General features: G+C 38.5%; 1 protein-coding gene across 3 annotated transcripts; it reads right to left on the minus strand.

Moving 5' to 3' along the window:
• Positions 1–3,793: 3,793 nt before the first annotated feature.
• LOC131240837 (putative callose synthase 8) lies at positions 3,794–55,832 on the minus strand. 3 transcript variants are annotated; one of them, XM_058239328.1, is made up of 42 exons: positions 55,406–55,830; positions 49,721–49,821; positions 44,772–44,890; positions 44,552–44,633; positions 44,327–44,437; positions 43,870–43,989; positions 43,571–43,663; positions 43,397–43,488; positions 43,099–43,225; positions 30,800–30,937; positions 30,644–30,720; positions 30,424–30,520; positions 29,172–29,285; positions 28,926–29,051; positions 28,720–28,837; positions 25,969–26,297; positions 24,153–24,205; positions 24,008–24,068; positions 23,709–23,790; positions 23,569–23,618; positions 23,343–23,429; positions 23,082–23,216; positions 22,878–22,972; positions 22,699–22,783; positions 22,455–22,615; positions 22,183–22,306; positions 21,983–22,077; positions 21,724–21,898; positions 21,491–21,642; positions 13,796–13,902; positions 13,576–13,686; positions 13,424–13,492; positions 13,010–13,196; positions 12,810–12,924; positions 9,557–9,676; positions 9,367–9,482; positions 9,124–9,207; positions 8,775–8,887; positions 8,462–8,691; positions 6,987–7,835; positions 4,377–4,562; positions 3,794–4,251 (listed from the first exon to the last, which is right to left on the minus strand). In XM_058239328.1, the coding sequence occupies exons 1-42, from the start codon at positions 55,602–55,604 to the stop codon at positions 4,021–4,023; spliced, it is 5,916 nt and encodes a 1,971-aa protein (XP_058095311.1). In that variant the 5' UTR covers positions 55,605–55,830; the 3' UTR covers positions 3,794–4,020. The 3 variants fall into 3 exon arrangements, with proteins under 3 accessions (XP_058095311.1, XP_058095312.1, XP_058095313.1); XM_058239330.1 differs by having other exon boundaries at positions 4,075–4,251; positions 4,484–4,562; positions 55,406–55,832; XM_058239329.1 differs by lacking the exon at positions 4,377–4,562 and having other exon boundaries at positions 55,406–55,831.
• Between the last annotated feature and the right edge of the window lie 11,333 nt (positions 55,833–67,165).

Here is a 67,165-nt window from a genome sequence, read left to right on the forward strand (position 1 = left end):
GGGAGGGGCACAATCTCATATGGAAATGTAAGAGGAATGCTCCTGTACACCGAGGTGTACTTAAGTTCTATGGGGCACCACAGTGCTTTTAGATTCATGGACACTCCAGACATCGATCTGGACCATCTATTTGGTCCGTCCCGTTTTTAATGCACCATTATGAAAAAATTTTCATTCAATGGATGATCCGGAATATGTACTGTTTGGATGGTTATGATTATTTGATCAAAGCTATTCTTTAGAGGTGTATGTTGTCTTTGGTGGTTAATGAAGAATGGGTGGTTCAGATCAATTATCAAACTCTTTTTTCTATGAATGATTGAGTACCTTTCCTTTTACAGGGCATTGATCGGATGGACAAAAAATCAATATTGATTAGTGGACCGTCCATGAATCTAACAGCACGGGCTCGCTTTCTCGTGACAAATATCGCTGAAAATGTCGCGATATTTCACGGAAAATTGATCTTTTGTGTCTCATATTTTCGAAATTCAGAAACGAAACGTGTCATTGAAGGATGGACATAGCATGCGCTGTATTATCAGCTGGACTTGGATTGCAACCAAAACATCCAGAAGCCGATTGTGGAGGGATGCAAGAGAAGCAGTCGAGCAGCTGAAAGGCAAGATGCAGCCAAGCGGTTGAAAAGCAAAACGCGGCCAAGAAGCTTGTAAGTGCGGTCGAGCGCTCGGAAGCGGATTGCGGCCCTAAGGCAAGATGCAGCTGATATGTTCAGAAGCAAAAAGTAGTCCATTGTGCCAGAAGAACAGGACACGTATCAAGAAACGTAGGGAAGATATAAAAGGCTGGCATGGCGACTCCTCTCCTATCATAACTATTACAATAAAGGAGAGAAATGTCTAAAAAAGAGCTACAACAAATATCTATAAATAAGTAGAAATAACCAATAAGAACACAATTAAATTAAATTAAAATTATCTTTTATTTTATTTTACCTATAAGTTGTAATAATCCAATAGTAATAATTCTTAGTGATAGTTTTAATTTATGTCTATGCTCATATATTGGATTGTGAGTTTTTTCTTTTGCCTAGTATACTAAAAGTCATTCTTTGTAAAAGGTAAAGCGTAACTCACTTTTAGAAGAAGAACCCTACTCTTAGTTATCTCTTTTTTATTACAAAATTATTCTGCAAGTAATTAAGCAGGCAACTATTCTTCTCAAATTCTGATAATATATGTTTATATTGGATGTATATGATTACTTCGAAGCTTGGGGTCAAAGTTAGTTGGCTTGAATGGAGCTACTATATTGATTGTGGCACGACCACACACCACACGTGACAAAAAAACAAATAAAGTACTAATAATTGCGTCAAGCAATTGTTGTAATTTAATGTATAAATTATTTGGAAGTTAAGATATTATTTTTCATAATACATATTTAAAATTTTGAAATTATTTGTTAATTTATATTAAATATTTTTATTTTTATTTTCAGCCATATTTAGAATAATATCCCGAGAAAGAGCCAATATCTGAAAATCTAATGGGAAATCGCCGAGAACGAGATTCATCGCTATGCTCTCACTTCACGCTAAAATACACCTCAATAGTTGTGTATGCGAATGATCCCCATGGTCTCTAGCTGATCAATGGTGTTTGCATGACATCCAATCCATCCAAAACGGATCCAGTTGCTGTAAAAATGGGATGCTCCAGAATTTAGATGGATCCAATCACGTGGGCCACACTGTAGAAAGCCACATGAAATGCCCAAAACAAATTAGGGTGGTGGGCCCCACCTGGTGGTTGGATTGGCATGATGTTTGTGGCATAATGGTATGTTCCATAATTTAGACCGTTCCAGCCATCACGTGGGCACACCTTAGAAAAAACATAAAACTCTTAAAAACACAAATTCAAGTGGTGGACCCCATCGGTGGTTGGGTTGGTATGATGTTTGTGACGCAATGGGTTGCTCTAAAATTTAGACTGATCCAACCATCATGTGTACCACCTCATAAAAAAAAAAAAAACACAAAACGCTAAAAAACATACAAATTCAAATAGTGTGTACCCTACAATATGTATTTTATATCCACGTGGTCCATCCATTTTTCCAGCTCATTTTAAGGCATGAACCCAAAAATGAAGTAGATCCGAAACTCCAGTGCACCACACCTCAGGAAATAATGGGACAATGACACCCACCGTTGAAACCTTCCTACGGCCCACCTTAATGTTTATTTGCCATCCAACCTGTTGATAATAGGATGAAGGGAAAATACAAATATCAGCTTGATCCAAAACTTTTGTGATCCCCATGACGCCTTTTAATAGTGGGCGTTCAATCACCGGTGTTTCCAGTAGGGCCCACATACTGATAAGTTCCAGTGGTCGTAACTGTTCATGTTCTCGGTGCTACCATAAATAAAAATTATTTTCTGATAGTCATGCTTCAGTTGCGATCCTGACCTTTGATTTTTGGAGTTGAATGTGAGCCATTGAAAATTTTCTTTTTAATGCGCTAAATTCATCTGGAGATGGCAAATGTGAAAATCATCTGCTCAGCGTAAGTTTCTTACTGTTGTCTTTAAAGAATGGAGTCCAGAATATGGACGGTTCCGATCATTGGTCCATCTCAGCATGTGAGCCCCAGTGGTCGACCATGCTGAGATCTTGATTGGCAACAATGGGAAACAAGCTCTTTTATTTCTGAAGGGTTTCTTTGTTGGAAACCTCTCGAAAGGTTCAGGATTTTTCCACGTGGAAGATTTTTGATGCCTGGACCTTACGCAGTGGAGCCCATAATATCAATGGCTTTGATCACGGAAAATGGGCGCCACTAGAAAAAAAAAAGGTGTTGAGACCACCATCTGGACCTCAAAGGAGTGCTTATGACGGTAGATATTCCAAGACCCAGACCCAACGCATAACAGAAATGAACAAGATCCAGACTGGTTGGCTATTCTACAACATATGGCTATGGCCATGAAAGGAAGAAGACCAAAATTGAGCGGTGGTAGTTCTTTTCCCCTCGAAGCAAGCGCCTGGGATGATCCAAATGGTCTAATGTTTGGGCCATGTTCTATGTATGGTGGGACCCAATGGATGAGTAGACGGAGCCGTTTACACTGCTAAAAATAGCAAGCATTAATCTCTTTCCGAGCTGGCTATGTGACCCATGAGTAGGCCAAGAACCAAATAGTAAACTCATCAAGTGAGCCACACTTGTACATCGAATTTGGAGCGTTGAACTTCTTAATGTAGCTGCTCAGTTTTCTTATACAACTGTGATCTTCCTAACCATACACACCCATGTTATTTTCTTGTCCAGGGACAGTACACAACACACACTACCTGATGAACGGTCTGGATCTCTGACATACCTGCCACTTAATGGTGGAATGAGGCCGCTACATTGTAGCTGTAATGCGGGCCACACATTCTATCAAAACCCTGCTAGCAAACCTCTTATAATTATTTCAGAAGTTGTTCGGTTGTTTTTCTAATTCTGCTATTTGTATTTGTGTGTTTTAACTACAATTTGGAGAAGGGATATGATCCTTGTTGGACACTAGTACTGAAAATTGGATAATGAGAAATATGACCATCTGATCTTTAATAAAAGATGGTGATGGGAGGCGAACCCCACTCGATCCCACCACCTTCAATGGCTTTAAAGCAAGGGGGCCACTTCTTGTCACCACCTGCTCTTGATTGGAAGGTCATAAGGTTCACCATAGCAAAGTTCAAACAGCAGCTTCAAACAAGAGATCATTTTCCTTCAGAAAAGCAAACGGAAATAAACATGTTACAAGTCGTTGCAGGAAAAAAAGATAATTCTTTCTTCTAATTTTCCAATTAAGGAACTCACATCTTGAATGCTATCTGGGTTGGATAAGAGTCAAAATCAAAGCTAAAATGCTCATGTTGCAGTCTGGAGACTACACAAGTAATATCTATATTTACATGCAAGGCATGCTCATTCCAACTAATAATCTAGATTATAATTAATGTATATATGTACAGACATTTGCCACTTCTGCAGATAGAATCACATTTGCTTATGTTTTCCGGGAAGAATCGTTTCAATTTGCAGGTGCCGGTTAAATGCTGGATTGAAAAGAAAGCGGGTTTGGAAGTCTGATATGACAGGGAGCCATGACAAAGCAGCCAATGGTGCAAAAAGCAAAAGACCCATTCCATAGTCATAAGCTTGAGAAAGGACCTGAACAGAGTCCCACAACCCAAACTTCTCAATCCGGGGCCTCACAGCTTGTGCAATCTGAAAAGGTAAAAGAACAAAAAGAAGAAGAAGAAGAATAAGAAGAAGAAGAAAAAAGATAGTAGTCAGTACGAAGTGTGCTTTGTAGTTCAGAAATTTTCTTATCCTCTTCTATCAGAACTTACCGACAGCAAACCCCATCCTGTGGGAAGAAATGCAAGAGAACATACGAACAAGTCGATCATAGATAATTTACAGATAACAAACAGAGTAATTATGATAGATAACACGCCTAAGAAAAGGACCGCTTTGAAAATCCTGAAAAGAAGATGAAAACGTGTACTGAGCCACTCCCGCCCCTCATCCAATACCTGTGCCAAACGTTGAAGTTGCATTATTGACTAAATTGAGAGTACTGCTGTTGTTAAATGAGTAGTCTTAAGCAATTGGATGATCCCTACAAGAGAAATGCCAATGTGATGCATGCTTTGTGTATGTTCTATGAAGTGCCACCCCTACCATCCACGTGGCAAATGTGTATGGTGATGAGGACCATAGATCTACTGGACCACCTCTGGCTGAAGGATGATTAGTGTAGTAACACGGCAACACTGACCACAGAATTGTTACAAGTTTAGTCCCTTGAATAAGGACTTCTGGGGACTCTTCCCCCAGATCCGCCTTCCTGGATCTGGCCTTCCTCTGTCCTGATGTGAATATTTCCATGGCTTCCTACTCAGGCAGTGGTGAGGATGGGATCTGGCTCCCTCCATTTAGGAGGAACCTTCGGGATGCTAAGATTATAAGCTTAGCCAGTCTTCTGTTTCGATTGCAGGATGTCACTCTTTCTCCTGGAGAGGAAGACTCGTTGACTTGGAGACACTGCTTGGGGATCCTTTTCAGTTCGATCCATCTACAGCATCCTTTATGAGTCTGAATCCTTAGGTATCTGCTGCCACATGGGTTCCGTCTGGTCCTATGGTCGTGGCTTTTGCTTGGCTGGTTGGGAGGAGTCAAGTGTTAATGGTTGATAACCTTCGCAAAAGGGTTATGATCCTACCAAATGTTTTCCTGTTATGCCTTCAAGAAGAAGAGTTGATCGAACACTTATTTCTCCACTGCTCCTCCTCAGATGTATGGTCAGGTGTCCTTGGCCTTGCTGAAGTTTTGTGGGTCATGCCTCCTAACATCATTGGCCTTTTTTATTCTTGGCATGCTGATGACCGGGGAAGTCTAGGAAGAAAGAAATGGTGGGGTTGCTCTTTTAGCAGTTCTTTGGGCCGTTTGGGGGAACAAAAGACTTTCTTCTGCTCGGATGTTTGATTGGGTCCTCCTTTTATTCAGAGATTGGGCTCCTTGATTGCTGTTAGGGCTGGGGTGTATTTCCAGACTTGGAGTGGCTGAGTGTTGTATTTCAGTTTCCAGCCTTTGCTCCTATGTTGCTAATCTGTTTTTTTTTGGATTCAGCCTAATAAAGAAGTTTTGTTCATCTTTCAAGTTAACTGACCAATTTGCGTTCCAACGATCAGCTGGCTTCCACAGTCCAATTCCTTACCATCTGTGCTATGCTCCATCTCATGACGGAACACAAAATCAGCACTCCTGATCACTGGTTACTAGTTCCAGATGTACAGTAGAGGTTTTGTGCTCACTTCATGGAACTCCACTAAGTGTATGAATCATAGTAGAATTCATCTTTCTACAATATAATTTGGCAGGATCAACTGAACTTCTCATGATTCCAGCAACGGTCAATCGAATATCATGCACTGATTCCATCAACTACACTCAGCTGCCCATCAATATTACATGCACAATATAGTAGAATAAGCTTATTCTACAAGTGATTCACTTTTCTTTTAAAATAAAAAATAAAAAATTGACACCTGCACACACCCCCACACACTCACGCCGTAGTGGGATTTCACCACCTATGGATACTGGAACCCTTGACCAGGTGTTGAAACTCCTGAGAGTCTACCACCCAAGCAAGAGTAAGGATCGTGTGTCAAAGTAATTCACCTACTCACCTACTTATACCTGTGTGGTGCCCACCATGTCATATATTCCATCCAACCTACACATTACAAGACCCACATGATGGTCGGATTGGCCAGATTTTTTGGGCATCTTTCACAGTGGGTCAACCCTTCTAAACATGTTGGATGCCATACATGCAGATGGTAAGCCCAATGCGTGACTCTTGTAGACAAGCTTATTCTTTGAGGACTTGTAGAGAGACCGGCCTCATGTGCGTGAGTGTGTGTGTGAGGACTTGCAGAGGAATCAGCCCCGTTGTATATGTGTGCGTACTACAAGGACGTGTAGAGGAACTCCCTCATATGTGTGTAAGAACTCATAGAGGAACCAGCCTTGTGTGTGTGCACATAATAGCAAGTAAAGCATGCCGGGCATATGTATGTGTGTGTAATTAGCTAGTTAAGCATGCAGGAAAGTGCGGGTGTGTGTTTGTGTAACTAGCAAGTTAAGCATGAAGGTGTGTCGGTGTGGGTGTGCGTGTATGTGCATGTGTAATGGCTAGTCAAGCATGCAAGTGTGTAATAGCTAGTAAAGCATGTTAGTTATCTACATGATAAAAAATGTGCATGTGTAATGACTAGTAAAGCATGCAGGTGCATGTAATTAGCTAATTAAGCATGCAGGTAAAGTATGTTTGTGTAATTGCTAGTTAGGCATGAAGGTGTATGTGTGTAATTGGCTAGTTAAGCATGCAGGTAAATTATCTACATGATCAAAATCATCCTCCATAAGAGGAGCAAGCACTACTATTTTACCTTGACAATTAAGAAGATGGTACCGATGACGACCCAGGACAGCACATAAACCAGAAAATTTTTATTCTCTTGAGATATGTCGAGGTGATAAACTAGTCCGTACTGGTAAATAAAGAACCGAATAGAGAGAAGTATTTCAACAATCCTAGCCCCTAGCCCTGAATGCTTGAGATGGGTCTGTTCTTCATTCCACCAGGACTCCCAGCTTTTGTTTTGTTGTACTCCTATACCGCCCTGATTCTTTATCCACTTATTCCAGTCCTTCCAGTCCTCCACAACCTTCTGCCACTCAAAACCAGAAGGATTGAACAGAAATGGTGCAAAGAGCCAGGTTCCCACCATGAACCAGATGGAATATGCAGCCAATACATTATTCATGCTGTTCTGGTGAGATTGGCGGAATGAATTGTAGATGATTAGGAGGAGCATCAATTCAAATCCTTTCACGAAGTGGCTACGTGAATATAATCGGTAGTTCTCGGTGAAGCTTGCGTGGAACACCACAAATTTGCGCCCAGTAGGTCTGTACTTGGCACCCCCATGAAGGATCGTTCGACCATAATAGTGGCATTTTGTTCCAAGGGAGAAAGTGAAGAAAACTGCGGCTAGCTGCATTTGCATGAGGATAAAATCACTCAAGGCTGTACGGAAACCTTTCTCAAGTCCAATCTCCATCAGCATCGGTAAGCCTGTTAGAAGTCCGAGCTGGATAAATGATTGCGATGCAAGTACTGTTTCCAAGGATTTTATGTCCTGCATTCTAGCCTCAGTAAGGAGTGCTTTTTCCAGTCCACTAAGAATCAGATATAGTTGCCCATACAGGAAAATATAAACTCCAAGCACAGATATCTGCAATGTTTTGGCAAAAGAAACAAGATTGGTGAAGAGATCTAGTACAAGCATCAATACCAAAAGGGAACAAGGGATCACTAATTACTGGCAAAACAAACGGATATTTTTGGAAGTTCGTAGTTCCCAAGGCCAACACAATAAGATAGCTTCAACTTGTAAGTGAGAAGTGTTAGGGAGGTTACCATACATATCTCAAACATGACTCAGGGTGGAAGAAGCAGGAAAATAGAAGCCCGCGGAGCATGGCTTCCATTTTCCATACCTCTCTAAATGCCATGCCAACCTTGTTGGCTCAAAATTCCCTCCAACCACAATTTGGCAGTACATCCAAACAGTGCTTAAAAGAGAGATCTAAAAAGAAAATGTTCTGAGATAATTTGGAGATCTCTTAGTTTCTCAAAGAAATTTTGAGACTTGCAAATTGCTAGGTTCCATGTCTACTAAGAACAACTTAAATGAGCACTACGAAAAAAGAACGGGTATGAATAGGTTTTGCATGAAATAGAGAAGTTGAGAGTGATCTTCTCAATACATGTTCGGAATCCTCTCATGGCATGTTTTCCATTTGTAAAGACAATTATTCTAAATATTTTCTGGGAGTTCTGCAAGAGTTAAATATATACCAGAGTATTGAAGTAAAATCCAACAGTTGTGAAGTAACAGGATAGCATCCGTAAAAAGTCAAAACGGCGTCCAAGGCGGTATATATCACGGCTTAGAGTTTGTTCACTGTTCCCATTGGCTACTTTTGCCTCAAACTTTGTGACCTGGTTTAGACCTACATCTCGACCTTTTCCAACTTGCATGTACTCACGGTAAGTTATGTATCCTCGTCGCAACGTGGAATTAAATCCTACACAAAATGAAATGACATCACAAGAATATCCATTAAGAGCATATAATTACAGACTGGAAACTGAGACTGATCATTTTTACCAGCAAATACATCCTCGCTCAAGTTAATAGTTTTTGATGCTTTGCTTATGCCACCTCTCGTTAAGTGAAATACCCTGTCAAATAAATCTGGATGACCATAGTGAAATCGCACCCTGGACAGAAGGAAATGGCATGAGGAAAAAAAATAAAAGAAAAAGGAGTACATTATACAAGACGAGAATAAAGGTATGGAGTAAAAAATGAAATTTCGATGTAATGAGTGATAATAATGAACAAGGAACAGGAAAGGTATTCAATCAGATGGTAATTCATGTGGATTTTGTATCTGAAATATTATTAATCAAGATTAAGATTTTAGCTCCCCCCAAGAGAAGAAAAGAGTGCTTGCCTGAGAGGATCTGCTAGAAGCCTTTGTCCAATGGTAACAAAACTAGTCTCTTGGTAAGACATGAACCCAGCAAGAGAAGAAACACTGCAATTACAGAAAATATAATGTAAGAGTCCAATTTGTAAGATGATGACATGTAAAAACAATTCACTGAAAATGATTATCCTCTCCTTCTATTCATCTACTTCTTTTTGTGTGTAGGTGTATGAACCATAGGGTAGCTCTTGGCCTAAATAATCTAACCTTCCAGTGAATATGTGTTCTCTAAGACCAATTATAGTTGGGGGACGTTCTGCATGATGCCTAAGAAATTCTTGCAGCACATTCCTCATTTTGAAGGCTTCTTCCATATAGTTATCCTGCAGCAACCAGTATGTGTAAATAGAAGACATGGGAGGTGATTGACATTTTAAGAACTGGATGCAGAACATACTTGATTCATATCTATCGTTTGGAGGGCATCACCACGGGTGAAAATAATAGCTTGATTCTGGTTCTCAGGCTTTCCTTCTCCAATAAATGGTGGACCAGGTAGCCTGACACGATATATCTCCTATACAGGTTGACAGATAATAGATAATAAGCATGTAGTGGGAATTCGAATTCAACACATCAACCAATCACATTTTCACAAAAGTATGAATTGAAGTATCAAGTTGCTTAGATGATATGGGCATTCAGATTTTTTAAGGCGGGATTAGTATGGCACCCTTCAGTAGGGTAAAATAGGGGCTCAAACTCTTATTTTATTTTATCTGAAAGACAATAATTTTATTAAGAAGAGGCCAAAGCCTAAAGAATTACAACTCAGACCATGAAACAGAAAACAAAAAACTTTCGCCCAATACATCTGACACTATAGCCCATTCTGTTGCATTTAATTTTGCCCTCTTGAACACCTTAGAAATCCTCACACACCTATTCCTCAAGCAACGACTATTCATTTCCTCCCATATAAACCATAGACTGGCCAACATTGCCATTCTTCAAATTGCCTTGTCAACTTTACCTCACCATCTCCACACCATGTTGGCAAAAAACTCTCCATTGAACTCAACATAACCCATGACAACCCGAATAAATTCAAAAAATTATCCCAAATTCCTTTTGCAAATGGGCAACGGGTAAAAAGACAACTCCTCGCTACGTAAGCACATTACACATAAATTTAGAAGCACCATTCCTCTCTTGTGTAGATTGTTGACCGTGAGCACCTTTTATTATTATTATTTATTTATTTAACACACTCACTCACATCCCCACACACACCCACGCACTCACACCATAGTGGGTTTTCACCACAATGGGTACTCGAACCCGTGACCTCATGTTGAAACTCTTGTGAGTCTACCATTGAGGCATGAGTAAGGACCATGAGCACCTATTCCTTCCCACAGGCCATCCAAACGCTGCCACCTTGGGAAGGGCACCATACCACCATTCCAAACCTATAGGCCTAGGATCACCCCCATCTGAAGACCCACTTATAGCTCTATACCATGACTTTATTGTGAAACGCCAAGTTTTTCCTTTGGTCCACACCATCTCATTCCTGACTCCGATCATTAGTTTCACAGTGCGAAGTAGCTCCAAAAGCCCGACCAGATCTTGTCTCTTCATCCGACAAATTCTTGTGACATGGCGGAGCCCATATCACTTCTTTCCCTAAGAAAGAGAAACAACGTGCCACTGATAAATTTGCCTCCGTAGATATACTCACTAATCTTGGAAAAACTTCTTTCAATGCCTTTTCACACAACCAGACGTCCTCCTAAAAGCAAATGCCCTTCCCATCTGCCAAAGAAAAGCCCACATTCTCCATACACTTATGCCCAACATCGCTACTGACTTCCACAATCAAGAATGACATTACTCATTAGATTCATTTTTATCTAGGAAAAATGGTTTAAAAGATCCTGTAGAGTTTTGTGGATTTATAATCCTGTCCATGGCTCAAATCTTTTTGGTAAATGGTTCTGAAAGATCCCATAGTGTTGTGTGGATTTAATAATCTTGCCCAAGGCCGAAACATAGAGACTATCAATTGTTTCAAGAGCATCACCATGTGTGAAAATTATAGAACTTTTGGTTATCAGGCTTTGCTTCCAGAATATTGGTGGGACTAGACAGGTGATGAGATATACCTCGTATACAGGCATACCCAAAATTCAAATTCTTCATCATCATCATAGCTTATCCCAGCTATTTGGGGTCTGCACGAAATTCAAATTCATCACAAAGAATTGGTTTCATACTTCCACATGATGCATGAATTTTGTCATATAGAATGAGATTTACCAAACAATGGCAGCTCATCTGCCATTCATGTGGCATACATGCTTGTCAATCCAGATTCTACACTGTCTAAATTGCCATCCCCATCTTGGATGGAGCATAATTTAAAAACAGCACTGATTGGATGATCAGAACCATCTGATTTTGCTCTTCAGTTTTGGACAGGTTGTCTATCTGTAGAATAATCTGATCAGTGTGAATTTTGGGCCCCATTATAAATTGCATGTGAAAGGAGAATGATGAGCAACTCATTGGGTAAAATAACATAGGGCTGAACAGTTTGAGTTTATAAGCTTATATTTTATAAGCAAAAAAGGTTCTGAAAGCTTCCCTACAGATAGATTGCATTGCTTTAGTAATCCAGCCCAAGGCTTAAACAGAATCAGTCCAATGGATTATATCACCTTATAAACTGCTCAGGCATCGAGTATAAGCATCAAAATTGTTATTACGTATGCAGTAATTACAATCTCAAGGAAAGAAGGTATAGGCATAGACTTCTAGAAATGAAATGTCTGCTTTATCATGCATCGGACATCTTCTATTATATATATTTTTCGTCAACAATAATCACAGAACAAATTCCTCCCTTCTATCCAATCTCAATATTTGCACTCTTTCCAGTCCCTGTGTCATTAAGATTCCGATAGTGCTTCAAGAATGTAAGAAACATATTCTACATGACAACCACTTTATTTTTGTGTGACTCCAACTATATTCTTATTTACACCATAAAGTCAATGAGCTGTTTGGTGATTTATTCATCACAGCTATACACACAACGACACTTTGTGGAAATCTACAAGTTTTGAATCCCTTCACCCACTCCAATCAGAGCTTGGGGGGTGGGTGTTAGAATTGACGATTTCTTGTTAAGCTTGTTTGGCATGTTTATTTTCAATTGCTCAGAAATACAATTCACTAGAAGTAAAAAAGATCATGAAATGAAAAACAATAAGCTTCGTGTTGTCTCATATACATTCAACTTCTTAGAAAACACATTTAAACAATAGAACTATATATGTACAATAGAACCCTAAACAATCAGAAATAGCTAGACAATGCTATACTGATGATGACAAAGACAATGATTACATAGATTATGTAAAAAGAACCCATTGGTTCATTTCATCATCCGTCCATTCTTTACATGCTCAAGACAGGTTCTGGCAATCTTGGGTTTTAGTTACATGTGGAATCTTTCTCCTAATTTCTGGTTCATGAGATTTATTTATTTGGATTTGACGGAGCCTGCTGTAAAAGAAATATGCAAGCAGATCCTGAATCAATCTACATGGCATTAATCATCATCATATTATATAGTGTGAATTAAAAAATAAAAAATAAAAAATTTGCTTTCATATCTTCATATTTGACTGAACAAGCATTACCTGCTCCAATTTATTCATTGCTTTAATCAGTATAGAAGAATAAACCTTCTTAACCTTTTTATCCCCACCTAGCTCTTCTTTCTCCTCAATGTAAGCAACGCGTACAGAAGGATACCTTCCAGTAATATCTTAGAGTAAAAAAATGCTATACAGAGCAGTTGCATAGAAATGAATAGTGAAACTAATTGATAGAAGGTTACTTTATCATCAACTCCAAAATATCCTTGGCACGTGAATCTCCAGAAGCTTTTTGTGCTCCAAGCATTTGACAAGAGATGACATATGTGAACTTCAAATCTGCTAGTGCATCTTGTTGTGCTGACAATGACAGCTGGCTATTTTTCCTGTCATGTTCCCCTTCGATACCCTTGTAGCTTTCAAGAATATCTGCTTGGACAAGGGTCACAGGATAATTAAAAATGTTTGAAGTGAGGTGGTTCTATTTCTGAGAAAAAATTGCTTGCTCTCAAGCAGGTCACATTCTTCTTAGCAAAATCCTCTTTGCAATGGTCCTTGATTGCAATACAAATAGCTAAATTAAAAAGATGACATTATATGTAGAAAAGTTTATGAGAACTTGCTCCATATTGATATGCTTCAAGCCACCAACTCACCTTCATCTTCAGCCATGTCTAGAAAGGCTTGCAGTTTTAATGCCTTCCGATAGTACATCATTCCTCTAACTGGTAGTCACAAAAAATAGAATTAAATTACCTTTAGTAAAAGCATAGAATCATATAACAATAACTCCTTTCTTTTTTTCAACCTGTACGGCTTAGTGTTTGTCCACGAAAAGAAGCCCAATTTCGAAGCTCTTCAACATTGTGTTCATTCCAACTGTCACATCCCATTCGCTCCAAGAAGTTTTTCCACTCATCTAAAGAAGTAAAAGGGACATGTCAGAAGTTAATCTCATCTGAAGCATAACGGTATGGAAAGACATCATCTAAACAATCTGCAAAAAGAATTCCTTTTAAATCAGTAACCTGGATATATTGTTTGCATATAAAAGATAATGGGGACCCAATCTTGACTTGAATGAAGTTCGTCCTTTGAAAAGTTAACTTCTTCCATGTAGTAGGGAGTCAAGACACTAAAAACCAAAAACATTAAAAAAGAGTCAGACCAGAAAAGACCAATGATCACTAGTAGTATCTCTTTGCTACAACTTATGTGGAACATGAAGATATAACTTGAATATACAAGCTTCCAAATGTTGTAAGCTCAACTACTCGAGGAAGTGAAAAGATTGGATTACAAATTGAGGGGCCTGTTTGGACGGTTCACAAAATAAGAATGTTCTAGAATAGGGCCAGATCCAGTTGTATTTTGCAGAGTGGATGTAGATGACAGAATTGTGCTAAATGCTTCTGGCCAAAATATTCCCAAAAAAATAAAAATAAATCAGAATGCCATAATAACAGGTCAGACCCATTATCACCAATTCTCGTTCAAAGCAGTGGACGCATGATCATTCTGTGTTCGTGCATAATTCCAAATCCAAACAATGCCTAATAAAATTGAAGATGTGAAGTGTAATATAGTGTTGTTTGGATAATGTTGCTATACTAAATGAAGTAAACAAGCAGAAACTTAAATGAAACAGAATAAATGGATATCGCCAATATTTTGACTATATATCAAAGTATCGCCAATGTATTGATATTGCCAATATGTTGACTATATAAATTCCAAGTGTCACTTGTATTGCCCATGTATCAATATCACCACTTTTCGACAATATTCTAGGTGTCACTTGTATAGCCAGTGTATCGGCAATATTTTGATAATATCGCCAATGTATTGATATCGCCAAAAATCTATTTATTTTTTAAAAAAAAAAGTCATTGCAACTTTTTTTATGGGTGCATGGTTGTATGATGAAATGCATGTTTTTATGTGTGTGTGTGTATGTATGGATGGATGCATGCATGGATGGATGGATGGATGTGTGCTTGTGCATGTGTGTCCGCATGCATGGATGGATCATGCATGTGTGTTTGTTTGTATGTATGTATGTGCATGTGTGTCCGCATGCATGGATGGATCATGCATGTGTGTTTGTATGTATGTATGTATGTGCATGCATGGATGGATGGTTGGATGGATGGATCTACCATTTTCCCCATGTTTCTCCAATGCTTCCCTAAATCAATGATACATGCTTTTAGGCCCCATTAAAGGGAAACTTATTAATTGATTCATAAATATGCAAATATATGTCTTTTCACTATTATTTGATTCTTAAATATGCAAAAATGTGTATTTTAGCATCTCCTCAAGTATCATTGAAAAATTCCACCATTTTCCCCATGTTCCTCTAATGTTTCCTTGAGTTAATGTTAGATGCTTTTAGACCCCCTTTACAGAGAAACTTATTATGTATGCATCTTTTTTGCAATTCCTAAATATGCAAATATGTGTATTTTAGCATCTCTTGAAGTTTCACTGAAAGATCCCACCGTTTTCCTCATGTTTCCTTGCATTTCTGGTTATCAACAATATTATCAGTGATATTGATATTGTTTCCATATCCCCGGCCAACAAAACTTCTAGTGATACCGATACTTCAAACACTGTTATTGTTAGAGTATAGGAAACATATGTACATCTGTACATACTATGATAGCTATATGGATTGATTCATGTGTATATGTTAAAATATCCTATAGAACAGTTCATGTGTCTCTCCTCTTCTATATATTGTGATTCTCAATGAAATATACACTATATAGTTTGCAAAATGTGGTCTCTTGTGGAATAACATGGTATCAGAGCTATAGTTATAATCTCTTGTGTTTGTTCTACCACCACCATCCATCTTTCTCATCTCCAAAAGAGGCATTCTCTATTGATCAACTTTTGCATTGTTATCTATCCGACCTCCTAACCTTCATCTCAACAGCAGTCGCCCATCAAACCCAAACTCTATTACCCCGTTTTCAGTTATGCCTGCGTCCAACCATTAGTGATCTGCCACTGCACAAACAATGCCAATTGAATCCAAATCCATTATTTTCCATCCGCCATTATAACACCTTTTCGGAATAGCCCTCTGCATCAGCAAATATGTTTTGATAGACCTTATTCCCCATCACCATTCTCATATCAGGATCTCTAGCATTGTCATCACTCTTCGATCCTGCGCATTCTTTTGCCATCTTTCACTCCCTGCCCACAACCCGCTTTTAACGTCCTTGACCCATTTTTATCACTCACATCATACCTACCTCCGACAACCATCGCCTGCTTCTCCAACAACTCCTATATCTGAAAGCCCATTTTGCAACCACATGTATTGCCATCGTCATCATCACTGCAACCACCACTGCTGCTCATTCTGTCTTTGTTGCAATCCTCCATTGTTGTCGTTTAGACCCATCTTCCCTTGTCTACAAAGCCACATCCAGATATGCTTGCGCAGCACCATCTACATCCACTTCCATCATGAAATCCAGCCATCTTCATTGCCAAACTCACCATTGGAACTAGACGTTATCACCCCACCATTCTGTAACCAATTTGTTGCATATTGCTACGAATTAGTAACTGGCATCACCATTCGCATCAAATTCATCTTCAAAAAGATCTTACACACATCTCTACCCCCATTAGGAATCCGAACTCTAAACTCGAAATCCATCGGATCTAGCTATCCTCCGACACTACCAAATCACTTCTCACCAATTGCCCATCATTGTCGCTAGCTACCGCCGGCCGCCGGCAAAAGCCTTTGTATTTGGGAAAGAAGAAGAGTCGTGTTACCTCTGAACCGCTCTCTCTTTGGTGCATATCGATGGCAACAAGTTAAGTGTACTCTCCTAAACGTTTAACGCTCCATGGGTGCACACATTTTCTCTGATGCCTCCTTTCATTTTGGTGCTAAATAGGTGCACACTTTGGTGCTCCATTGGAGTGCACACATTTTCTCCTCTTGTACCCATACAAATCGGGGTTGCCTCTACTGCTCTTTCAGCTCTAAACGCAAATTCTCATCAATACCCTTGTTCAATGGATGGCCCACTTGTCCTCTGCTGCTTTATCCTTTTCTAATTGAATATGCTATTATGCCAAATTGATGACCAACCCTGTTCTCCATTGCATTTTTAATTAGAACCATTGTGATTCCTAGTTTGCTACTGGAAAAATTTTAATGCCACCAGAAGAGCAATGGTCCAAATCCCAACCACTAGAAATCCATATCCATCATAAGAGGAACAGTTGAAATCTTAGACACTGGAAATGCCACTAGATTATTCAATAGTCGTTGGGAGCACGAATGGTTAACATCCCAGAAGTTATCAGAAGTCGTCTATTTGCCTCATGCTACTTGTCACCAAGGTATTCAAAAGGGTAACAATTATTCCCATTATGAAATTTGGGGCTGCAACACCTGATGTGAAAAAAAAAGGCATGTAAAGGGTCTATCTAAGGCCCGCCAATAACGCATCAATACATATTTTCCTTTAAAAAAGATTTCAACTATTAGAGGGCCATTAGCACATATCATAACAGCCGTAAGTCTAGTTGTTACGACCACCGTTACCGTTATTGAATACCTCGTTCGTCACTACTCCAGTTTAGTTGCCACATCATCATTTAAGTTTTTTGCTTTTCTCCTTTTTTCTTTTTTAAATAAGAGTTCTCTATTCCTTTCAAACTCAAATTGTTCTTTCAACTACCTTGAGTTTGAGGGATATTATAGTGTAGGATCTATATGTAAAACTATACATGTACAATTGTGCATACCACATATAGCTAGATGGATGGATTCATGTATATTTGTTAAGATCTCCTACAAATCTCTACAGATCTTCCTCCTTTTCTATATTCCTATCATTCTCAATGAAAGATACACAATATAGTTTCCACAATGTAGTCTTTTGTGGTATACCAAATATGTTATATGGTATATGAACAATCATCTTCATAATCCATGGATAAACCATAGACGGCATAGACTATAAAGTAAAATGTATAGAGTCTATAGACCATAGTAAGAGAGTCATTACAACTTACAACCAACTAGGCAATACTATATGGTGAAAAATCCATTTCTAAGATTCCGATATGGTCTGAAGAAAAGGTGAAGATTGGTTAAAAACCAAGCTCTTATAGATGTATTGGTCCATTGCTGATATGCCTGGACGTAATGGACCCAATATAACTCATACCCATTGCATATGGACTGATACAAGGCATTTCTTTTAAGGTGGGCTGTTCCGCCGCACTGTTGCAAGGCAGTACTAGCCAATACAGTTTCGATACAACTATATCAGCCGAAACACCACCATTTTTAGAACCATGATCTTAGCCTTTCTCCCAACACTTTGGGTTTGGCTTTTAAATGGTAGATTGGCAAAGGTTTAATGATAGGTTGCCTAGCAGACATTAACCATCCTCATTTACCTAGGCTCTTAGAACGAGCAATGCTCTTGGAACAAGCAATGGTAAATGCTCAAATTGACCCCACTCACATGCCACCATGCTCCTACCAATTATTGACCCTCAAACTATCATATGCACGTCTAGAAGGTGAACAAGAAAATTAGGGCATGGAGGGGTAGTTGCAAGGGGAAACACTAAGCATCACCATCATATCAAAATTGAATTGTAATTGGCCAAGGAATAGCAGGGAACCCTTGACTTTTGATACATGTTTACCAAATACCACTTGCATGCTAGCACACTCATTCTTAACATTGCACTTGAGCCTAACTATTGCGCATTATCTAGAAATATATCTGCAAATAATATAAATCCGAAGCATGCAATGCTTGACAAGCTCGCTAGGCGGAACTTATTTCATTAGTATTCATAGATCTTTACAATGAATTTACATATAACAAATAGATTTAGTATAAATTCCTTGACCTTAGCAAGATACAGTGTGAGTTTGACATAAGGGAGAAGTAGCAACATATACATCTAGCATATGTAAATGTCAATCCATCTTTTTCCAGATAGTGGGATCCACAATTATGGAGCATAACTCAAAAGTTACTGAGATCGGAGGATACACAATGATTGGTAAGCATGAAACTAACAATTAAAGTGACAACTGCCAACACTATGAATTCAACAAGTAAAATTAGATCATTGTGATGAGGACATCCAACCATTTAGAGTGTACCAGAGGAGGAGGAGATAGGCCTAGCCTTCACTTTGGCTCGATGGCTTGTACATGGGCTCGGGTGGGCCGTACTGAGAACTTGAAGACCCCACATGCATGATCGTTCATCTTCGAAAACCCTACACTAGGAATACGCATGTGGGCTGCTTAGTTGGAGTCTTGACCGTTGGATCGCGAGGACATGACGATGACCATTGGATCGTGTGGATCCTTCGATCGGACAGTTGAATCATTGTGATCCTTGATCACTTTGATCATGAGTGTTCGGATTAGCATATTTTATATTTTTATTAATTATTCATAGCTTAGAATTAGCAAATTTATGTTTTATGGCATCATAGGACATGAGATATTTTTATTTGAGGGGCGTTATTGTAAAAATGCATTATTGAGACTATTTGGGGGGGGGGGGGGGGGTAGGTATTGCCCTAGCACGTAGATTTTGCAATGAAAAACTCTCTTTTACTTAGAAAAAGCATTCTCTCTCATGTGAAGTGAAAATCTCTTGTGAAAAGAGGTTATTTTGGTGTGAATCCAAGGGTGTGAAGCCTATTATCTTATTCTTCTCTCTCATTATCTACAATCGAGGTATTTTCTTCCAATTTCTCCTTCTCCGTTTCTCTCAATCTCTCTTTACTCCTCTCTACCTCTTCCTTTTCTTTTTGTTCTCAACCAAAACCCATCCCCATCACATCCAAAACCATCTAAACCTAGCCCATTCAAACTGTATGATCGTACGGACCAAACCCCTAGACCATATGTCTGTATGGGTGACCATAAGGCCCTCCATACAGCCAGCCCTCCCTCCTCTCTTTCCCTCTTAATCATTGCTCCTTTTCCCCTTTAAGATCCCTAGCCCTAAGCCTAAAATCCTAACCCAATATCCTAACTTTTAAAACCATATTTCTCCACAAACACTATTTCTCCCTAGCCCTAATTCCCAAATCTCCAAATTTCCTAACCATAGAATTGCACCAAATCTGCCCATTGAATCGAACCATGCCTATGCTAATGCGAGAGTTCCAATCTTTCATTGGGCGCAGGTTTTCATGCTTGTATGGGATTTTTTTAAAAATTATTATTTTTTTATTTTTTAAGGCAGTAACATGCCACCAGAAGTATATTAAGAGAAACAAGGGATGTACAGCCATTTGGGTGGGCCCCAACAAGAAGGATCTGGCCTTACCTATCATAAGCCAAACTCCTAAAACAAAGATGTACAGTAGGCGACAAGAAGAAAACAAAAACGGTGCGGGGACAAGCATCCCAGAGGAGCAACGATCAGAGGAGATGCAGCAAGGAAGAAATATGCAGGGGAGACCAGCACCTTCCTGCAGCGATCCAGAGATCGAGCAAAGCAGGCCCAGCTGCTGGAGATACCGAAACAGAGGCAGCTGAGGGCAGCTGGGGGCAGAGCAGAGGTTCATCCCACACCTTGCTTGTATGGGATTGTGAATTTAACATAAATGTAAAATTTATTGCCTCTTTGGTACTCTTTTAATCATGGTAAGATAGCATGTTATCATATTTGATTTATTCTGATTAATTTGTTAATAATCTCTTGCATCCAAATAGTTAGATCACACATCCTGCATCAGATTGACACTGTTTGATCACTGATGTTTAAGCTACAGAGCTTCCACAATTGGGAGACAATTCAGACAATTTGGATTGATGTGCATGCATGCCAGTATAGTGTGGATGTGCTACTAACATTCCATTAGGTGCGACAAACTCACACCATAATGTCACCCTTGGCTAAAATAAAAATGATTGACTTTTAATTTTTCACTCCAAAATTGCCCATAATTTTTCTTCATATATGCTTATAAGTTTGGGCAATTTCTAGAACTTTTGACCAAATATTTATATCCAATTCTAATGATTTTCATAGATTAGTACTTCATTAACTTCAATTGCACTATTTCCTTTATTGCATGAAAATTTCTTACATGCCCATTTGGTGGAGAGGCTAGATGCAGTCCAAGTTAGGATCAAGCTCATTGGTTTTAAACTTTTAATAAGCATTGAAACAGTAAAAAAGTATACAAACAAATAAACCAATATATTATTCAAAAACTTGTACCTCAGTGCCTAGCACGATTCCGAGCTGTGTGCAATACAAGGACACCATTAATTCGTTACTCCATTTATCAAGAACTTGTTGTTCTCCAATAGTAAGTACAGTTAATCCCGAGAGATCAACATTGGTAACTATTAATGTGATGATTGTTACATGAATTAAAAGGACGGACTGAATCCTCCATGATATATCTTCACTTTAAGTGTATGAGTGGTGGAAAGACTTTGGGAAGGTGAACAAATAAGTTTCTTCATTAGTTACTCCTCACTTCAACATCTTTGAGCTGTGATCTTTTTCTTGGTGAGAATCACTGACCTTATTTTGTTAATTCTTTCATTGGTTGGCTATGGTAGTTGTCTAGAAAGTCCTGTGTTGTAAGGATAAAAGGCACACTTTGACCAATTGGAAAAGTAAATTATAGTCATAATTGATGGGGAAAAAGGACAAAAAATCAGCCACGCTAACCTGAATGACAGCATATTGCGAACTTTAGGTGCAGCAGGCATATCCATTAACAGAGAAGTTGCAAAGAATGAAATACGCCGACGAGCTTCTAAATTCACAGGGATATCCATAGCTGTTTCTTTGGTGGTAAGCAACAAAAGCAAACGCTTCATCTGCCATAAGAAAGTTAATACCAGTTGGCCTTTGTGTGCTTGTGCGTGTGGATTAAGAAATGTCCAGAATCAGATCCATACCTGTTGCTTTAATTGGTCAGTATTTGGCAGTGGGAAACAGATGCCATCGCTTGATGAAAACAGCTCTGGCTCATGCTTTGGGACACAGGAGTCAGGGTGCTTTGGGTCATGCTTTCCGAGTGAAATAGCAGCATCCCCCTCCAGGGGATGGGAGCAAGAAATCAAATTCAAAATTCTGTAAGCAGTTGAATATGGCATTTGAGAAGCTACGTCTGTAAATCCTTTAAAAAAAGTTCATTAGAGTTTGAGAGTAGCAAACCTGGATCCATTTATCATCATATCTTTGGTCACGACCTCAAAGACATCTTGGAGTAATCTCACTACTTTATCTTTATGGGCTTCTTTATTCTCAAACTTGAAGAACACATTTCATACAACATTGGCAAGGTTACTGACACTTACAGCAAAGAAACATAATCTTATGAGCTAAAATCTGAAGAGAAATAGAGTGTTAATTACCAAAAGTTTAACCAGCTCAATACAGTTTTCACAAAGAACTGGTAGTTCACTCATCTTGAAGTCCACAAGAAGGCTGGATCTATTCATACTTTCTTCGACCGCATAAATTATATCAGCCATAATCCTGAAAAGAACAAAACTCAGGATAGAATAGAGAAACAAATACAATGAAATTTATAACTGCTCTAAATAAGAGATTGAGCAAAAAAATAATACAAAACACAAATTGTTTTTGGACAGCATAGAAATTGACTAAATATGATATTCTTTACCTTTTCTCAAGTTCGCCCATGACAAGGAAATCAAGGATGTTCTTCAATGACTCGTAGCACTCCACTACAGCATCGTACGTGTAGTCATCTTTCTTTATTTTTCTGTAAAGATGCTCGTCCTTTCCAACAAAATCTCTAGCCATGTCCAGAGCTGTTGAAAGCTGGCAAAATGGAAGAAATACTTAGAGACTGAAATTGTTTGAAAGACATGGTTGCAAAGATCTTAAAGAATGGAAAGAACCACCTTGGTAGCTAGAAGGAAAACAGGCCATCGGATCGAGCCAGCACTTAACTCTGATGACAAAGGTATAGTCAGCAAATCCATCTCTCTGTAAAAAAGGAAACAGTTTTGTTGGTCTTAGCAGCTAAACAGGTGATCTTAGTAGATATTTGCAGAAAAAAAAAATTAAAATTAAAATATACCTGTTGCTTATCAAGTCTTCTGAACGGAAACTACTTATAATTTGGTTCCATACTTGAGCAAATTTTGCAGCACTGTTTTTCCCAATTTCCGATACCTTAAGGGTACAAGCTTAAAAGTCATTGAAATGCAAGCAAGAGGATCATGGATTCTTAACACAACGAGAACAGCTTCAGATATCAAGAAGAAAAAAGAAAGGTGAATACCTTGCGAATTTTTTTCTGGAGGAAGCTACTGACATTTGTCTCGTGTTCTTTTCTTGATGAGGGTGGAATGAGGCGAACATTGAAAGCAGAGGGCAGCGACTGGAATCTACTTCTCAGCATTCCCATTGTACGAATCTAAATATAAACTGAAAAATTAGTACTTGTAAAACCAGATGTGAACTGAGTAAAGAAATTACGGATAATGACTCTTAATCCCATCAATAGATAATAGATTTTTTTTATTGGCATCAACGAGATTACCTCACCAAGATGATGAAACATGCCATAGACTCCCCCAAAGAGAGTACAGAAAATAGAATACCAAATTTGTGTGTCCATAAAATATACCTGCATTAGGCACAAGAAAACTATAACCAAAAATGAAATCTGTGGATAATAATAATAATAATAATGATCAGGAAGAAAACCGTAAATATAGCATGTTAAGAAGAAATGGCTTTTGAGTTGGTAAATATTCATTACTCACAATTATGATAGGAGCCCAGACAGCCACAATAGCCCCAGCATTGCTTTTCACTGAAGCAAAATAATTTAGATGTTAACTGTACCCAAATTGATCAATCTAGATTCAATTATTTACCTTTAGGTTCCAAATATAAATATCACCTTTTGGGAAAAGCTCATGCCACTCATACTTGCTTACACCAATTCTCATTATCTGCTTTGTTGGCTCCACAAGCGGTTTTAGCTGCATGTTTTAAGAAGTGCAGATAATCAATATGTTTACTTGCAGAAAGTAAGCACTACGAATGTGAGTAGTTACAGACTCATGAAAAAACGAAAGAGTGGGTTGTCTAAAGTATCCACATAGAAGCAGTTACATGTAAGTCCAAACTTTCACGGATCTGTTGTAACAAATAATTTAGTACATCATGTGTTTCTCGCAGAAAGAGAAATACAATTACCTGAAAATGGTAGCTGAATGAAAATTTGCTGAACAGTAATAGTCCCCAGAAAAATGTATACCTGAAAGTATGACAAACATACACATCATGATTGGATATAGAAACAACTCAAACATACACTCAAACTCATGAATAAAGGAATTACTTCAAAACGGAGACCTGTCGTTCTTGCATTCCCCGTCCAACATATTGTTGTGGCTGCATGAGGAAATAACCCACTTATGAGGAGATACACTACATTTAGAATCAGACGCCTTGGAAATTGAAGGAAATCCCATACTCTCAAATGAGAAATAGATGAACACATCTTATAACGAGCATATTAAACAAGATGTAACACAACAATCATTTGACGGGAAGACAGCAGGTGATCTGCCAGCAGAGGATTGATGCATGATGAAGCAGACTATCTACTCAATATCCAACTTAGAATGCATATGCAATAGACATATACTAATTGTAACTTGCAATTAATGACCCAAAATATCTCCATGATAATAGTGCAATAGGAAACCCAACTACTATGAACCATCTTATATAGACCTCCATTATAATAGTGCAATAGGAAACCCAACTACTATGAACCGTCTTATATAGACAAATTCAGTGAGAAGATGATGGTTATAGACCATATAGCTCCCCTAAGTTACAAAAGGTGCATGGGAAAAAAAAAAGATTTGATGCTTCAAAATAGTACCATCTCCTACATTGATTTAAAACCAAATGACAGCCAATACCAATGCCACAAATTCTCTGAATTTTGCACACTGTGATGTTTATGTGAAATCCAACTTGTCCACTAGGTGCATCACCCCATGTTAGACTCAAGGCCCAAAAATCAGCCCCATCCATGATTTAGGTGGACCACACGATTGGAAATAATGTACAGGTAATGCTCACCATCCAAACTATTTCCCTTGGTGTGGCTCATGTGAATCATAGATGGGCCTGAACTTTGGGCCCCATATCTAAATTTTGTTGTGACATCTAATGGTTGGAGTGGATTTTACATAGTCAACTTAGTGGACACTATCAAAATCAAGGGTGGACGTCTCTTGACCAACTGTTTCCTTTAGCGTGGGCCATCTAAATCACGGGTCAGCCTAATTTTTTTATTTTTTTTTCTAATTTTGCCCTAGGCCTAAAGTGAGATTACACATCTAATGATCAGATTAGATTTCGTAAACAATGTCACAGTGGGCCCCAAAAAAATGAAGGGTGGGAATCCATTATTTTAGCTAATATATTATAAAAATAAAAATAAATAAATAAATAAAAATAAAAACTTATGGGCCCTTGATTTTTCATAGGGCCCAGCTAGATGTGTACATGAGATCCACTTGGAACATTATATGTGTAATCCCACGTTAGGTCTAGAGCAAAAAAAAATCAGGCTAACTTGTGATCTAGGTGGGCCACACCAAAGGAAATAGTTGGAAGAGAGAAGTCCACCCTTGATTTTTACAGGGCCCACCATGATGATTATATGAAATCCACTCCAGCCATTAGATGCCACAACAAAACTTAGGCATGGGGCCCAAAAATCAGTTCCATAGGCATTTGGCCACTTGTGTACAGAACTTCCTGTAGACTGTCAAACTACTGTTAGACAAGAAGATGGTCTTCACATCCATCGCACAATTATTGCTCATTACCCAATTCATAATCTTTTGAGATCCGTATTTTCACAAGTAGTCAAAAAGTGAATGATATGAAGTTTAAATATGAATGGCTTAATTCTATGAAAACTGGAAGAGAAATTATTTTGTAACGTAACAAGCACCAGTGATCATTTCTTTCTTTCTTTTATTCCCCCTTCTTCTTTTTTCCTTTTTTCTTTTTGGTAACATTTTGTTTAACATAAAGCTGGCCAGTCCCACAATACAAATGCAGGAATATCTTAGGGCTTGGGGACTAAAACCAACAAAGACCTCAGCAAAGACAATCTATAGGAAGCTTACCTGTGCCCACCAAGACAAAATTGAGCAAATCCGCCAATTTGAGGTTTCAATATGGCTGCTAATTGCAGGGATAAAAAATAATACCATCCCAACAGCATTCGACAACAAGTATATTGCAACTGTAGCCATATATGATGAGAAGCACCATTCTCCAACTCCACTCCTAAACCGTTTGGTAGAGCAAGAAGAGTTTCTTCTAGAATCCACATAATAGATTGGAAGGATGATGGTCCATGTTGCAGCAGTGACAAGCTTCATAATGTATCTAAGGATTTGGGAGAAGTGCATAGAGTGCCTTGCTTTCCATGTGAAAATAATGTCGAAGGTTACTGCAGGTGTGAACATTAATATAAATCACTTGAACCATCTTGATATTGTTATTGAAAGACAAAAGAATCATATGAAAGTCTACTAAAAAAGGAAGACTATCATATGATCATATGAAAAGTAAAAAAGAAGCAATGCGCTCAACAAAGAAATATTAGAGGAAATAGCTTTAGTACTCTAATGGATAACAGAAAATGCAGGTGGATAAAAATGGACATTAGAGTTGGAGCGATGGATATCAGTAGGCAGTTGAAAACCCAGAAATTCTTCCAGTTGCAACTAGAAGGGTGGAAGGGTGCGAAGACTGAACATTAGAAATTTGAAGAGATCATGTCACTAAGATAAAATAAAATAAAAAATAAAAAGAAGAAAAAAGATAACTAATTCCTTGACACTTCTAATCTAGGCTTGAAAGAGATCCCACACAAATCCTTGGATGAACATCTAGGGGAGTATAAGTCATGACCCTTAGGATTTTATTTTATTTTATCAACAAAAATAAAATTCGGTTTTCGCAAAACCTTTTTTCCAGGAACTATTTGTGTTATGTGCATCTGCGCGTTTAATAAGTAGGTCTTCAAGATCTAAGTGTCACTGAATAGATCTAATCAAGGTTTCAAATTGGGTGTATCAGGTACGGTATCATTCTGATGGGGACATCTGAGGACCTAGTCGGATGTACTAGAGATGGAAACGACCACTCACATCAGCGCAACTTTCTTTGTGGATGGGTGACGAGGTCCAGATAGGGCCAGCCAAGCCATTTTGAAGACCCCGCATGCATTGGACGTGCATCAGGAAGACCTCACCTTGGGATGATGCATGTGGGCTACTTAGGAGATTATTTTAGTCATATGATTTCTATTTCGTGTTAATCCGAACGTTGGATCTTGTTGATCAGGCCATCGGGCTACCAGATTTTTTTAGATCTAGGCCCCTTAGACTCTGATCTTGCTTTATTTATGTTTTTTGTTATTTTTTGGAGTTATTTGATGGTTGAAATTGATAATCTATGTTTTAGTTTTCTTATTTTGGGTAATGGGGCCACTTCACTTCAATGAGTGGCATAGTTGTAATTATGTTGGATTTAATTCTGAATTTTTAATTATAAAAGCACAAAGGGGGTGGGGTTCCAAACCTAGTAGTGTTATTGAGAAGAAAAAAAGGAAGAGTAGAGCTCTCTTGTGTGAAGGAATTTTCCTCCTTATAAAAAAAAATAATAATAAATAAATAAATAAAAACCCTCCCTTCCAATTAAATTGTGGAAGGGTAAAAGCTTGTTTGGTGGATTCCAAGGTACATCCTTCCTCTTTCTCCTCTTCGAAATGTATTCTTTTCTTCTCTTGTCTTCCGCTTTTCCCTTCCATTACAACCGTCTAAACCCTAGATATTCAATTTCCTATTTTCTCCAATTTCTAAAAACCCTAATTCCAAAATCCCCAATTCCCATGAACCCTAATTCTCCATATTTCAGATTTTCCCCTTCCTAACCCTAATCATAAAACCTATAAATTTGTTCCTTGAGTGTGGAATGTGCTTATGCTAAATTGGAAGTTCTATCCTTCAATCGGTTCCAGTTTTAATTGATTTATGTGATTTCTTAGCATGCGGCATGTGATTTAGGTTAAATCAGATTTTATTTCCTATTATTTATTCTTAATTACTTGGTAGGTTAGCATCTTTTGTTGATTGAATTACTTTATGGACTCTTTCATAATCTCCACGTTGCATGTTAGAATTAAAGCATGTGTCCTGCATCACATTCACCACTGATACTATGTTGTATCAGCCTGTTTGGGCCCATAAAGTTGTTTCGTTTCCAAATGATACCCATATATATAGGTTTTGGACAATAGTCATGATACTTTAAACCTTTTGGATTCAATCCCTCTCATTTCCTCTCTAGTTTCTCCAAATAGGTATGCAAAGGGTAGAGATATGTGGGCCTCTTATGGAGAGACAACCAATGTAAAACGGCAAGCAAGGATAGGGTTAGAATAACTACCCTACTCTAACAGCACCCAACTTCCCATCATCCTCTAGCTTTGCAACACTCCATGGTGGAATCCAATATGAGAAACCCCCAAGATATGAGGGTCTCATATGGAGAGACAATCAACATAAAACAGCAGGCAATGATGCGGTCCCCCCCCCCCCCCACACACACACACACATAGACACACACAAAAAAAAATCAACCAATACACAATACAGATTGGTGGTTCAAAGGGTAAGTTGTATTTCCAAATTTCAAAGTGCAATTGATATTAAATAATAAAATAATAAAAGATGGCACAAATAAGAATATTGCCAAAAATAAAAAATAAAAATCCAGCCTATTCTCCTAATCATCATGATCACAAATGAAAAACTCATAGCCTCTGAGAAGAATAAATTCCTACTGGAAAAACAAAACCATAATACCTTGTACGAGCCTAAGAATTGCAGAAGTTATGAAGATGCTCATAATATCCTCAAATATTGTTGCATCAACAAATTGAAACAGTGATCCCAAACCATGCCAAGCCATTATTATCAGCACCTAATAATTTACGAAAGAAAACAAGTAAGCCAAAAAGACTAGTATTAGATAAACAATTATCATCTTTTTCATTTAACTTTCGTTATACCTGAAGAGCTAGTATAAAAAATGTCCACATCCTATCAAAGCTTCTAAAAAGGTGCCAAAATGAACGAATCTCTACAAAATTTGTCTTCCCTAACCATTTTCTCTCAAAATCTTCATCTTCAGTATCCTGGAGATCAATATAATAAGACAAGTATATGAGACTTCAGAATAATAATACAAGGGAAAAAGCAAGATGCAAAGACACACACACACACACACACACACACACACACACACACCCACCTACCCGGCTGCCCGCCCACATCCTATCAAAGCTTCTAAAACGGTGCCAAAATGAGCGAATCTCTTCAAAATTTGTCTTCCCTAACCATTTTCTCCCACGATCTTCATCTTTGGTATCCTAGAGATCAATATAACAAGAGAAGGATATGAGACTTTAGAATAATAATACAAGGGAAAAAACAGGATGCACATGTTGCACCCTCTGCTCATGTTGCCTCTAATTGCCCAACACTCTGCCTGATGTAGCCAGTCACTTGTATAATTTTTCTTTAGGCCTCATCAGCATGCAGCACCACTTCAAAGGCATCATCCACCCATCTGCGATTTCTATTTTTTTTTTTAATTGGAACCCAGCCATAATTCTATTGAAGCCATCCTGCTCAACCTCTCCATCCTTTTGAATGCTAGATCTAAGATAATGACATAGAACAGATAATGACATATAACAGACTCTCTTAGACATCAAATTTACTAATGCATTGCATTTATAACTATGCCCATCCTCATTCAACCATTTTCTAAATTTCGTAATCATATGCTATTAGTCTAGAGATAAGCGTTAATAAAAGCATTCTAGAGACCTAGATCCAAGCCCTTATATTTTACCCAACAGCCAGATGTAGTGTGTCTCTGTGTGTTCTTACAAATAATGAATGTAACTTAATTTCCTCTCTGAACTGCTGATTTGAAAATTGGCTTTCTTCTTCTTCTTCCTCTTTTTTTTTTTTTTTAAATAAAAAATAAAAAATAAAAAATAAAAAATAAAAAATAAAAATAAAAATCTTTAGGATGATTAACTAAACTTTATTGACCAAGAAAAAAACAGAGAACCGCAGATGATGTGACAACATGCCTTTCATAGCATGACTTGCACAATGTTACGAATGACTTGATAGGTTCACCTAACATGGAAAAGTTTTAACTGACAAGAGTACAGATACAATGCCACCTTTCAGTTATATCATTGTCAGAAGATCTAAGTTTTTGTTTTTTGTTTTTTATTTTACTGAATTGCAATGGCGAGACCTAATATTATACACACAAAAAATGAACAGCATTTAATATCTTCAAGTTTTTCATGGTTCTGCTTAACCAAGACCAAGACAAATGTGCCTCATTTGAAAAGACCAAATCAAAAGGAACATTAAAAGACTAGTCCTTTTACATTCATTTGCACACAAGGACACGCGCGCACACACAAATAATAATAATAATAAATAAGGAAAGAACACAGAGAACAGCATCTTTGTAAACACCTTAGCATTGGCAGTATGGCCATCTTTGCATTCAGATGTGATAAAAAAGTTATGGTCAAGGCGCATGGGCCAACCTAGCTGGAAACAATCAGGAGACCTGCAAATGTCAAGAGAATATTTATTATCTCCAAGTCATTGCATATGACAAAGGAAGATGCATCGCAATTTTGTTATAGTGTTAAAATACAGAAAGAGAAACCACAGAAAAGATGATTCTGACCAGAAAAACTCATTGAGGTCATCATAGTTTCTCCATTTAGAATGCTCAGCAGTCCCACTTCTGTTTCTCTCTGCTTCCTTTAGAGTTTGAGGAGAAAATTAGAAACTCAATAGAATTTTTTTCAGAAATCAGATGAACTATAAACTCAAAGAATACCTTCTTTACGACGTCGTATATTGGGGTAACTACAGAGTAAAGGAAAGACTCAGATCCTCCTCTATACTCTGGTAAGATTTTTTCCCCAGTAACCAGGCTAACAGCACCAGACAACACGCCAAATAATTCATATGCCATCTACAACAAGAAGAGTGTTTAGAAATACAAAAGGGTTGAATAGACTAATAGTTAATTGGTTAATCAGGCTACCTTTCATGGAATTTTACTTTCTGCATAATTCTAAATATTACCTAATATAAATTAGAGGATAAAAAATGACATAGTGATTCAGTTGTTTGGTTAGGGAGTTAAGAAAAAGAAGATTAGATGGAAATGATGGTACATGAATTCCAGAGGACAGAGATATGAAATCAGAAAGACGAAAATTTCCATTTCCAGAGCTTTAGAGAGGAAACCATCAACCAATCTAATATTACCAGAAATAAGAAAGTAGGAAAATAATCCAACAGCTGCACCCATCATGTGTTCAGATGCCCCCAAATCAATGATCCAAGAAGTCTGAGAGACATGATTCGAGGTTGCAGGAGTATATAATTTCCCTATCCAGTTAAAAGTTGCAATGGAGGCTTGAAGAGCTACCACTTGTTATAGTTCACTGATGGTTATGTCCTGTAGTCTTAGTCAATATGGTTTTGTCCTTTGGTAAAAGACTCTTCAATAATGCTCATATTAGCAGAAAACTTTGTTCTAACATCCTTTGGTCAAAGATTAGGATGAAGAACCCAACAATATTCTTTTAGATGTCGTATTTTTCCACAGTGTGTGCATCTAGGCTTATCTTTGTCAATGTTTACTCTTCCAATTCCTTAACCTTTTGCACTTTTAGAGTCTGTATTCAAGGTTGATTGTTCCAGAAGGATAGCTTGATAGACATTCCATCGTCTAGCCTCTATGTGTATGTAATTATATATAGATTCTAGGGCAGGAAGAGATTCTCTCCCAAGGATCTGTATACGTTGAAGTTTAAAGTCCAAACGAAGGCCAGCGAAAAATTAAAAGATTTTGAGTTGTCTTAATTGATTTTCCATATCTTTCATTTCAAAAATAGTTGTTTGACAGTTATGTAATCCTTCCCTTTTTTTAGCAAAATACTCTTCTATGGTTCCATCACCTTGTTCAAGATTGTTAATCCCTGTATGGAGTTGATAAAGTTGGGCTCAGTCTTCCTGGGGAGAGTACATTCTGGCTACTTTATCACATACATCCTTTGTAATATTCAAGAGATAGAGACCACAACTAATATTGGGTTGCATGGAATCTAGCAACCAAAATACATCACAAGCTAGTTTCACTTTCCCATTAGTCATAAGTAGGATCCTTAGGTTTGGGCTATTTCTTTGTTCCTGTAATGTATCCCAATCTTTTTCGTGCTCCAATATACACCTGAGCTCCATAGGACCACACTAAATAATTTGTGTCATCTAGTTTTTTTTTTTTTTTTGAAAGATGGGAAATTTATTAGAAAAGAAAAGAATTACAAGCACTAAAGCCACAAACACAAAAAACAAGAAAAGCAGAAAACTAGACAGGACAGAAATAAAATACAACAGCAGCCCCACGACTGGGAGAAAAAGAAAAGCCCATCACCCTAAAAAACAACCATGTGGAAAGGACCACAAAACCAAACCTAACCCCAACTAATGGGCCCAATCCTTGAATAAAGAGAGGACTTTGGATAGCACCCCCGAGGCTAAAGAAGATTGATTTCTGAAACATCGATTGTTCCTCTCCACCCATATGGTCCAAAAAGGCAGCTAGAAAAATTATCCTCCAGTTGCTTCTCCCTAGAGCTCCACCGTGATCATTGTGCCAAAGGCAGAAAAGATCAGCAATATCTCTTGGCATGGCCCAAGATAACCCTGCCATTCTTAGGATGCTCCACCAAATATCCATAGTATAGGAACAATGAATGAAGAGATGATTCATTGTCTCTTCAGCCTTGAAGCAGAAAAGGCAAATGCTCAGCAGCAACAACCCTATTTTCAAGTTATCAACTATTAAAATCCAATTTCTACCCGAAAGCCACAACCATTAGGGGGGCTCCGTAATGCTAGACTAGACTTGTAGGAGAAGGAAACACTGAAGGTTGAGGATTTGCCAGCTTCTTGTACATAGATCTGACTCAAAAGAGACCCGACTGCACCAAAGGCCAAGTCATAAAATCCTCAGAGTTTGGATTTGGCCTAAAACTCTGCACTCGAAACAGAAGTTGAGATAAATCAGAAATTTCAGCATCGGTCAAATTTTTGTGCAAGGAGGGGACCCGGATACCTCCATCTCTATCCAGAAGGAATGAGTCAACAAAAGTAATGTTCGGGTTACTAGAGATAGCAAAAAGGGAGGGGAAAGAAGTCGCAAGGGTTGGTGGACCACACCACAAGTCCTACTAGAAACGCAATCTAAAGGCATTCCCCAAGGAGAAGGAGATACCATCAAATACTAGGGGGGCCACCTTAGCAATTCCTTTATACAAAAAAGAAGCTCTATACAAGGAGGAAGATTTGGTCCACCAACCTTGGGGAAAAGACCATATTTAGACAAAATTACTTGATGCCACGGGCTATTTTCCTCTCACCCAAATCTCCAAACCCATTTGGCAAGGAAAGCCTTGTTAATAAGCTATAAGTCTTTAATACTTGCCCCACCTTCATTGAAGGGGGAGCAGACTTCTTTTCAGTTTCAAAGCGGAAACTTTCTGGAAATTGACCCTCCTTGCCACAAAAAGTCTCTACGCAATTTGTCTATTTTCCTCAAAATTGATGTTGGGCACTGGAAGAAGGAAAATTTATATATATATATATATATATATATATATATATATATATATATATATATATATATATATATATATATAGACTGAGAGATTCGAGAGAAATGATTTGTTAAGATTGATCCTCCCTCCCAGGAATAGTTGATGAGGACATCACGTCACGTACACCTTTGTGTACATATCAGAGGAGAAGGCGGGCTGCCCCAATTTCCTCATGGCTATGCAAGTACCCGTGATCTTGCTGAAGACCCCATGTGCATGTGGGAGTATCTGCAAGACCCCAGACTAAGAATATGCAAATGGGCTGTTTTATGGAGTGATCTAGACCGTTGGATTGGATGGATGTGACGATCGGGCCATTGGATCACATGATTGGATAATTGATCGCGGATTGTCCACACTAGTTTTTCCTAGACTTTATTCGCTTATCGGACTTAGTTTTGGTTATGTTATGTTTGGGCACCATTATGAGTGTTTTATGTTGATTTTATTTTGACAATGGGTATTTTCGTCAAAATTCACATAAACAGGGTGGTTGTTGTAATTTTGAAAATTTCTTGAAGCTACAAAAGGGGGGCGTGTGACTCTCTCCCTTATTGATTTTTGTGGAAAAAAAAAAAAAAGCTTTGCTCATTTTCTTCTTCTCTTTCATCTTCATGAGATTTGAAGAAACTTTCATGTGATTTAGAAGGGAGATTGGTGTGAGGCTAATCTTCATCAACGGATGTGCGAGATATCCATCTATCCCCACATCATCTCTGATGCAGGACAATTAACCACTTGCTCTAAAAGCTCAAACTAATAGAGCATGGTAAATTATCCTACATCAAATTGGTATCAGAGCGAGAGGTCTCATGTTCGAGACTCCTCACCGAGGGTGATTAATGCAAGGGCATTTTCACATCGAGCTCGAGTGGGGTTACCTGTGGGATGCAGGGGCACATTCGGGGTGGGTGGCCCCTGTGAGGTGGGTGGCTCGTGTGAGGTGGTACCCATGTGATTTGGGGCCCACGAGGGGGGTTCGGTCAAGGTCTTTACCCATGAGATGTGGGGCCTGGGCTATGAGATAAAGGGATTAATTCGTCATACTCTAATGGTTCGACCTTTTAGAGCAAGTGGTTAATTGTCCTGCATCCATCTCTCTTCCTTTCATCAAAGTAATTTCTTCAAGTTCTTCAACTCTTCCATCCTAAGTCTTCATCTTCTCATAAACCCATCTTTCCCTTATCTATATATCATCCAAACCCTAACCAACATAAACCCATCCATCCAATGCCACATGTGTGACAGTATGGCCACACGTGTGAATCCTTTGGGTTGACCGAATGACCACACCGTGCCCCTTTTGGTTTTCCATCATCCTTAGATCAAAACCCTTTTCTTCCATTCCCAAAACCCTAACCCTAAATCTAAAATCCCTAACTTTCCTACTTTCCCAAATTACCCAAACCCTAACTTTTCATATTCTTCAATCCACCCAAAATCCTTACACCCCTTATATCCAAAACCCTAACTCACACTTTCTAATCTATAAACCTTTTAATCCCTAGGTTGTATTAGGTCTTCTACTTTGAGATAGATTATACCCTATGTTAATTGGATGTCCCTAAATCTATTAGATCCTAGTTTCCTTTTATTTAATGATCTTGTATGACGATGTTGGTAACTTAGGCTAGGATTATGCATGATGTTCTTTTGGTTTTCATGGTATCTATGATGTTTATGACAAGGTTTATGTTTTTTTGTTAATTATATTAATTTTGCTACTTGATCTCACATGATAGTTGGTTCATGCATCAGTCCTACATCAATAGTAAATTAACTTTCCGAAAGGATAATATAAATCCATCCTTTTAATAATGATGTCCCATGGATAAAGAGGGGGCTTCCTTATACACAAAGGGACACCCAGGTAAAGCATTGGAAAGGAACCTGCCTTGCACCCAGAGGAAGCCAAAGAAAAAGTTACCATGAGGTATAAATTGATACCTATAATTTAACTCTTATCCAAATTCACCTTCAATCCAGAGACTACCTTGAACCAACACATAGTCATACAAAGAAAGGTAACCATACTTTCCTTTGCCTCATAAAAGAGAAGGGTGTCATCTGCAAATTGCAGATGGCAAATCAGAGAGGACAAATTCCCCATAGAGAATTCTTTAAACAAACCTAAATCCCGCCCCTAGACAACATGCCACTGAGGACCTCAATGGCCAGCAGAAAGAGGAAATGAGAGAGAGGATCTCCCTACCGAACACCCCGAGAAGCCCTGAAATAACCATAGGGAGAGCCATTAATTAAAACAGAGATTTAATTTAAGTTAAGCAATATTTGATCCAAGCTCTCCACCAAATACCGAATCCCATATGATTCAAGAGAATCCAAAAACTCCCAATCGACATGATCGTAAGCCTTTTCAAGGTCAAGCTTACATAGAATACCTTCCTTATCAAATCTAGCAACGGAATCCAGACACTCATTAGCAATCAAAACCGAATCAAGAATTTTTCTACATTTGACAAAAGAAAATTGAAATGGAGAAACAACCTTAGGTATTACTTGTCTTAACCTTTAAGCCAAAATCTTAGCCAGGATCTTGTAGGGGCTTCCCAAAAGACCGATTGGACGGAAGTTCTTGATATGCAGAGCCCTTTCGATCTTGGGGATTAAGGCTATGAAGGCGATTGTGGAGGAAGAAATCTTCTATGAAGCTGCACAAATCCACTTTAATCAGTTCCCAATAGATCTGGAAAAAAACTATGAGAAAACCATCCGGACCTAGGGCTTTATCCCTACTTAGGTCCCAAACAGCTTCCTTGATCTCCTCTACATCCACAAGTTTCTCAAGATTAGAAGCATCTTCCATCGAGACGGACCTAAACGGGAGATAATCAAGCCGAGGGTGAGAGACACCATCCCAGCACAAAAGATTGCAGAAGAAATCAACAATTTGATTAGTGATAGTCCTCTTATCTAAAACATCAAAGCCATTAATATTAAGGGAGGCAATGGTGTTCAACCTCACCCTAGTAGAGGCCACCATGTGGAAAATTTTGGTATTACAGTCCCCCCCTTTCAACTAGAACGCACGAGACCTTTGCCTCCATTTAATTTCCTCCTCTTTAAGTCTCACACAGTAATCATCAGAAAGTCTTGCTCTCTCAGCTATCTCATCTTCAAATAGGAGACCTAACTCCTCTTTGATACTGAAGAATGGAGGAAGCCTAAGCTTCACCTTGGAGGAAAATCTCCTGGTGCCAATCTTTGAGCTTAACTTTCAACATTTGACACTTTTTTAAAAGCCTATAGCCTGGCTGACCTTCGACAGAGGACTTCCACCAATTAAAGACCAGATCCGAAAAACCTTTAACTGCCATCCAAGCGAGCTAAAATCTGAAAGGCTTAGGCCCCTAGTTGATCTCATCGCTCTCAAGAAGAATAGGACAGTGATTAGAAATTGGTTTGGGAAGACCACTTTGGCACGCCGATCGAAAACAAAGGATCCGGTCGGGAGATAAAAGGAATTAGTCCATAAGAGACATGGTGGGGGCAGATCTGTCATTGGACCAAGTGCAGTTGATCTTACCAATTGGCAGATCCACCAGACCATGTTTATTAACTCAATCCAAGAACCCCCTCAATGAGGCAAAAATCCTACCCTCAGAAGATTTTTCTAAAGAAAAACAAACCACATTAAAGTCCCCTCCCACACACCAAGGGAGGTTCCACATGTCATAGACCAACGATAGCTCGTTCCATAAAGAAGGTCTGGAGGAAGGGTTGGTCGAGCCATAAACTTCAGAAAAGATCCAATGGAAGCCCATAGAGCTCTCCCGAAAGACTATTTAAAGAGTAGGTGCCCGACCAAATTTCTTCTAGAAAGCAAATAGAAAGAGTCCCAAAGAATGAGAACACTGCCATCTGATCCAACGAAATCGAGGGCAAGCCAAAACTTACCTTTCTTCCTCCAAAGGGAATTGACAATACCACTGTCCATTGATGAAAGCTTAGTTTCTTGTAAGACGATCAAAGAAGATTTTGAACGGCGGAAAATATCTTTCAACTGAGACCACTTGCGAGGGCAGCCTAGACCTCAAACATTCCATGATAGAATCTTCATGAGAACTCTAGAACCGCTTCATCCCACTGGGGCTGTCCATTAGTCCAAATGGAATCTGAGTGTGTTTATTCTCCCATTTAAATAAAAACACTAGGGATGATAATACATAAAAACATAAAAACATTTATAAAAAAAAAAATGATAGAATTAAACCGATTTTCCGAGGCCTATCAATGGTTTAAAAGTCAGATCTTGGTGGTCCGATGAAAATAGGATCCAAACAACATTTCGACAACTTTGGGGTGGCTCAGACTCATATCTGACAACTTTCGACGATTATGGAGGGGTCTGGATGTGATTCTACCGGCTTTGGGGTGGCCCAAACTCGAATCTGGCAATTTTCAACAATTGTGTATGAGTCTAGGCTAGATTCTAGCAGAATTGGGATGTCTCATACTCAAATCCGACAACTGTGGAGAGATTTGGACTAGGTTCAATGGTGTTGGGGTGGTCTAGACCCAAATATAGTGACAATGGAGGTATTTGAATGCTATCACAATGCCAGAAAGCAGATTCCAGCGACATTGAAGGGGGTTAGACCCATATCTAGTGTCGAAAATCTTGTTGGAACTTGATTCCAAAGCTATAAGGGTTTGCAAACGATCCTCTAGTGAGATCTACTGCCTTGAGATGAAGGGGATGCCACTTCCAGAGGGAACATGGATGGAGGAAGCACTTGAGGAGAATTTAGTGTTTCATTCCAAACTCATCTATATAGGATGGTGATGGAAAAACTTCTCTCTTTCACCATCTCACAAGGAGAATAGGGGTTGGACAATGGAGCTTCAAAATCGGAAATAGGAAAGTGAAAGAAAAGAAGAAGGAAAAATTGGAGAAAGTATTTGGATCAGAAGTTTCTGATACCATGTAAATCACAATGGAAGAAGAGCAAGAGAGAGAGAGAGAGAGAGAGAGAGAGAGAGAGAGAGAGAGAGAGAAGAAGAAGAAGAAGAAGAGAACGTGAGTAGGGCTGTAAATGGTCAGATTTGGGACGGGTTTAGCCAAAACCAGACCTGCCCATTTACTAAATGGGTTTGGGTCCAAATTTTAGACCCAGACCCTTTTACTAAATGGTCGGGTCTAGGTCGGGTTTGAGTCAACCCAATCAAACCCATTTACAAATGGTTATGGGTCTAATAAAGAGAGATCCAGCCAGACCCATTTATAAATGGGTCAGGTCTAACGGGTTTGGTTAAGGGATATCCATACCCTAAACCAAACCCACTAAAAAAGGGGTCTAAAGGAGTTGGTCAGGTCTAACGGGTCTGGGTCACCTTGATTTTATGTCAAAATTAATCAATGCCAATTAAGAATAAAAATGCCAACTAATAATAAAAGTAAAATTTAGCAACTTCTCATAATAACAAAAATGCAAATAACAGCGTAGGTAAAGATCGGAAAAATAGAGATGAGTATCTATATTTGGTCAGTCACTCCATTTTGGCCATGGTATATAGTCTCCATGAACTCTCCTTCATGTGGCAAAACGGATGGAAGGAGCGGATTTCTCACAAATATCACAGTGGGCCCCACTTAGCATCCCAGTGTAGGAACTTCCTGCAAAAGTCTTTCACATACAATCCGCATACATCCTAGTTCACTATTCCCACCATCTCCAACGTGTCAATTCGAATTCCGTGGTGCCCCATATTCTCAGCCAGATATGGGGTGGATTTATCATTTCCCCATGTTGCTTGTCAAGGTATGCAAGCATTTTTACCAGGTTTAAAACCGGGTCTGGACGGGTATGATTCTGGATGGGTCCCTTACAACATAGACCAAACCCACCCATTTAAAGGAAACCAACTCCAAACCCGTTTAACAACTGGGTCTATTCTTAGACCAAACCCATGCCATTTAACAAACCAGTCAGGTCAAGTTGGGTCTAGGTACCCCATCAGGACCGTTGACCCATTTGCAGCCTTAAACATGAGAGGAGGAGATCAAGAGTAAATGCTAGGAAGACCATATTCCTAATTCTCGAGGTGATCAAGAGTAATAAGTTTGTCTCCACTGCCATCACATGAAAGCTTCCACTCTTAGAGGTAATAATGTTCTCTACACAAGACAAGGATGGGGGCTGCCTTCTTTGGTTAGATCTTGAAAGAAGGATGTAGAAGCTAATGAACTATCTAGACTACACTTCAAACTCTTAACATCCTTCCCTTAGCATGGGGTGAAATGATAATTAGGAATCTCCGTTAACTTTTTTCAGTCTTCCACTTCTTCAACTTTAAGATTTCTTCCAAATATGACGTTCTAACAACTTTGGGGTGGCCCAGACTCATACTTAGCAACTTCCAGTAACTATGGAGGGGCGCAATTGTTATTCCAGTAGCTTCGGGGAGGCCCAAACTCAAATCCGGTGACTTTCAGCAATTGAGTAGTAATCTGGGCTGGATTTTGACAGCCTTGGGGTGGCCCATACTCAAATTTGATGACTTCCAGTAATTGTGGAGTGTCTGGACTGGATTCAACGATGTTAGGATGGTCGAGACCCAAATTTAGTGAATTTAGAGGTGTCCATATGCTATCCCATCCCTATTTAAAGGGAAGGGTTGAGGAGTTTGAATGATGCTAGAAGTAATCCGGTCTCATCCAATCTCACCTTATACCAATCTCAAGTTTGAAGTTGAATTTAAACCTCAAAGTTTGAAATTCAACTTTAAGCTACATAGAGAAATCGGAAAGGATAAAAGGAGGGAAACTTGCGTGGGACCCACCCACTAGTAGTTGCCCGGAAGTGGGCCCCACAGGCCCATATCCAACAATATCAACAGACCATGTCAAAGTGAAAATAACATTGGATTTAAAAGAGGTTAGTTCCATATTGGCCCCACACATTCATTCTGACAATTGACGAGTTCTGGTTTGGACTTGTTGAAGTACAATGGAAGAAAACACTGAAAGTATAAGGTTACTATTAACATGGATCTCTTTCTCTGGATTAGTTTAACCAAAAGTTAAAATGAAGCATAACAATCATTACCTGTTTCTGGAGTAAATAAGATAAATTAGAGTTTAGGTCCCTTAAGCTGGCCAACCCTATTGGCAACTATTGTCTCGATAGGCTACAATGGCATCAACCAAACTGTCAGCGTAAGATCCATTTTGAACTTAAAATGTGAACCTATAGTCAGCATAATAGCTAACAAGAGTTATAAAACACAGCATAGGGTGGAGTATATTGCTGGACAGTGTCTCACTAAATCTACGGTCATAGATATATTTTGTCTAAGGAAGATGTGAGAATATTGTATATATGGGATATCATTAGTTGTAATATACTCAAGGTTATCTCATGAGTCAACAGAAGTATACCCGTGATTTGATCAAGCTAGCAAACCTTACAGATTACAAGACCATGAGACTCCTCTGGAATTAAATGTCAAGCATAGGAAAGATGATGGAGACCCTCTCTCCGATGTTACATCCTATAGGCAGCTGGTGAGGAGATTAGTCTATCTCACTATGTCTCGTCCTGATATCTCATATACAGTTCATGTTGTTAGCCAGTTTGTAGAGGCACCTAGCACATTGCATATGACGGCAGTTCATCACATTATTTGATACGTTCGAGGTACCCTCAATCAGGAACTTCTCTTTCCTTCATTGCATGATCTACAATTATCTGCTTACTCTAATGTAGACTAGGCAGGTTGTCCCATTTCACGACGGTCCGCCACTGGCTATTGTGTTTTCTTTGGACAATCATTGGTTAGCTGGAAGTGTAAGAAGCAAACCACGGTATCTAGATCCAGTACGGAAGCCGAATACTGTGTAATGGCAGAGGCATGTAGTGAAATAACTTGGTTCCAGGGATTGTTGACAGATCTTGGGTTTCATTTGTCTTTGCTGACTCCATTATATGCTGACAACCTCAGTGCTATTCAGTTGGCTTCCAATCCAGTATTTCACAAGTGCACTAAACACATTGAAGTAGAATGCCACTTTGTGAGAAAAAAATACACAGTTGGAATCATTTCTCTTCCTCATGTGACACCCGAACTACAATTTGCTGATTTATTTACCAAAACTATGACCTCATCCCGTCATAAGTTTCTTCGTGGCAAACTGATGTTGGTTTATTATCCCACATCAGAGTGAGGGAGGGTGTGAGAATATTGTATATATGGGATATCATTAGTTGTAATATACTATATATAGAGAAGCTCTAAATAAGCTTCCTTGTATAAGTCTTGTAGAGTGGTTATTTAAACCCACCTTTGGGTTGAAGCAATATAGAAAAGATCTCCAAATTCCAAGATTAATAGAAGAGGGGTCAGAAGCATATAGGACAGTATAATAATCTAGTTCATTTGCACCAAAACTGAAATGAAGCTGCTTTTTCTTTTTCTTTTTCCTTTTGTGAATTAGCAAGATTCTCTTCAAAAGCTTTGAGAAACTACATTAGGGGGTGGGAATGAACTCCCGATACAAAGAGAAGATCTAGAGACACTGTTCTTCGCCTATATATCAGCCAAGTGATTCACCTCTCAACCTACATGGGCAAACGAATGTTTAACCCGAGGCAAAGTGATGAATTTCGTTGGAGATGAAGAAAGATTCAAAGATTCAAAGTGGACTTTAGAAGCACATGTAATCACATTCCCTTCCACTAATAGTGGAACGGCAAAGTGGTTGACAAAGATATGCAACCTTCACGAAGAGCTAAAGCCTCCGGTCTAGTCACACTTCTTCACCAGTGGGACCGGAGAAGGAAAAGAGGATATCGTTTTTTGCATTCTCAACAAACCACCAATACCACTTGATCTGGGATTACCAAGGGAGAAGCTGTCAAAATTTTGCTTCCGCCAGTATTTAGGCAGGCATTTCCACCATGGCATAGTGGGATATGAATTGGCCTCCCTGTTAGCCACTAACAAAAATAGTAAAGAAGATCCAAGGAGGAAATCCCCCAAATTTTGGGACACAAGAGAGCCCATTTGATGAGGCAATGTTTCTACCAGTTTGGATAACAGGGCTGTTATACCATTGAAAGCATTCTCTTGTTTCTTTCCTTCCATACTCCCCACATAAAGCCAATGAGAGCACACCTCCCCAACTGCACAACATTGCTGAGACTCATGGAAGACCCAAGAAATCTTGAGAAGGTTGATGAAATATGTCCAAACATTCTGCGCTGTGCTACAATGAGTGAAGAGGGGACGGACTGTTTACTCCTTTTTGCACATAAAGCAAATGTTAGGGAGACCATATTTCTAATTCTCGAGGTGATCAAGAGTAATAAGTTTGTCTCCACTGCAATCACATGAAAGCTTCCACTCTTAGAGGTACTAACATTCTCTGCACAAGACAAGGATGGGAGAACATAGAATCATAGAAGTATCATGAATGAACAACAAATCGAGGATTGCAGCTTACATGATGAAAAATGTAACAAAGACACTCAGGCATGAGCCTCAAGTTTGAAGCCTCCCCCCATATCAAAAGATAAAGGCCTGTATATAAAATTTTATATTGCTGTACTTCCTGCTTCACAGAAGGTAGCCTGCAGACAACAATAACAGAAGCAACAAAAGACCAAGAACTAAGAAAAAATTAACAAGAAAAAGCTCTTTCTAAAAAACCATGTGATGAATGACTGACATGAAAAGGAGATTCACCAAAATCATAGCATACCAAACAAAATAATGAGCAAACAGGATAATTAACATCATACCAGAGGTTGTTTTTCCTCCCTAAAAATTTGCACCAGTGCTTGTAATTTTTAAACACCTTTTTCATCAGCTCATCCACAGCTCTTTCATCTAACTGGTATAGCATAAAGAATATTATGATTCAAAGAATGCAGAAATATAAGCCTGTGACTTAAACAAATAATAGTAAGAAAAACCTTTGACATCGATGCTGGCTTGGGAATCTGCCTAACATGTATGTTAGCAAGCAACAAAATCAGATGCTCCCTCTGATTGACTACGTTTCCTTCCTGCAAGGATAGACAGATAGATATGTAATGTCAGTCCATCTTACAAATTTAGGAAATGTGCAGAAAGAATATGAGGTATTGCACAAATCATTTCTCTGTGTAACTGTAACCAGTGACTAGTGATGTTGCTAGCATAAGAATATGATCCACAATATGGAAAGCGAAAAAGACATAAGAAAAAAGGGGGATGATGTGTAATACGTTACCTGAAATCCAAACCAATAGCGCAGCCAATCAAGTAAATCCAGAAAGGCCCTTGGTTTCTGATGATTTTCTGCTAGTGGCAAACCACGAATGTTCTGGACTGCTGCAACTGCAGCTTTAATCTGTATCATATTAATAGCTTATTATACGGCAGATCATTCCTTTATCAGAAACTTCGAGAGGGCTACAGTTGGAAATATTAATTCTACTCAGCAGAAAAACTCTGATGAGGGGTCACACTAGGTTTCAGCCATATCAAAAACTTAGATAGGCCCCACCAAGTGGTTTTAGATGTTTTAGGCACAATTTCACATGGTTTCAGAAGGCATGGCCCACTTGAATTCCAGATATGGCTGATTTTTGGAATATCCCATAACCTAGAGGGCACCCACCAAATGCATGGTGTGGATGTCCAACACAGTACCATATATATATATATATAACTGTATAGCAGCTGACCTCAGGGAGCTGCATGATTGCTTGTTGTGCACCTCCAGGATCAAGTGGAAGAATGTTGTAAGGAACATATAGCTCAGGTTTTTCTTCAATGTCTTCACCAGAAGCAAGTTTCTGTCAAAAAATGTAAAACAAAAGTAAGCTATTTCTGGAGTACCTGGAAAATCTGGTACAAGTTTGGACATGGTTTGCAGTAATCTGCAAAAGAAAAAGTGAAGGTGTAGGAACCTCAAGACCAGCTTCAGATGTAACTGTCTTCCATACTTCGAGCAGAACAGAAGCAATTACATAAAGACTCATCAACTGTTCCCTGTGAAAAATTCAGATAAGAACTCAATGGATTTATTTGGCCTACCACGAAAGGCTATGAAGGTACTTCAGAACACCATATATTTCAGATTTGTCAAAGCAAAATGGTGCAATTCATAGGCTGGGGGAAGACTGATACCTACTAGCCGATGCACTCTCTCCTCCATGTTTAAAAATGTCCGCATACTTCTGATATAAGCATTTCAGTTCCCGCGCGTCACTCTTTTCCTTCCGCATCAAGAGAGTAGCATTTTCATCCTAAATTCATGAAGACATGAAAAATATGACATGGGAGAAAAGAAATAATGTCCATTTTCTTATTTATAAATAAAAGAAATTTACAAGGTTTCCAGAAATGCCAGTCTATTTACTCTCCTTCCATCTTTTCATTTTTCTAATTTTAGATTTTATTTATTTATTTATTTTTTTTGAGGGGGGGGGGTTGGTTTCTTGCAATTACCAGAATCCTCTTAAAACAAGTGGTATGGCACCCTAGCTTTGTAGGACCAAGTTATTGTGCTTGTAACATCCACTCCACCCATCATGATCCGCCTTTCAGCATACGTCCCAAAAACAGCCCATTCCAAAAGTAAAGTGGATCACGCCATGGGAAACAACATAAAATCACAACTAAATCCTCTAAATTCATGAGATGTGGTTTTGTACAAAGCTTATTTTTGGAGTGTCTCTTCATCCATGTAAGGTGCAAGTGATGGACGGGTTGGATGGCAAATAAAATATATTAAAGCTTATTTTTGGAGCGTCTCTTCATCCATGTAAGGTGCAAGTGATGGACAGGTTGGATGGAAAATAAAATATATTGTAGGCCTCACATAGAATCTAGGAAGTTTCATGGTGTGTTTCACATCCCCATTCTTCTCTGTAATGTGGCCCACCTAGTGATGGATCAGACTGAGTTTTGGCTCCAAGCCATAACATTGACAGCTAAACCTAATGGAAGGAGTGGATGTCACATACACAATGTAGCTGGCCCCATAGAGATCGGATGGTGTGACCCTTGACCGCATCACGTGTTGAAAGGGATTTCCAAATATGTGCCTCTCCACTTAATCCTCCCACCAAGAATTCCATTGAAAACATCCCCATTAATCTATAAATCCTTTCAAATAATTCAAACCAAGGTAACGAAGCAAATCACTTTGAAAAAATATCTTGGCCCATCACTTTTAACTAAAACCTAGCATATGAAGTTATTCCTCCTAAGGTTGCACTCTAATACTCCATCTTGGTTTTGCCAATTAAATTTGTAGATTCTATAGCCCTCTCCAACCTACACTTTATCATTTGCATTCTCTAGTCTCATCGATCACACCAAATTATTCAGCAGAAAAGAAAGAGATGAAGGGATTTCATCTTGGACATCAGTGGTTAATTCATCAATATCAAGTGTAATAAAGGGATATGTTAATGAATGTGATATGGGCATACATAGGTCCATTTAGATGGGCTATTTTGATCTAGGACATAGAAGGGATTTTGCTTTTGTTATTAATGGCATTTCTATAATTATGAAACTTTCAACCCATTCTCTTCTCTTTTCTCTATTCCATCTCTCTTTCCACTATTTTGACATAGTATCCGAGTTATCTTGTTTATGATCCAATCCATCTTTCTCCCATCTACCCTAATGTATCATTGTTTCTATTTTATTTTTGGGCCCTCCCATCCCTTTGCTGCTAAAAATAATTTAAGAAACCTAGGGTTTCTTTTCTTTTTGTTGTGCTGGGCCTTGGTAATGGTCCGCACGTGACAAGGGAATGAAATGTTCATGATCATCACCTCTCGTCGGATGTGTGAACGAATAGGCTGATTGCCTTCGTTAGATGTTGTGTTTGTGATCACCACCTTGTGATTAGTAAAAGCATGTGGACAGGTGGGTAACAAGGTGCACAAACGAAAATGAGGAGGAAGAAGAATGGGAGGATATCATCACTCAGTTTTGGTTGTTCTCTTCAAGGGTGGTGTCAATTGTGTGAAGCATGCAAGTTGAGTGTTTGTTGATCACGAAAGGGTAGCCTGTTTCTGTATAAGCTTGCAATATATATTCTAGTCCCTTGTCCCAAATGAAAGTGAGAAATGATTCGAGACCTGGATTCATAAATCCATCCGAGTTTTTAGGGGTCCAAATAACCTTTTATTATATTAAATGGAACAAACTATCTCTAGTGGTCTAAGTCCATTCAAATATTCTTAATGGGAAAGGAAAAATTGAAGTACTTGACCGCAGATAAAACTAATGAGAGTTCTTATACATATGAACAATGGATCTAGGAGAATACTCAAATTATGATATGGTTGTGGAATAGTATGGAATCATCCATCAGTGCTAACGTAACGTTTTTTTAATACTGCAAAAGAAGTGTGGAATGTATTACGAGAGATGTATTCATGTGAGAAAAATATCTCTTGTATGTACCAATTGTCTAAAGAGATATTTGGAGTTCAACAAGGAGAAAAAAACTCTGAGTGAATATTATTTAAAACTTAAAGAAATGTGGGAGGAATTGAATATGCACCAACCTCCCACTACAAATTTGGAAATATAATGTGAAGATTTCCAAGTAGCCAAGTTCTTATCTGGATTGAAATGTGAGTATGAACCAATTCATAAACATATTTTGAATGGCAAAGATGTGTTATGTTTCAAGTGTATGCACGCATCCAGCGTGTATCTTTGGGCTCTATAAGTGGAGCCAATAACAACCAGGCTCTAACATTATTCTCTCGATGGGGCCACGATGATGGCCATGTAAGAAGAGGTGGATGTGATGACATGGGAGGTGGCCACGATAGAGGTCACGGACCTATGAAGTACATGCATTGTGAGCTTTCCAATCATTTTGTTGAAAACTGTTGGGATCTCCATGGGAAGCCTGCATGGCCTAATCAAGCTTCCCACACCAGAGGGAGTAGTGGGCTTCTTTGGCTAATTCCACATCTACTACTCCACAGACGTGTGACTAGTGAGATGGTTACTCTGACTTGAGAAGAATATTCCAAGTTGCTGAACAAAATCATTCTATTCTTACCACTTTTGTAGGTACTTCCACTCCTACAACTACATTCGTGGTCTAGGTATGGCTTGTTTAGGATCCAAGTCTCATACTCCATGAGTAATTGACTCTAGAGTGTCCGACCATATGACAAGTTAGTCTAGTGTGTTTTCGTCTATTAATAGCCCATTAACAGACACTTTTGTCATTTTGACAAACGGTACCCAATCTAAAGTATATGGAATGGGTACCTATTCATATAAGTCCCTCTCTTTCGTTATCATTTGCTTTATTTGTTCCAAAATTTTCTTTATGCTTTTTATTTGTTAACGAACTTACCAAATCCCTTCACTGTTGTATGACTTTCTATCATTCACATTGTGTTTTCCAAAACCTAAAGATGAAGAGGAAGATTGGTGGAGGACATGAGCATGATGAGTTGTACTATCTTGATCATGACGATGTAAGCGTAACATAAAAATAAAAATAAAAAAAGACACCTCAGCTTATCAGTGGCACTATCATCTCAGTCATTCATCATTGAAGATTCTTAAGAGTCACTCCTTCCTTGTTGTCGATGTCATGTCTAAAATGTGATATGTGTGAGTTGAGTAAAAATCACCGTGCTACTTTTTCACCACGTGTTGCGAAACGTTATTTAATTCCTTTCTCCTTAGTTCATTCAGATATTTGAGGTCCAGTTAAAACATCTAGTAGGTCTGGGTTTAATTATTTTGTTACATTTGTTGATAATTGTTCGAGAATGTCATAACTTTATTTAATAAAGAAGAATTGAATTATTGTCTATTTTTAAGACCTTCGACATTGAAGTGCAAAATCAATTTAATTTGAAAGTGTGTGTTTTAGTCTGATGATGCCAAGGAGTACATGTGCCAAGCCATTCTTTTTTCTCCTCTCTTTTTCTTCTTCTCTTTCCACTATTTTTATAAGATCAATGTCAACCCTGATGAAGAACCACTACTACTGGAAATTCATCTAACCAAAAGCCATTCTTACCTAGTTTTCAAGACTACAATTGCTAAGAACCTTCATGTGAGATATGCCTGCTTTTCAAACATTTGTATAACATCATTTCTCACATAGCTCTGTCTTCTTCTAAGCACTGTCAGGGAGCCAAACCAACTCCCTTTCAAAGAAATATCGGATTGTCGTCGTCATCATGTCATCGTCTTCATCATCAATGTCATTGCCATGGTCAACATTGTTGTCGTCATCGTCATTGTCATTGTACATATCGTTGTCATTGTCATCCTCACCACATCGCAGGTAAACAAAAGTTAAGTTGCATATATGTTAAAATTTCTTTGAAAGATTAATGATGTTCCTTATGATTTTGAAATGGTTTTGCTGATTTCTTTTTTCTTTTTCTTTTTTAAATAACTTACCAGTAAACTCCCAAAAATGGAGGGGCCTTCAGAAGACTAGTTTGGAGACTGAAGTAACAGAAGTTCTCGATGGAAAAAAGTGCAGTGGGAATATTAAGGCCATATCTCTTGATTTCTCTGGGTAGCTCCAGAACATATTGATGTTGAGTTGACTAGTTTCTTTTGAACTGAGGAAAAACACACAGGACAACGGCCCCAAACAGATAGAAAGGCATGACAAAGGCAAGTAATTCAAAAGAACAGAAAAGAGTAGAAATGCCCCAAAATAATACCAGATGACCAAAATATTGAAAATAATTTATAATACATGCACCAAGACAGCATCAAGCACAATAAAGGCTATGGGGCTACCTCCTCCAAGCACTCGGCTGTGAAGATGACTCAAACATGAGACCTTGCCCCCTTAATAAGTTTATACAGGACAAATCATCAATCATCATAACTGATCTAATGAATGTTAGCCTAAAGCAATAAAACACATAGAGAAAGAAAGGAGAAAACTAACATGGGATGGACACAAAACTAGTGTTGGTTTCTTTAATACCACAGGGATTTAAACAGCAACATTATTAAATTTCAGTTCCTACTTTTTTCATGTAGCAAAATAAGTAAAACCACGTTAGCATTTCTAATATACAAAGTAGAGTTTGGTTTAAGATTCTGACTACCTGTTCAAGTCTTTTAAGAAGAGAGGTTTTGAATTGCCTAACACCTCGACCACTTGATGTGGAATCCTCAGAATGTGCTCTTTCAAAAGCATGGAACCGACCTGTTCATGAAACCAAGTAAAAAAGGCTTCAACAAATCTGATGGAGAAAGGGAGTATTTCTATCAGCTGCCTGCAGAGATAAGCTGCTTTAACCCTTTAATAAAAAGGATCAACACGTAGCAAATTTTAGTACAAACAACATTGATGCGCAAAGCAAGAAATACATTTTGCAACTGTCCAGTGACACGGAGCACTCATCCAGTAAGCTGGCCCTTAGTTGCATGATCCTTCTAAGTAGGTGCTCCTCCCACTTCGAATTGCATTTTAGATTCATGCTCCTGCTCCCACTGCCTACCTATTATGCTTGAAAACATTTTGAAATACACAATTCCCCACTCTCACACCCGAATATGTTGCCACTTTGCTTCATAGTTCGAGCAACTATAGGCCAGCCCCAAATGAGCCACAGGCCAAAGGATGCACCCATCAGACAATCCTAGTTGTCTAATCCATTGAGTGTGGACCTTTTTTTTTCCCGAAAGGCATATTGAATCTAGACCATTGGCTTTATTCTTTCTTAACCATCCATCTACAAGCCAGAGACTACATGGAATCTATGGATAGGATCATCTAGCAATGCAAATTTTGTGCTATTCTCTCTCCAAGGAAATCCCACCAGATGAATGGTGCAAATCACCAAAATACAGTTTAATATGTACAGTTAGTATGATCAAATATCATCATGGCCTCTTCAACCAAAGCATGTTATAATCCTACAACTGTGATATAACAATGATATTGCCTATAAGCAGAATATATGTGTGTGTGTGTGTGTGTGATGCAGGGACATGTGATAACCTAACCCTAGATGCATGTATAATCAGGTTAAAGAATATTCAAATAAATACACTAATTAACTAATTGTTTTCAAACAAAGGGATTAGGTAAATCTCAACACAAAGATGAGATTATTCCATCAGGATCATGCCCATTAGCATAAGATCACGTAAACAGTAAAAAGGAAGGACTTTAGGATATGAGGATATCCCAAATCTAGCATAAGTCAGTCCACGAGTAAGCTTGGATCTGATTCTACTGACTAACCATCCCTCTTTTCCATTCGAATTAGAAAAGGGTTTCCAAAGATAAACGAAATGGGTGAAGGATGATGGGTTCGAGATGAAGAAAGTATAGGTCCTTTGCGTCAAAAGAAAGGGAGGAGGATGATTCTTACCTTTTTCTGCACCTCAAAGATCTTAGAAAGAGGGAAACCCGAAATCGGGGTGGAATCCTCAACACCTAAGGGCCAATCCTGAAACCCTAATCTCTTGAATAAAGAGGAAGAAAATAGATAAATTCTTTTTCATTCAATAATAACAAAATTAGGGTTCCTCACAATGTATATATAAGCTATGGAAAAAGTAAAAGTACACTAAAGCCCCTAGAAATAAGAAAATTAACAAAAAGACGAAAAATAAAGAATGTTGCAATAAAGGCCCTGAAATAAGAAAAATAACAAAAAAGTCCAAAACTAAAAAACCCATGCGGTAGGGTGTGAAATCCGACCCATGGATCTATAGTCGGGGTGAACACCCGTGTGGTAGGGTGTGAAATCTGACCCATGGATCTATGGTTGGGGTACGGTCATGCCGCTCCTGCACTCGTAGCGCGTCAAAAAGTGGGTCCGATGGACCCGTCATCCATACACATCAACTCCTCCGCTCTGGTACTCTGTTGACAACGCCTCCTCCTCTGGTACACTGTAAAGGGCGCACCACTGATGTCCGCATTAGTATGTGTGTGTGTGTGTGTAGACACACATGCGTGCGCAACTGAATAAGTTCATATCAGAATTATTTAACTTTTCATCCATCAATCTAATTACTAGTGCATATAATGCTTGGTGGGAGCTAGTGAGTTTTTTCTTCTTCTTTTTTTTCTTTGTGGTTAGTGCCAGCATTTCATTCAAGTAGGCCCATGGATTGAGACCTTTGTGGTGCTGCAAAAGAATCCCCTAATTATTAGACTGCAAATGGATGATTTTAAAAAAAAAAATTTAAGGGAAAAAAAAAAAAAAACATTCCACATTGAATCGCTTAACACGAGCAAGTCCCCCATTGTTACAACCAACATTGCTACTCTTTTCTCCCCATTTTTTTTTCTATATCAAGAATGGGGAATTGTCGTAGGCGAAGAGAAGCCATTTAGGTCGAGTTGCAAAGAATTTTAGGGTTTTTTGGGGAGGTCAGGGTTTTAGGAAGAATATGAAATGAGAAATGTAGAGCAAGGTTTTTAAGAGAGAGAAAGGGAGGGTGGGTTCAAAGGGTATTTTTGTCTTTAAAACAGTGCTTTGTATCAATGGTTGGGCTCGATCTAGAAAATGTGGGCAGTTCAAGTAAATGCAGATTTGATAGAACCATGATATTGACTATAAGCAGAACACACACACACACACACACGCATGTACGCTTGCAACTAAATAAGTTCATATCAAAAGTATTTAACTTTTCATCCATCGATCTAATTAGCGGTGCATAAAATGCTTGATGGGAACTAATGGCTTTTTTTTTCTTCTTTTTTTTTTATGTCGTTAGTGCCAACATTTCATTTAGGTGGGCGCATGGATTGAGACCTTTGTGACGTTGCATAAGAATTCCCCCAATTATTGGCCTGCAAATGGATGATTAAAGATTTTTTTTATTTTAAAAAAAAAAAAAAAAACAACTAACGTTCCATATTGAATGGCTGGAATTGTTCAATGGAAGGCATTTTCTGGTACATAACTAGATGAACCAATATACTGGATCACTAGAAGGTGGACCCCGTTTGTACGGAATGCTAGCTAGGGCAAAAAATGATACAGCATACCTCTATAGGAAATTATAAAAAACATCACAAAGAAAAACAAAGAGGAATTTCAATGTCCAAAATAAGGGGTCATTTGGATCCAATAAGTTGGATTAGTTGTGACTTACAAGTGTTTGGGGGGGTAAATTTCACCGATAATTGACTTACAACCTGTAAGTCACTTACAGGCTATCAATAAAAAAATTAAAAATAAAATAAAATAAAAATTTTGAAATCTATTGTGTAAGGCAAGATGCACATCTCTCGATAGCAGTAGCGAAACCAACCAACCCCCCCCCCCCCCAATGTCGAGAATGGAGGAATGGTGTAGGTGGAGAGTGGAGAGAAGCCATTCATGTCGAGTTGCAAAAGAATTTTAGGGTTTTTGTGGGGGAAGTTAGTGTTGTGGGAAGAATATGAAGTGGGAAATGCTAAGCAGGGTTTTTAGAGAGAGAGAGAAGGGGGGGTTCAATGGGTATTTTTTGTCTTTAAAACAGTGCCTATTATCAATGGGTTGGGCTTGATTTAGAAAATGTGGGCCGTTTAAGTAAATGCAAGTTATGCAACTATGATATAACAATGATATTGCCTATAAATAGAATATATATATATATATATATATATATATATAGACGGGCGCACAACTTTTAAGCCATCAATCTAATTATTGGTGCATATAATGCTTGGTGGGAACTAGTGGCTCTTTTCTTCTTTTTTTGTGGTTCGTGCTGGCATTTCATTCAGGTGGGCTCATGGATCTTAACCTTTGTGATGTTGCAAAAGAATCCCCCAATTATAGGCCTGCAAATGGATGATTAAAGATTTTTAAAAAAAAAAAAACTATAAAAAAATACTAACGTTCCATACTGAATGGCTAGAATCGTTCAATGGAGGGGATTTTCTGGTACATAACTAGATGAACCAACATACTAGATCATTCGAAGGTGGACCCTACCTGTATGGAATGTTGACCAAGGCAAAAATAATAATAATACCACGTACCTCTACAAGAAATCATCAAAAACATCACAAAGAAAAACAAATAGGAATTTTAATTCCCAGAATAAGGGTTCATTTGGATGGTTGCCTATAAGTTGGATTAGTTGTGAGTTGTACTTATAGGTGATTTTATATATATATATATCGAGAGAGAGAGAGAGAGAGAGAGAGAGAGAGAGAGAGAGATATGGGGGGGGGGGGGGGGTGGAGAGGGGAATTTCACCTATAATTGACTTAAATTGGCTCACGGTCTAAAATTTCAAATCGATGATGGAAGGGAAGATGCACGTCTGTCAAAAGCAACAACAACAACAATAACTCCCCCTTTTTTTTCTATGTCAAGAATGGGGGACGGCCCAGAAGGGGGATTGGCGTAGGCGGAGAGAAGCCATTCATGTCGAGTTGTAGAGAATTTTAGGGATTTTGTAGGGGAGGTCGAGGTTTTGAGAAGAATATGAAATGAGAAATATAGAGCAAGGTTTTTAAGAGAGGGGGGGGGGGGGGGGTTGGTTCAAAGGGGTACTTTCGTCTTTAAAACAATGCTTCGTATCAATGGGCTGGGCTTAATTTAGAAAATGTGGGCCATTTAAAATTAATGGCTCAGGCTAGGTTTGGTTGGTCAAGCCAGACCAACCTATATAATAACTTATAGATGGGCTAGCAGATGATCTGACCCGACCAAGCCCAAAACCCAAAACAAAATATAGACTAAAAGAATAGAAACATGCGCATGAGCTATACATGTTTGTATGACTTCACTAATTGAACTAGACCATGGACTTTAGCCCCATATTCCATACTTAGACAAGGGTGTGGCCATGCCATGTTGGGTCCCATTGGTTGAGCCTGACCCAATTACATGATTTAAATGGTTTGATTGGCGGGGGCTTAGGGTTGATTAATTTCAAGCGGGTTGGGCCCGGTTTGGGAATATTCAAGGGCATAGAGAGCTTAAGGTACAATTGCTTTTTTTTTTTCAATCATGAGTTAGATCGATAAACAAGCTACCAATGGATATCTCCTCTTTAGCTTCCGTATATTCAGTAACGGGCTGATGTTGAAATGAGAATTTAAAGCTTTCTTGTAATAGTGTTGTATGAACTGCTGGATGAAATGGGGGTGAAACCGCCCGGCCCTATAGGGATTGTGGGAATTAAGACTTATGTTTGGATTTATTATTGGTATTGTTAATTTCTTTGTTGCTTGTATTAAGTTGTTGCTCCACATTACAGGCATCTTGAATGAGTCCCCCTTAAGTGGCCCACCTAATGATTGGTTTAGCCTAAGAATCAGCTCAAAGATTTATCTAAATGTGCTCAACCCAATGGCATATTTTGTGTCGAGGTTTCTTATGTGATTATAAGATTTTGAAACAATTCCATACTCCAAGCTCTGTTTGGTGTGAATATATAACATTTTACCTATAAATGACTTACAGGTTGTGCAAACACATGCAAAAAAAAAACTATTTACCTGTAAGCAACTTACAGCTTACATCTAAACAGGCATGTAAGTGATTTTCACCTGAAAGTCACTTAGGGGTTGTTTGGACACCTGTAAGTTTTTAAGTTGTAAGTGACTTTTAGCTGTAAGTCACTTAGAGGGAAGTGACTTCTCACCCCAGCCCCATGAAGTTTCCTGGCAGTTTGACATGTAAGTGACCGGTGAATTTCCTACTGTAAACACCACTTGTAAGTGATTTACCTGTAAATAACTTCCCACTTACAGACATCCAAACAACCCCTAAATACGAGAAAAGGAAAAGAATAACTGGCTACAGAATCGATATTTCACTTACACAGATACGCAGCTCGAGGGGATTCGCTTTCTATCTCATTGGCTACACGGAGGAAGTCACGGATGTTGATCAGTGTCTGCGGCAGCTTCTCGCTATCGAAGGGCTGTGGAACATATCCGGCGGTCCTGGCCCTCGAAAGAGGACGCAGAGAGTTTCTGTTCCGTACGTGGCTGGAATCTGCGGGCACGATCTCCATCATTGCAGAAGAGATTCACATCGGAAGATGAGAAGGTGCATTCCCAGGTATTTCTAGTTCCGGCTTCCATCTCTCCTCTTTCTTTTTCTTTGATTTTTTGGTGAATGGAAAGTGGAGTTGGCGATCTTCTGCTTTTGCTTTGGTTGCTTTTGCTTTTGCTCCCTCTCTCTGCCTTCATTTGGAAGAGGAAGTGGAAGGAACGAAGCAAAAGGAAAGGAGATGAAATAAACCGTCTTTTGAATATGTACGCGGTTTTTTTCATTTCTTCCTTACCTGTAAATTAGGTTTGTAACTGCCAGGGCGATTCGCGCAAGGAGATTGAAAGAGTCACACGCTGGGCACGTGGTTATACGGCACGCGTGTGAGGATGTGGTCATACGGCATATGTATAATGTATGAGATACCCCGACCATTGTGCTAATATTATCAATATTATCTATACCTCTGGTCAGTGTTTTAAATATGGATGGTATTGGCGATATATCTTGTAACCCACATGTGCAATACGAATTACATGAGTATTTACTTGCCGATGTATCTTATATGTTCGATTCAGTGAGCATTTTTAATTTTTAATCTTTTTTAAAAAAAATTTATGTTAAATCAATATCAAATTGCGTGAAAAATTATGGAGATTGTGCTTTGATATTGATATCTATTGGTTATTTATGTTTTCCAATGGTTTTTTTTTCAAAATTTTTCTTTAAGTAACTATCAATTGAGAGTAATTTCGAAATATTTAAAAGTATTTGATGAAATGATCATTGCATACACTCTAATTTTAAAATTTAAGTGTAAGTAATTTAATTTGAGAAAATTTTAAAAAAATTCAAAATTTCCCAAAACTCTCTTAAATTGCTTACAATGTTGCACTCTAAATATGAAATCAAGCATGTGTGAGGGCTGGTCTACAGATTTGTTAAGTCTTGTTGATTTTCAAAAAATAAAAATTATTTTACTTAAAATTTATTAAAATATCAATTCAAATATAGTTGCATTAGTTTATGAGTGTTTGGGAGTATTTCATGAAATAATCATCATATACACTAAATATATTATGCATTCAATTTGAATATAATTGCATTAATTCAATTAGATAACGCCTAACTTAGGATCTTAAACAAAGGAAACCTATTATGTGCATTTCTTTTTTGAAATGTTATGATTTAAAAGTGTGTATTAAGATCTTTTTTAACAATTCATGAAGTTTCATTACAAAATTCAACCATTTTCTCAATGTTTCCCCATGTTTCCCAAAAAGTGTGATAAATTACTCGATACAAACGATATAACTCGTGCAATAACTGATACGTATTTGTATCTCAAGGATGCAATACGTAACGCGATATTGGTATTTCAAACAATTCCTCCAGTTCAAGGACCGATAACATTGGTGAGATATATATATATATATATATATATATATATATATATATATATATATATATATATATATATATATATATATGGGAAAAGGTACTATGCGCTCGACCTCACGATAAGCTACCGTGAGGTCGAGCTGTGTGGGCCCCAACGTGATGCGTGTCGACCATCAACAGCGTGCATTTGATGGGTCCCCTCTAAATTATGGGATATCCCAAAAATCAACCGTATACGGAACTCAAGTGGGCCATACCGTCTAAAATCATGTGAAGACACCGTTAAAACATATAAAAGCACTTGGTGGGTCCCACCTGAGTTTTGAATGCTACTGAAACTTGGTCTGAACCCTCATCCAAGTGGGACACACATAATGGATGGGCTGGATTTGCAAACCACATCTCGGTGGGCCCAAAAAATGATTATGAATGTTTTAATGGTGCACGACCCCTCCCCACTTCTGTATGTGGTGTGGCCCACACAAGTCACAGATTGATTTGATTTTTGAAACCTACGCCCACGATGGAATGGTGCATCTGACTGATGGGATAGATGTTCGAAACGCATCACAGTGGGGCCCACACAGCTCAACCTCATGGGACGAACTCGAGAGGCCGAGTGCATAGTACCTTTTCCCTATATATATATATATATATATATAAAGAGGTATTATCTTTATATCATTAAGAATCTTTAATGTATTGACAATGCATTTATATGGTTAATGTATCGCCTATATTTTTAACTGTATAAATTGTAGGCGTTGCTTTTGTTGTGATGCAGGACATGAAAATTAGATATGATGTGCAAGATTTCAGGCTTTAGATCATAATAATTTAGAAACAATCACAATAATTCTACATCCCACAAAAAGTTAGGCATTTAACAAGGGGAATCTACGAGGGTCCAAGGCTACATATGTTAGGGCTGAATCAATTAAAAATTATAGACCAAACAATACTCAAAAGATAGTAAATTCATCCACACATGCAAAGGATTATTTCTCAATTTAAAAGATTCTCACGTTTCAATTCGGGAAAACCTAGGGTTTCAAAAGTGGAATAGAACTTGGGGATTTGAGATGATATAAGGTTAGGGTTATGAAAACAGGGCGAAATAGAAGTGAAATAGAGATGAGAGGGAACCTGTGATCAGCCCGCATGCACGTGTGGACAACAAACCAGCCTGATGCACGTGCGTGGATGGCAGCCCACACTTGTGTGGGGCCCACGAATATGGAATCGTCCAGAGAAGGGCCACCTTTCCACCAAATTTTAGGCCGAACGGATGATCAGTTTGAACACGGTGCTCTGCTGAAGTTTCAGCCCTCCTACAAGGCTAGATTCTGAAAATTTGTCGTAGGGGAAATATTAGCTACAAACGTGGGTAGATTTGATGAGGGGATGACTGTAGAAGATAAGGAATACGAAGGGTAGGAGATGAAGAATATGGAGGGTAGGAGATAGGGTCGATTTGAGATGGGTGTGGCTTCGCACCACGGTAATTAGCCCGTCGAAGAAAGGAGTATTTCGCACCCAATTAGATTTCCACAACTCAGAGAATTAGAGAAGTAAGAAAATGTAGAATTTTATTAATCATCTTCAATGAGAAAAAAGACTGCAAAGGGTGCCTATTTATAATAAAAATCATATACCCCAAAACTCACACCATGTGTGCATCCTATTACTTAGAGACGAAACAACCACAAATAACAACTAATCAAAACAATCTAAACCGACCATGATGTTCCTAATAACAAAAATAACAAAAACTTAAAGTATTAAATCATTTAAAATAGTGGACCACGATCATGAGAACTCGTGGTGGGATTTGAATGACTATCAGGTCCAATGCAAGGGACTAAAACGCAGTCCTCTAATTAGGAGGCCTTCTCTGGATGTTGTCATCGATCTAGATCGATGGTTGGGCCCTCCTCCTCCTTGCGTACATACGTGGGGGGGGGGGGGGGGTGCGTGTGTGCGTGATGTCCCCATCATGTTACCAATGCATCGATATCACCAATATATGTTGATGCTGAAAAGAGTGTCAAATAATAAGAGAAAGATTATATTATCAAGTGATTAAAACCTTGAATCTACGATAAGAGTTCTTTTGAATTCACGAGAAAATAAGAAAGAAAATTCATCTATTTTATTGAATAATATATATATGACTCATTGAGTATACCACTAATAAAGAAAATCCAAATCTTAATTCATTTAAAAGTTACCCAAAATAATAAAACTCATCTAAAGTCTAAGTTACCAAAATAGAAAGTTAAGATAAACCTTACCATAAAATTCCTAACATGATTACAAGCAACTTTTTTTTTTAATGAAAATACTAAAACTCTAAAAATAAGGAGGAACAATATAAAATAAATAAATAAATAATTCCAAAAATAGTAAAAAATAAAAATAAAAATTCTAAAATCATAATTTTGAATAAAAAATGTGTGTTTTCTTACAAAACAAACATATATGACCTGTTATGAGGGTCGGTTGACCTCGAATAGCCTAATATATAAAGATTGATAGGTCATGTGTTTCGTGACGATACCGAAATTAAAGTTTTTTTTCGCTTTTTTTTTTTTTTAAATTTTTTATTTTTATATACACCCACACATAGAGCTAGGCACGGGACGACTCGACTCGTTTGACTCATTCAGATCTGACTCAATTTGAACCGAGTGGGTGAGTTAATTCATAATCGAGTTGACTTTGTCCAATCCGAACTCAAACTGAGTCGAGTTCAAGTCACCCAGTATCGACTCAACTCGACTCGATTCGAAACTCGACCCATATATATATATATATATGGGAAAAGGTACTATACGCTTGACTATATTATACCTTCTACAAGGTCGAGTGCTGGCAACACATTATTCGTCGGATGGTAAAAGTTTTAAACAACGGGGAGAATTTATAGGAAACCGAAGAAAGACGGCGTGGATTAGATACTAAAATAGCTAAAAACGTTATTGAAGTGACGTCACCAAGTTCCGTGGGCCCCACCATCATGTATGTTTTATATCTACACCTTCTATCCATCTGGAGAGATCATTTTAGGGCAATATGCAAAGAATGAGTTAAATCCAAAGCTCTGGTGACCCCAACATAGAAAATAGTGGGGATAGTGAGGCCCACCATTGAAAACTTCTAAATGCCATGAAACTTTTAGATCAAGTTGATATTTGTGTTTTCTCTTATTTCATGTCTTTTTTAACTTTTGAACAGGTTGGATTTCAAATAAACATTATGGTGGGCCTTGGGATAGTTTCAATGGTGGGAATCACTCTCCCCACTGTTTTCTGTGGTGGGTCCACTACAGATTTTTTTTTCACTTCATTCTTTGACTCATGCCCTAAAATGATATTTCAAAATGGATGGATGGTGTGGATACAACACATACATCATAGCAGGGCTCACAGAAATTGGTGACGTAGCTTTAGTAGCCGACTCGCTACTCAATTGTGCGTACATCTACTTCCAGATTAAAAGGGGAAGCGGATTGGCTGGTGTACCTTACCCAGCTGTATAGCTGTTGTATCGACGTTTACAAGTTTTTTTTGTCTAATCATGAGGTATGTGTTATATATATCCAAACCGTCCATCCATTTGGTGAGCTCGTTTTAAGGCTTTGGACTAAAAATAAGGCAGATCTAACTATCAATTGGACCACACTGCAAAAAGCGGTGTGAGATTGAACGTTTATCATTGAAACCCTTTTTGGGTCACAAAAGTTTTGGATCAGTATGATTTTTTTTTCCTCTTCATTCAGGTCCTTTAGACCTTATGAACAGATTGGATAGAAAATAAACGTTATGGTAGGTCCTACAATTTTTTCAACGGTGAAAATCATTATCTCCGCTGCTATTTGTGGTGTGGTTCAAATGATCTTTGGATATGATTCATTTTTTGAATAATGCTCTAAAATGATCTCTAAAAATATATGAACCGTGTAGATATAATAAATAAATCAGTGTGGACCCATGTAACTTTGATCTCCTTTAAATCGTTTGTACAACTTGGAGCTGGAGGAGCGTAAGTGCTCGTCTCACATGACACGTAGCTACAGCAACAATACGGCTAGTGTGAGGTACACTAGCCAATCCCAATCTGCTTCCATTAGAACGCAGATTGCGTCCTACCACCTCCCGGACGGTAATCCGTTTGAGCAAGGCTCTGTGGGGCCCAACATGATGTAAGTGTTTTATATCCACACCATTCAACGATTTTCTCAGATCATTTTAATATATAAACCAAAAAATAAGGCAGGTCCAAGGCTTACGTGGACCACAAGGTTGGGATTGAACGTCCACTATTAAAAACTTCTTACGAGCTAGAGAAGTTTGGGATCAAGCTGATATTTGTGTTTTCACTTCATCCACGTCTACATGACCTTATGAATAGGTTAGTTGGTAAAAATTCAATAACAACTTATTTTTCCCTACATAACCATTACAATGCACCATAGGAGTTTATAACGGTAGAAATTCAATAACAATTGTTTTCCCATGGTGTGGTCCATCTGAGATTCAGATATAACTTATTTTTGGTGTAAATCCCTTAAATTATATTTCAAAATGGATGGATGGCATGGATAGAAAATATACATCATGGTGGGGTCCACATAGCATTAGTTTTATTTCTCCAATTTTCCTATAAAATCTCCCTTTTTTTTATAATCCGACTAATAATGTGGTGCCAGCACTCCACCTTATGAAAGGTTTAACATGGTCAAGCGTATAGTACCTTTTCCACACACACACACACACACACATATAAAAACTCAGATATGATGTTTCAAATTTGAGATGCCATGTAGTTAATGGAGAGGCCGTAATTCTAGCAAGTGGATCTAGGTTTTGAGTTGTGATTTCAGCCCATGGATACCCGCTGCACCTGACCCGACTCAGTGCCAACTAGACTCGATTTGGTACTTGTGACAGGGTTGGACTTGGTCTAGATTAGTCCAGGCCAGACCCTAACTCGAATCTGGTCAGGCATGCTGGACTACGTACCAAGTCAGGTCAAGTTTAGGTCAGGCCTATTTCAAAACTAGATCGAGTCAGGTCAAGTTTAGGTCAGGCCTATTTCAAAACCAGATCGAGTCAGGTCAGCCCTAACTCAGTCTGACTCGACTCAATGCCCATCTCTACCCACACCCCACACACTCACCTACACCACATGGGCACTTGCTTCCTGGTCTTAGTGTTGAAACAGATGCCCGGATCAAAGTTACAACTAATTTGAGTTCCAAACTTCGAACAACAATTTTTCCTATCCGGAATGAATTTCTTTGATGCAAACATGCTTAGGGCCTAGTTATATCTTGCCCTATGTAATATCGGACTCCGATCAGACGAACTACTCCCGATTCCGTTTGGGCTTCTTTTACTCTAGCTATGTCAAGAATGTGTTTAGGGCCCACTCCATATCAATTGCCAATATTTTTGACTCTGCGAATTTCATGTGTCGTTTGTGTTGCCAATGTATCAAAAATATTTGAATAATATCACCAATATGTCCGCCAAAAATCTATTCTTAGAAAATGATTTCATTTTAATATATATATACTTTTTATGAGTGGATGGTTGTATGATGAAATATATGTTTGTATATGTTTATAAATATGCATATCCGGATGGATGGATAGATCGATCTACCATTTTCTCCATGGTTTTTTCAATGTTTCTTAATGTTTCCCTTAGTCAAGTATACATGCTTTTTAAACCCATTAAAGGGGATCTTATTATTTGATTCCTAATTATTTATCTTTTTTTCCTGTTATTTGATTCTTAAATTTGCAAATATGTGTATTTTAGCATTTCTGTAGTATCAATAAAAAATTTCATCATTTTCCCCATGCTTCTTTGATATTTCTTTAATCAACGTTATTTGCTTTCAGACCCCTATTAAAGAGAAACTTATTATGTATGTCTCTTTTACACTTATTCAAGTCATAAATATGCAACCATGTATATTTTAGCATATGAAATTTTATTTAAAAACCCCACTATTTCCTTGTGTTTTCCAATACTTTCCTTTGTAAGTTGTGCATTTTCTGAGTGTCAGTAATAATATCAACAAGATTGCTACATGTTTCTACATCCCTAACTAGAGTGATACATGTAATGATACCAACGCTATCAATTTTGATTTGGACAATTCATTGGAACTGAGCATGAAGAGCTGGATGATAAACCAGGCTAGTCTGCTAATCAAGGGACTATACGTGATTAGGGGTGCAAATGAGGTCGACTAAATGGGTCATTGGACTTGACTGAATTTAAAATTTTCTAAAATTTAAACCAATGGATTGGAATCCAGTTCCAAATGTTTGATCTGAGTTACTAAAATAAAACAGGTCAAGAACTCTAAAAAATAAATGTTGTCTCATTTAGTTTTTAGATGCTTACAACTTCGAGCCAATCTAAACTAAAAAAAAGTAGTCAATTAAGCATATGGATGTTTATTTTCTAATATTGCTACCAATCTGGTAATTGTGACAGTTTAAACTCAACACAAATCATGGACCCCTTGTTGATAGAGAATGCGACAAATATCACATTAAATAGAGTATCTTAGCCATCTATTTATACCAATGGAATTTAAATTATTTAATCATTTTATTTTTATCGTTAAAAGTAATAACCACCCCCAATTAAATGATATAAAACATTATTTGTCAGAAAACATATTTTCAATTTTTATACTGCCTAGACCCAACTTGGATCGGACCCAAAACCCGACCCACGTGATAAATGGGTCAGGTCTTTGTCCTCCCATACTTAGACCCGTTGCTTAGAATCAAACCCAAACACAACCGTAATGGGTCGGTCGGGTTCCAGTCTAAAATTCTGACTGGATTCTTAAATGGGTTCGGTCTGTCGCCCTTCAGCCAACCCAACCAGACCCATTTACACCCCTCCACATGATGGCCAACCTATATGATTTTTCCACCAGGTATTGTTTCAACATGCGTTGCACCTGATGAACGGCCTGGATTTCATACATGAATTCAAATTTTGCACGTGTGCCGCGTATTACTTCGTCGTTCTCTGGAGAAGCGATTCGCGCGCCTCACCTGAACATTTCTATGAAGAGTTTATTTTACAGGTAGTGGCTTGCTATCAGACGCGCCTTTTTTCACGCAGAAAATGTGACAACGTGGCACGTGATTGGAACATCCGAGCCGTGAATAAGGTGGAACGGTGGTCTATTGAAGAGCTCAGATCAGTGCATTGATCATGCGGTCCATCCCCATGCAATGGTCTACTAGATTTTCCAAATGCCACATTCATCAACAACATGTGGCCTGAATGATTATTCGAGAGAATTGATTTTTCTAAGGCCATAAACTCACTAGCCCCACCTTATACATGGCTCAGATTTTCCACAAACATCCGAAATTGATACGTGTGACCACGGAAAAAGGTGCAGCTTTAGGCAAGATAGATCCTAGGATTTTCAGCTTACAAAAGTGGGGCTTATCAATTGTGATCAAGCCCTTTGATCTGACGTTACCTACAAGTCGATGGACCACAGCGAAAGTGTCTCTCAGACTGGAATATCCTAGCCATCCATTTAATAACTATCAAATGGATGGTTCAGAAGAAAAAAATAATGACTGGTCCAAATTCAAAGGGGAAAGTCAGATGGGTTAGCACCATCTTCTCAGCCCAGCTTATCGTCGACATTCCATCACCAGTTAGTCAACTATTTAGACGGTCTGGATTGCCATAAAACCATGCTATATGTACGGTTGAAAAGTCACCACCATTTTTTAAATTGTGCAGAACTAAGAGTGTCTGGCCCATGATACGATGCGTCCTTTCACATCGAGTATAAAATTGATTACCAATACAGTCGGAAGTAGCGAAATTCGAAAGAAAGGGCGTACGTATAAAAAATGAGGGGTAGATTTTATACGATCAGTCATTTGATACTCTGGCGGAATACGATGATTGATACAAAGGCACTCAGAGATTGTACACGCGGCATACGTTAGCTCAAATTAGGAACTCACGGTCGCAAAAACAGAATGGGCAGATAATCCTAGTATCTGACTCATGGACACTTGTTTGTTGAAATAGGACCATTGGATATTTCTCATTTTCAACCGTCCGACGAATGTCAATCAACCGGACAGATAATCAAACAACCATAACTTTCTTTTTTTGATTTTTTTTTTTTTATATTAAAAATACATCTAAAATGGGACACCTGTTTTGAACAATTCAATTCGAGTTACCTTCAGACCAAGTGTGCACTTTCTAACTAATTCCCAAGTACCTGCGTATCATGTATCGCACTCTACCAGGGCATGAAAGCATTTGTCATTGTATATACGAGTTGTCGAAAAGATAAGAAGAAAAACACGTGCGTAGGACTTGAGTTCCAGACTCCAGATCGAGAAATTAAAAAAAAAAAAAGAAAATAGAAGAGCTTTTTGGTTGTGGGGATGGGCTTTTGCTGGGGCAGTGCGGATGGTACGTACTTTTGTTAGAAAAGCAAACAATCTGTTGTAATTGAGACATGATTATAAAGAGAATATGAACAGCCTATTGGACATGAGGGTTACTTCGGCACGACTCAAAAGGGTCTGCTTTTGGGGAAAGTTATATGTGAATATTATAACCGTCTGATCAAACTCCGATCGCGATGGGACGTGGGACGCACTTGATCTCGCCACTCGGTTCTCGACTCGGATCGGTATTTCGATACCATGAGTCGACCTGGTCAACCCGACTCGACTCATGACCGGGATTCTAGGTGCGGCCCTCTGTTATGTTTGTAAGAAATCCACTCCGTCCGTAAGACCAAAAATCAGGTGGATCCAAAACTCAAGGCGCCCATACGAGAGGGAAAATTGGGTAAAGAGTTGCTACCGTTGAAACCTTTTTGGGTTCCACCTTGATGTTTATATGTCATCCAAACCGTTTATAAGGTCATTCCCGCTCGGATGAAGTGAAAATGCTAAAAATCTTAGCATGAATCCCCACCGTTTCCTCTCATATGGCCACCTTGAATTTTGGATCCACCTGATTTTTTGTCCTAAAATGATCCGGAAAGAATGGATGAACAGAGTGGATTTCTTACAAACATCACGGTGGCCCCAACTTAGCATCCCGGGATGTGTCGTATGTTGATTTGATCCGATCAGATTCGGTAGATGTTGACAGAACAGAAAAAACAAAGGGATATAAAAACTTTTCCAGATAGGAGGATCCTACGCCATCCAGTTTTTACCCTTTTCTTCTAGATGGTTGATTTACCTTTCCTTCAACCATCTATCGGGGGCCACTAATCTAAGGATCTAATCTAGATGAATTTTAGGTACATGGGGCCCAAGCGGATCAATGGTTTGGATCAGCGCATCGTTTGAACAAAATGGGCCATCTGAATGCGTGAACACCCTATAATTACCGGTTACAAGCGCATGGAGAATGTTAAAGGGTCGGTAAACCCGGACCCGACAATACATAGCTCCATATACGTAACGCATGGTAGAACTCGACCAAGAACTTTTGGACGTTGCCTTTTGCTCACTTCCTTAGCTAGGAAGGGTTGTTTACTTTTTTTACCCACGTTATGAAAAGATTATATGAGACGTGGCCCTCACCCCTGCTGCCCTGCACAACGGACGGCCGTTTTCAATTTTGACAAATGGGACACATGGTCCAGTAATCCAGACCATCGAACTGCATAGTCCCACATAGATAAGGATACCCCACAATCTCCCAGATCGAAAGATCCTAGGACCAATTTTGGCCCTTTTTTTAGTGGCAGTGTGGGTCATTCTTGGATTTCTCAACCGTCTATCTACAGACCACAAATGGAAAGGTCAATATTGCCCTGTAAACATGTACACGGTGGGATATATCAAACCAACAGCTTGGATTCCCAAACCTTGGGCCGCACTTGTCAGAACTGAAAACCCATAAAGATGGGGACCATGAATCATATAATCCTCCGCAAAACTTCCACTTTCCACTTACGTGCCTTGGTGAAACTTCTGTCCGTTCTCATATGAAATTGGGTGGTGATTCAATGAACGTGAGAAAGGGGCACACTTGTCAGAGATCTGGCCCATTCATAAGGTAGTGCGTACTTTAAACATGCCATATACTAAAAATCAGAGCACTGCACACATCATGTGAACCACGAATGAACGTTGAA

This window comes from Magnolia sinica, chromosome 3 (genome assembly GCF_029962835.1).
Source record: "Magnolia sinica isolate HGM2019 chromosome 3, MsV1, whole genome shotgun sequence".
NCBI lineage: Eukaryota > Viridiplantae > Streptophyta > Magnoliopsida > Magnoliales > Magnoliaceae > Magnolia > Magnolia sinica.

Coding starts and splice junctions, on each gene's coding strand:
- LOC131240837 (XM_058239328.1), bottom strand. CDS start 55,604: ATGATGGAGATCGTGCCCGCAGATTCCAGCCACGTACGGAACAGAAAC. Junction 43,226..43,396: donor GGGAGGAAAAACAACCTCTG/GTATGATGTTAA, acceptor TGTTGTCTGCAG/GCTACCTTCTGTGAAGCAGG. Junction 9,483..9,556: donor AAACGATAGATATGAATCAA/GTATGTTCTGCA, acceptor TGGTTGCTGCAG/GATAACTATATGGAAGAAGC.